At 35.4% G+C, this 72,089-nt stretch overlaps 1 protein-coding gene across 3 annotated transcripts; it reads right to left on the minus strand.

Moving 5' to 3' along the window:
- Window positions 1–1,869: 1,869 nt before the first annotated feature.
- Window positions 1,870–49,807, minus strand: LOC149531695 (beta-1,6-galactosyltransferase GALT31A-like). 3 transcript variants are annotated; one of them, XR_016359272.1, is made up of 12 exons: window positions 48,784–49,178; window positions 13,451–13,553; window positions 13,287–13,351; window positions 12,958–13,169; window positions 12,807–12,870; window positions 12,428–12,500; window positions 12,162–12,282; window positions 11,949–12,036; window positions 11,661–11,786; window positions 11,412–11,521; window positions 2,324–2,578; window positions 1,870–2,161 (listed from the first exon to the last, which is right to left on the minus strand). XR_016359272.1 is itself a non-coding variant. In XM_089811963.1 (12 exons), exons 2-12 carry the CDS (start codon window positions 48,903–48,905, stop codon window positions 2,430–2,432), a joined length of 1,233 nt encoding a protein of 410 aa, XP_089668089.1. In that variant the 5' UTR covers window positions 48,906–49,178; window positions 49,343–49,807; the 3' UTR covers window positions 1,870–2,429. The 3 variants fall into 3 exon arrangements, 2 of the variants coding, with proteins under 2 accessions (XP_089668089.1, XP_089668088.1); XM_089811963.1 differs by adding an exon at window positions 49,343–49,807 and having other exon boundaries at window positions 1,870–2,578; XM_089811962.1 differs by adding an exon at window positions 49,324–49,756 and having other exon boundaries at window positions 1,870–2,578.
- Window positions 49,808–72,089: the final 22,282 nt, after the last annotated feature.

A 72,089-nucleotide genomic window follows, 5' to 3' on the forward strand; every position in this document is an offset into this window, starting at 1 on the left:
TCAGAAAAAAGGAAGGTTTAAGCGGCAAGATGGATGAATCACAGCCATTGATTCATACCTAACCATAAGTCACCAAAGTCTTCTTAAAGAGAACAAACACCTAAACTATCTAGCGTGTGTAAGGTGTATGAAGGAGTGAAGAGAGTAGTTTGCATATGAAAAATGAAGCATTCATGATGGCTAAGGTTTTATGAAGTGAGATTGTATTGCAGAATCAATTAGAGCATAACAGAAGAAAGAGAACACTATACAGCAAAGAGACATCTGATCAAGAAGGATCGAAAAGACAACAATTTAGAGGTGATCTGTCATCAAATAATCAAGTGCTAACCGCAAGATCATTTTAGCAGGCTAATCAGTCAAATCTCTTAATAGAGTAGTCCTAATAGGCTGTATTGTAATCCTCTAACAAAGTGCTTACTTAATTGTGAGTTAAAATCTTTTAACAAAGCACACTTCTAACAAGGTGTTGAAATCGTTTAATAGAGTGAGACCTAATAGTCTTTGTATGCCTTTAACAGGGTAGACTTTTTACAAGGTAGATCATGTTTCATGGTCAAAACATTGTAACCTTCATTGGATACACTTTATTACTGCAGTAGTGAAGATTTGTGGGTGTCATCCCCACTCCAATTTTACCTTCTCATTGGAGGGTTTCCAAGTAATCATATCTGGTGTCATGCATGTGTGAATGTTTACTTTCTTTCATGTTTAGACGTACATGTTTTACATGGTATTTCAATTTACTTAGTAAATGTATGAGATGGATGTGTGGTGAAAATTTATGGGTCCAAGTTTAAACTATTGAACCAACAGCTCATTCAAAGACAAAACAGCTTTTCAGTCTCACTTTGTTCAAAAAGAGAGTGTGAATGGAGATCAGGGTGAATTATATGCTCAATTCAAATACTGAGCCCAAAAATGTAAATGAGAGAACATTTTATCTTGAAACATTTGCTAGGATCAACAGAAGTTTAGAATACAGGTATTATAACCAATAATAGACTAAAGGCCTTGAGGTGCTAGTTATCATTCCAAGAGCTTCATGCAAAAAGGAATCGATTTGGCTTATTCTCTTTTTCAATAGGATCCCAAGAATGCTTTCACTAGGGTTCAATCAAAATGGGCTAAAGGCAAGAAGACAGCTGCTTGCCAATTTCAAATGGTCAAATCAAGGATCTGATCTAATGCTGCAAATATCCTGAATCTCATTTCAGCTCCTGTAGCTTCTTAAATCACAGAGGAAATTGACTTACATGCCTGTAGAATCTTCTATCAAGGATGTCTAAAGCAACTTTTGAAAAGGAGCAGATTATGCCTCATGTTAAGAGGGAGAAAAATAAAATGCGTGAAGGGTGAGTAAACCACAGAACCAATGGAACGGAGATAGAGAACCTTAAAGATTAGTTTTGGGTTTGCAAATGATTGAAGGTATGCATATTCTCTGCTAGCAGCAAAAACACAAACACTTTGCAACATGATTAAATGTCTGTGTCCTTAACTTTTATGGCCAAAAAAGGTCACTTCTTTGTCTCAATATGGCATTCTCTATTTCTTTTGGTTAGAGGAACTTTCATCAATTCTATTTGTTGGTAATGTGTTACAATATTTAGTATTTTCAAAGACACTTTTTAAGTTTTATTTGTACTGCATAAATAGTGCTGTAGTTTTTAACACACTGGTATACTTCAAATACAATTGCCCTTCCAGTTCAAATAACTCGGTAATGTATGAAGTTTTGAATTATTATCTTATTAATTTCCAATCTTAAAAACAGCAGGAAAAACCAAGTTTTAAAAAAGCATATCCCTTAACACATAAATTTCCACGTGCTAATATAGTTGATAGGAACAATAATGATCATAAATATAAATGAAAAAAGCATGATCGATTAAATAATTGAAAAAGCTTAAGCCAATGGCAAATCAATGTATAATGTAGTTCATTTGACCTCCTTTTAAAAGCATTCAGAAGCCAAATCATCCTGTGAGTGCTTATATCTGTACCCCTTTGACTATTACACCAAGTTGTGCCTGTGAGCTCAGCAACTCATACAACTCCTCTGCCAAGAATGCTCATACAAGAAAAAACTATAAAATTCATCCATTTCCCTCCGAAAATGCATCAAAGATGCATTCCATGTAAAAAGTGTGGCTTGAAACTGCTTAGACAAATAACATCAAAATTAGTGTACATAGTTGAGCTGAATTTGGCGCGAACAAGGCAATGAGATGAGGAGGAAAGGTCTTCTCAAAGTCTGGGAAACTAGGGGAAAACGCTTCAAAGAATCACAAATAATCAGAGCTGGTTAAGAAATACATGCCTCTAATGATACCAAGGCTAACTCCTATTTTGACAAAATCATCCATGAATTGACCTTGTGATACCAAATAAATTACAGTGAAGCTGCTACAAACATCTGGAATATGTTAGAAAACTGCACTCCAGACTGCTCCATCCCCTTCACCACAACGTTGATGCACATCTTTCATCCTTTCAACTGATTTACAGATGCCACTACAACTCCAATCGAAGGATGCCACACAAGCATTTCCAGCTTGAGCCTTCCATTCACAATCTAGAACATTTCAAACATGTCATTAATACTATTGAGTAACTTCAAACATCCAACTAAACAACTAAGTCGAAACATTTTTTTATTAATAACAGATTTACTGAATAAAAAGCTAAAATTTCAAATGAATAAGCAGAGAATGCTCAGATCTCACTATATAGTTTACCATAGTGGGTAAGTCATGATTTTTAATTGTAGGAAGGCATATTAAAATTACTAAATACAATGTACATAGAATTTCAAGTCTGAAATGTGAACAGAAACAGAAACTGTTAAATAGATACTGGAAAATGGAATCAAAAACTTTGCTTGAAAATCACCGTCAGGTGCCAAAGCAATGGAAGAATTATTACAACTCCTTATCACTGGTCTATCAGTAGGAAGAGAAGTACCAAAATCTCCTTTTTGGGGTTGCATGGATATGCGTACCCACAACCCTAGGACAGGTTCACATGTACCCAAGTACCGGGTACTCAGTGGAGAGCATCATAGCTAAGGGCCTTGATTAAGATTTATGATTTCTTTTTTGTTTTTTTTGTTTGCGTATCAGCTTGTTTATCAAGCTTAATTCAAAATACGTAAGCAGCTTGAAACTTTGAGAAAATACCAATTAACAGTACGCTTTATCACTGTTCAAGTCAGAAGTTTATCATTTGCAGTATGTCATCGTTATATAATTTATGATCTTTTTGTTAAAGTTTTAAGTCTACCTTCTCTGGCATCATAGCTAAGCGCCTTGATTAAGATTTATGATTTCTTTTTTGTTTTTTTGTTTGCATATCAGCTTGTTTATCAAGCTTAATTCAAAATACGTAAGCAGCTTGAAACTTTGAGAAAATACCGATTAACAGTAAGCTTTATCACTGTTCAAGTCAGAAGTTTATCATTTGCAGTATGTCATCGTTATATAATTTATGATCTTCTTGTTAAAGTTTTAAGTCTACCTTCTCTGTTATGCATCTAAATATTTAGCATGTATTATTTGTACAAACATATTGCAGATCTGAACTGAAAACAATACATTACATCTGCAAACTTTATCACTGTTCTTGTTTTGAAAAACCATTGTTGTGACTCAGATTTTCAGATTTTCAAGTTAATATTAAACTATATTAAAAATTATTGATGGAAACAAGTACCCCTGTCCCCTTTTTTGGAAAATAGTCGTACCCGTACCCTAAGTACCCAAGTACCCCCGTCCTCTTGCAACCTTGGCTTCTTGATACATCACATAAAATTGATTGTAAATGTGCTATTCATTTTAAGCCAGGTATTTTCCTATAATTATTATGAAGCTTTAAATAAATGACCCAGAAAATGTCAATTGATTTAATAGGCACAGGAGAAGAAGCATTAGAACTTCACTGAAAGGGCATCGTAAAGGTTGCCATTTGGCTTTTGGTTTCTGAATGCTTTACTAAATCCTGTCCAAGCAAACTAAGTATAGCAAGACTGCCGAACATACTTTCCAGGAAAGCAGATCAGGTCACTGTAGGTGCAGCACAACCATATGCTATTGAAGCAGACATAGTTGTAATGGCCAATTAAGGGTGCTGTAATCTACAAATTGATCTTACTTTGAAGTAAGAATAAATAAGTTCTAAATAGGCAGTTTCTTGTTGACACCAACATAATATTTGGTGCAATGATATCATAATAGCAATTAGAACAATGATATCGGGTGGAAACGGTGAATTGTAGATGATTAAATTGCACTTCTTTTACCATCCTTTTGACAGAGTAAAAAATTCAAAATTAAAACGAGGTGTCACAAATTAGTTCATTCATCAATATAAACATATGTGTTCTCATATTATCTATTGTGCCTTATTGTGTTTACCCTATAATGAAGCATTCTCATTAATAAGCATGCTTGTCCATAGTCTTTTTGTGACATCCCAATTTTTTACCTAATTTAAAATGTTCATATAACTGTTGGTGTTCACATAAAGTCAGTTGACAATTTAATTTGTTATAATACTGCGAAATGGTAAGATGGTTAGTCGTTATAATTTCATAAGAAGATAACATGCTAGTTGATTATTTATCATGAATTCATGGAATTGAAAAGGCGGTTAGCTGTTATGATTATTTATGATCAAAATAACTTGATTAGTAATATGATTTAACTGCGGAGAATTTCCTTGTAGGAAGCACGTCGAAAAGGTGGTAGCATTGTCAAAAAATAATTAGGCACAGGAGCATCACTATCACTAGGCAAATGGGTTGAGGACCTATTGACTTGAACATCAAGATACAATCAATGAAACCGCATGAACTATTAAATAAATAATTTAAAACATAAAATAATTCAAGATAATATGTACCTCCAAAGATTTTAAATGATCTTTCATTATATTATTATAATATATACCTATGTACGTACACATAGATATAAATAAAATGACACCATAATATTATTTGTTTTATCATAAAATAATGTCACCTCACAAATATATCTACGCATACATAGATAAATATAAACCATAATATTTTTCGAATTATAATCTTCAAATCTGCTTCCATCCTTTATTATTTTTCTTGTTTGAAACCGATTGAACATTTCGCACATTTAGAGCCATTACATTTCTTTTATGTTACGGCTTCTTGGAAGCCAAGGAGTCACATTATTCATTATACATTTTGAAGTCGGAGGAGACGAAGGCAGTAATTTATATTTTCACGGCACCCAATTTAGATTTATATGGCACCCGACTTCTATTTTCTAGCACCGGACTTCCATTCTCAAGCAATTCAGATTCCAAACATTTGCAGGGCAGATTGAGTTGAAGCAGAGCAGTGTGATTTTCATCAGCTGTATGTTATATTCAAACAAGCCCAAGTTTGTGGAGGATATTAATCAACTATTACGATCAAATCTGAAGCACGTTGAGACTAAGGCCATACGATTGACCATATGCAAATTTTCAAAGAAGAAATAGAGTTTTGAGGTTGCAAGTTACAGATATATGTTAAATTTATAAAATCTGGAAACTAGCATCAAGATCTTTTCTAAGGTGGATTTTTGAACATTCAGCAAAACTCCATTCTTCCCTTCAGATTATTCCAAGTTATGTGATTAACCAAAAATCCAAACATGGCATTATATTTTCTTAATCAGTTATTACTGCAGTCTGATTTTATAGCAGTAAGATACAATTCCAGACTATGAAGCAAATCATCCTTGTTTATAATATCATTAGTTAAGATGAATAAAGCCAAGTATCCGTGACATGCTACCATATTCTATTTATACAATTGAAAGTCAGAATCAATGATATTTATTCTGCAAGTCTTAGAGATAACATTCTTCGAATCACAGATTGTGATGAGCTGGAAACTTATAATATTTTTACATTAGTTGAGGATCAACAGAAAGAGCTGGTTGCTCCGAGATTCAAACATCTAAGACTCACCCAGTTGTATAGCCAAGGAAAAGGGTAAAGAGGTGAGAGAAAGGAACCTGCAATAACATGAAACGGAATCATATGTGACATGACAGTGTTTATCATTTTTAATATAAATTATTTAATAGCTCATGCATAATCATGTTTATTGTATTCTCCTACTGTCAAGTCGAGTGGTGTGATTAGATACTAGGATGCTCAGTGGCTGACAAGATGTTCCCTGTCTATTCCGAGTAGGGAGCACCTTTGGGGGATAAGTTATGGTCCAAAGTTGGGTGGTTAAGCCCCTGATAATGTTTCCCCTATTTGCAAGATGTCAGACGTGCATCAGATAAAGATAAGCTATGCATTCAAGCGTATGTCGGAAACAGGTATTGTTATTTTTATAATGTATGTTCAAGTAGAAGGTAAGATTAATTGAGTCGTATCATCGTTACAGTTATTCTTTAAATGAAAGCAATTCTTATCGTCAATATAATTGGCAACCAATTCGATCAGTTGATCTTCTAACTAAATATGGAATATATCTATAGGATTGTTATTTCAGTTTTCATATATAAGAATAATGATTATAAGCATATTTTCTAATCTTATGTTAATGCCACAATTTAGCAAATCGGAAAGAAAGGAATGATACAATGGTATCTGAAGCCCTAAATGATACAGTGGTATCTGATGCCCTAAATGATCCGATGGTAATATGCCCTAAATGATACAGTAGTCTCTGAAGCCTTAAATGATACAGTTGTATTTAAAGTCCTAAATGATACACTGGTATTGACACCACAAATGATACAATGGTATTTGATGCCCTAAACGATCCAATAGTAATTGATGCCCTAATTAACATAGTGGTATTTGATGGTAATCGTCATTTGATTTTGATATAGTGGTATTTGTGGACTAACTTGGGTGTTTGCAGAAGCAACCCTAGATTGATCTCGGTTTTGAATTCCATGGTATGTAAATTTCAATTTCCATAGTAAATTTATTGATGGTGTTTTCAGATGTTAGTTATGAGTTTTCCATTTAAGTAATTGTAACTATTAAATCTCATTCACATGAACATAACTGATATAACTGTCTTCCTATGAAAATGAAGTAATAACTATATTTTCTTTGATATGTTAGTTGTTAATTAAGACCCGGATATAGTGTATGTTACACTTTTGCATGACTCTCTTAAGAACAACACTAACTATAGAGTTTTGTTATTTTTTTCTCTAGACCTAGCAATACAAGTTGCGTAAATTGAAATTGCATCATGGCTCAGGGGTTGACCTACAACGGGTAATAATAGACATGCAGCAAAGGTGTTTATGGGATATATCTTGAGTTTAAAAGTTGGGAAGTCTGGATCTCAACAAATATTGCTATGATAAACATCAGATTTTGACATTCCATTATTTGGGATAAAACAATAAGTACAATTTTTAATTTTTTGCATAAATTTTTGGGACCGCACTCTATGATCTATTAGTAGGATGAGAAACAAATGATAAGATGACTTCAATATTAATTCAATATATAGTGCTTGGAATGCAATGGACTGTGAGGTTGGAAGGAAAGAAAATAATTATTAATATCAGATGACCAAAAATAGGTTCTAGGAATAAAACCCCAGAATTAAAACTATAAAAGTATTCGTCATTCACTTGAATAAAAGGTTCTAGGAAGAGAATCCTAGAGTTAAAACAATTAAAGTGACTACGAGAAAATAAAGAATTATGCCACTAACAAATATTAACCCAAACGGAAATGAAAGTTGAGTAAGAGTCCCAAAACCTTCACCAGAAGAAAATCTCATAGAATATCCCTGACAGCATCTAAAATGGAGAAGTCTGAGCCATCATGATTAATGGAAAGTGTCCAAGGTCAGAAGGCCACACTAGGGTATACAAGGAGGAACAAAAGCACTTTCTCTAGAAACTCCCGACATACAAGGCTAGTGTAGCTCTTGTAATAGAAAAGAAGCTTGTAATGTGAGTCTTCCCCTTTCATTTGGACCCAACTGGTAAGTAGTAGATCCATGTCATCAAAATGAGACTAAGTCATGCTGATGAGAATAAGAAGCCAGGAAGCCAATGGAAAGCATGTTGGCAAATCTAAATGGTAATGGTAGGCTACAAGACACGTCACCTAACTGATCTATCACTTCTGATATTTGAAGTACTGATATCTGAAGGCCTTTCTGTGTTGGGTGGGCTAGAAAAAAGAGACTAACAATATGGCGGGGATCTAAAGCCTCTAGACTCCCTCCTGCAGGTATCTTTGCCGAAGGATGAAAACCTCACAATGAAAAAGAGGAAGTGACATTGGCTTGAAAATTTAAAAGTAGATAGATTGTTACCTGAGTTCTTGCACAGGTGTAAAATCTTCCTTCCCCAAATGTCAGAGTAAATGGTACATTTGTAAATAAATTGTTCCTCAGTCTTCACGTCCTAGAGGGAGTAAAGATCGTAGATCCAGTCTTGATAGAGGATGTGATATAACTTTCAAGTTTCAACCCACAATTGGTGAGAACACATTCTCAACTGGCCAAGGGAAAATTCACATAATGGGACCAATGATAGTGGAGACAGTGAGGAAGGGGAATAAAGCCATCCACCAATGGTAAAAAAATGCCTGATGTAGAAAGCTAGCTTGGAGTTGTACAGCTCATGAGATATGACCAAGGTGAACTGAATATATTGTTTGTAGATGTCCTTAGAAATTCTAGTGATCACATCCTTTATCCGGAGGAGCAGATGGTATATCTAGGGAGTACATAGACTATCACTAGAGATGCCAATAGAAAGAAGTGACCTAATCTCCAACTACCGACAAAGCCAAAATCTAATGCAGGAAAAATGGGGACAAGTGAAGCAATCCTCTCAAGCAGTAAAGTGCTAAAAACAAATATCCTTCACAACCAGAAGTTGGTCTCCCCATGGTCAGAATCTATGGATGTAGAAAGTAAATCAAAGGATAGTGTCAAGGCATAGAGGTAGGGCAGAAAATATGACTTTGATGATGTACTAAGGAATTGCCAGTTGAATCATGGTTCTTAAATACCATCTTGTTTTCAAAGAGACTTGCATGATTAAATTGATCAGGAAAAAGGTAGGGACTTTGATTTAAATATCCTTTGCTTGATGGAAGAAGATGATATATATGAATTTTATCAAGTCTGCATACTGAATTTTATCATTTTTCTTATCTTCTGAGTTTATCGTGATGGTTCCTCTTATTTGTTCCAACAAGGGTTTTTCCCTTTCTTCAGTTCCATCTTCTTCCCTTTTAATTCATTTTTGTACTTTTCAATTAAATGTACTAAGAACCCTAAAACATCCTAATATATCAGGCTGCACCTATCAAATGCAGAGGAAAGTTACCTGTCACATGGTGACTTCTACTGTTAAAACTTAAAAGTACATGCCACTGCCCATTAGGCAAGTCAAAATAAAAAATCACAAAAGTTGTGGTGGCCAGTTTACTAAACACACACACACACTCTCCACACACAAAGAATTATAAATATGATTGTTACATGGACATGCAACAAACCCAAAACCCAATTTTCTTTTTAATTTGATTCCATCTATCAAACCTATGAGCTTAAATCCAAACTAGTAACTGATGCAAGCTCAGGTTTCCGCTTTCATTCAATATCTAGATTAGCTATCTCATATGTTTTAGCTAGCTGGAAAGTATCATTTGTATGTTTAGTATATCTATTTCATGCTTCAATAACTCAAAATATCATTTGCAAGGCATAACTGTTAACAACCTAGCATCTATGCGAATAATGTCATGTTGACAAGGTTAAGTTGTTGTGTTGTTATTCCTGCCATTAAGGTTCAAATCCCACTGGGAATGAAATCCCCCATCTGTGTGGCCTCACTGGTTCAAAGCTCCAGGTCAAACCTATGAGCTTAAACCCAAACTAGTAACCGAGGCAAGCTCAGGTTTCCACTTTCATTTAATATCTAGATTAGCTATTTCATATGTTTTAGCTAGCTGGAAAGTACCATTTGTGTGTTTAGTTTATCTGTTTCATACTTCAATAACTCAAAATATCATTAGAAAGGCATAACTGTTAACAACCTCACATCTATGCGAATAATATCATGTTGACATGGTTAAGTTGTTGTGTTGTTATTCTTGCCATCGAGGTTCAAATCCCGCTGGGGATGAGATCCCCCACTTGTGGCCTCACCAGTTCATAGCTCCGGGTCAAAGCATTTACCCCTCTTAAAAACATTAAAAAAAGAACAACCCAGCATCTATATCCAAGGCAAAAATACAGATACTTCTTTTATGCAACCACCCCCCTGGTTACCCCCTCCTCCCAAGTGAATCTTGTATAGTATACATGCATGTATATCTTGCTTATGGATTTCTAGTTCTAGCTTAATTAAGGTTTAAGTTAGCTTAGATTTGAACAATCTTCCCCTCCCAAATTGAAAATACATTTTACCATACAAACTATTACATTTTTTGTTCTCTTGAAAAAGACAGCTTTGAAATGCTAACAAAAAACAACATGCATTTTAATCCTTAAATGTATGGGTAATCAATATCCTAAAATTAGTCATCATCAAATTGGCTAAACTTAGAAGTGAAGCCAATCAAAGAGTGGATTGTTTTGAAGGCAAGCTTCATTAACATCATTAAAGGAGCTAATTATACAAGAAAAATATGAAAATTATAAAGACAACATAAGAAATTTGTTTTATGTATATATCTTCACCAAAGAAATATGAAAATTAAGGTTGTACTTAATATTGTTGCCTTAATACCTTTTGCATCAGGCAAAAGAACACAAAAGATGGCATGAGTAACAGCAATAAAAACCTGATCATGCTGATGCATTGCCTAGATATTGTGATAGTGATAACTTGCAGCCAACAAGGAATTAAGCCTTCAATAAAGGTCTTCCAGAAAAAATAAAGCTCGAGGTTTATGACATTACATGGTACACATTTCAGGAAAACCGTCACATAAATAGCAAAAGAAAAAACACATAATATTGAAAGCTGGATTGATTTTAATTTTCAAACGCCATGTAACAGGAATTATATAAATATGCTTTGCACAAATTTCATACAAGATTAAAGTTTTAAACCCTTCAGCAGTCATACTTGTATTGGAAAAAGGGAGAGTCCGGCTTGATAAACTCACAAGATCCAACATAAGTCTCATTTACTCATGTCTCACAATAATTCTTCATTAATTAAAAATTTAAAGCAAACATGGCCCGTAATTAAGATTCTGAAGGATAGTTAACACATGGGCATAAATTAGCAAGCTTTAGTCTAATAAATATTGAGGAGAAACTGGAAAGGTCTGACCAGTGAACTGTATTTTTCTACTATCAACTAAAGAAATTAACAAAAGTTCAAACTGCGAGTGCACACAGAGTAATGCCAAACAACACAAAGTGTTACCTGGAGGAGTGCCACAGCAAAGGCTTCGATCGTCAATATGCTCAACATCTAGTCCAATAAACCATGATCCCAAGGAAACATCTTCGTTGGCATATTTGTGGAGAATTGGACTGTGAAACAGAATTTCGAACAGTGAGCTTGGGTTTTTCATGGATATTTTCAGTGCACAAGTACTATTAACCTAAACCTTATACACACTGTCTAGTAACTTTAAAAAAACTCAAAATTATATAATGTACTATATCTCACAGGTTGATGGATATATAGGTTGCCAAATCTTTGGAGATTACATATAATTGTCCAGTTGCATGCCTGAAATACTTATTTCCCTCCTCACCAAATTTCCAGTATTCAGGTTCACGGTATTTGGCACCTCTAAAATAACCAACAATAGATATCAGACAGGAGACACAATGTCAGAACATTAGGTTATCCACCCCCAGAATGATTATCAAATGGAAAATCGCCCTTGAAGCAGCTGCAACTGGAAAGAAAAAAACTATCTTTTACAGTCCAAGCAAGAAATATAATGCTTACTTCTGTGCAAGAACAGGTCCCGATTTCATACAGCCAATGTAAACACGCGGTTTCGAGCGGTGTCGTGCTAGAGTTGTCCCAAGAATACCTGAACCATACAAAAATTACTGCCATCAGTCAAATACTAGAATTCTTTCATTTATTTGCACCAGTTACATAAGAGCACTATGCAGTAACATGCAAATTAAACACCATCAGAGAGGTGAAACTGACCCAAATTAACATGTACATCATCATCAACTTTAATATAGAAGTCAGCATCCCATTTTGATACTGCTGTTGCAAAGTATATCTGTGTCTTGGCTGATAGCTCGTGATAACCTTCAACATGGTTCTGCACAAGAGAACACAGAAGTAAAACCAACAGAAAAGTCATGAGTATAAAAACAGAGAGACAACATATACAGAATTCTAACATCAGTAAAAATACAACCAAGCAAAGATCAAAATATTGTTACTTTACTGAAATGGGGACGTACCAGCCTCATAAAGTCTCGATGTTGAGCATCCTCTGCATCAATGGCGCGGTCTAAAATACCCCCTGGTGTTGCACTGAACAATAGAAAAGCACAAACAAGTCCTCTTAATAATATGTTGGCACACGTTCCTGTTACTCACTTGTTATCCTTGAAAAGAAGAAGAAATCATTACTGATCCAAACAGAATAAAATGGTTTCTTATATGAGTAGCACAAAGAGAATTACTGCCATGAGGCCATTAAAATCTTACAAATTGAAGAGATTGAGAAAAAAAGAAAAAAATTCCGTTGCATAAATATAAAGATTATTGTATAGTCCAAACAAGCTTCCACACATGTAAACCATAACTGAGATACTTAAGATATTAAGGATAAGACACCTGTGCCCAATCACAAATCTAATTACAATGCCTTTTTCTTGTTCGATCTGTCGAAGCTTTTCCCCTGGAAAATAAACCAGAGAAACAAAAACATCAATTCAGAATTCAGAGTTTTATTTAACATTTTAATTCTAGAGCTCAGCTATTGCACCTTGAGGCATCCATGTTTCACGAACTGAGTCACGTCGCTTGCGGCTACTGAATGCAGTATTAATTCCAATAACAATAAAAGCTTTTTGCCGTTCTTCTGATTTCTCACCAACTGGCTTGATAAATACTGGAGAGCCATTCAGGCTATTTGCTTGTGCAGCTCTAGCAGCTGCCAGCTCCATTTCTAATGTTGAGATTGTTTTATCAAGGGTCCTGCATAACCCACCACATTAATCCATGGACATTGGCAATAAATTGAAGCCCATGCAAAGCATAGAAAGAATGAAAGGCTGAGCTGTCTAGAACTTCTGCTATGTAAACAGTACTTACTTGATTGCATCATGAGTTTTTGATACTTGACTAAGTATATCCTTTGCCCGAATATTAGTTTCCTTCTGAAATAGAAATTCTTTCAATTTAAAGAGAATTTTTTTGCAATTTAAAAGTTCACGCCAACCTTAGATAGTTCAATTCGTCAAGAGAAGATTACTTACACTTTTCTGCTCACAATCATTTACAAGTTCAAGATGCTGTAGTTGATGTTCATTTTCAGCATAAGAATCTGTTTCTTTTCTTGAATCAGGAACAATCCACATCCTATAAATCCACCACCAAAAATTATGAGTATTAACAAAATCAAGGAAACTCCTACAAATTATTAGACTGGAAAAAGTAGATGCAGTCAGAAAAGATATACTGAAATAAGTACATCACGGGACATCAAAATTAACTAGAGACTCCTGTGAAGTTCAGAATCTCTATAATAATGCAAACTACATTTTCTTTATTTTCTAAAACAATGCTAAATGAATATACTTATTCATCTAAATTTTGTACTAAAACTATTACCTTCATTTGCATACGACATCAAATGAAAATCATAAAATTTACCTAAACAAATCAGAAATTGATGAACAATTTCTAGCAAGGCACAGGGTACTTCCTGTTTTTGTATGGTCACGTATGATCAGCAAATAAGTAAAAGAAAACAAACAACTAGAAGCTATGCAGTAAGCTCTCTGATTGCACGCCTCATTTTTTTTAATATTCCACATTGTAAAAGTAGTCCGGCTTTCTTCAATTTGATCACATCAAATAAATCCTGAATTTTGCAGGAAAATAAAAATCTAGCTTCACAGTCTTGAAAAATATTATCCTATGAACAAGAAAATGAAATTACACCATTTTCAAATGAATTGTGACTGAATAATTGATCGTCCAATATCAGTATGAATTCATGAAATCTGTGACAGATTCCATTCAAGTGACCCATTGACAACTTCTGTCAATTGACATCCATTACTCGGATTTAGTTTGAAATTATATTACAGTAAATGCAGAAACGTCAACATCTAAAAGGGTGCATGCTTCATAAATTCCACCTTGAAAATTATGGGAAACAATTCAAATAGTGCATTGAAAATTAAGGGAAACATCGGAAACATCACATTGGAAATTGGTATATTAGATTTCATGAGTGTGTGCAATTTTTATTTAAATTAATACTTATGCAATTGCATACATAAATATAAAAAATGTGTAAATGCGTATAACAGAAAAACAAATTACTGGAATAACCAAAATAAAGGTTTCCACATGTTTACCGTATGGATTAATTAAGCAGCGCACACAAACAAAGAATACGAACATGAACAGCAACCAGCAGAACTCTTATTATTATCGCCCAAATGTTTACCGTATGGATTAATTAAGCAGCGCACACAAACAAAGAATACGAACATGAACAGCAACCAGCAGAACTCTTATTATTATCGCATATGCCAACAGTACATTATGCTTTTCTCCTATGATATGATAATGATCAGATGATTACAATGCTTCCCGAAGGGGTTATAAATACTTTCCGACGAACCTTCCCGAAGGTATCCGTCGGCTAAGTACATTATACCCGTTACAAACTGTTCACCGTCGGCTACATAACAAGAACTTTCCCGAAGGAACCCGTCGGCCGATACACAATTTCTACCGACGACACCACAGTCCATTGAAATTCAAGAATGACATTAGGGAAACAACTTTAAAAGTCTTTCACTATTAATATTTGAATCATACAAAATATTTGTCACCAGTATGAGGAACAAATGATGACCTAAGTTGCAAAAAGAAAACACTCAGTCTGTCCTTTAGGAGATAGGGAAACATATAAAGCATGTTTTCCTGCGAGATAAGGCATTTCAGAAACACAACTGTATTTAGAATGAGCTTTCCAGAGGAATTCTACCTAGGGTAGTTTGATGTCCCACCTGAATGTTGCGTTGGTGCAAGATTCCCATCGGGCGTGTACCCAGGGCTGGGACCCAGCTATTGATGTGAGTTATATGCTACTACAACATGCAGAATCGAACACGTAGTATTCTGGGATGAAACACCAAATATCAGAAAAGGATGCTCATATGCTAAACAATATACATGGATTGTGTGATCAAATGAGACAACCTCAAGGTTCCTTCTTACTGTGGACTTTCACTCAGTTTTAATGATGTGATATCCTAGTCAGTTTTTATGATGTGATATCCTAGTTATCACAAAGGGACGTACGTTAATCATTCAATGGCAAATAACTTGACTTCAACTTCTTCCAACCAAACAATTGCAAAGAGATTAGGGTTCAGAAATCTAACCTACTCCTAAAATGTAAGAGATAATGAATGACTTTGTGATTTTACTAGACTTAGTTTAGCCATCAACATCAACCAAGCTAGTGCGATCTCCTAAGGTAGATGTAAGATGTTCAAACTATCACCAATCCATTAACACCATCCATTGATTCATATCAAAATGCAAGCAATAATCAAAGAAAAGCTCATAATTATGCCATTCGACCACGCAGGGAAAACTTACAATCAGCAAGCAGCTAGTGGTTTGGTCTAAACAAGTTCACCAAAGATGCATCCAGAATATCTTCCATTCAACTAAACATAACTTCAATCAACATAAAATAAAATCTACTCTGAGGAAATGTAGAAACCATGCAATACTCCAAAGCAACACAAGTAATCCACCATGAAGACTAACAATGAATTAGCAATTACTTTGATAGCATTATGGAAACAATTTCAACAAGTCTCTACAACTCTACCTCTAACTCTAATCTTAATCTCCTCGATCTAAAGAATTATGAAAGGGGCGCCTCTCCAAAGCAACACAAGTAATCCACCATGAAGACTAGCAATGAATTAGCAATTACTTCAATAGCATTATGGAAACAATTTCAACAAGTCTCTGCAACTCTACTCTACCTCTAACTCTAATCTTAATCTCCTCGATCTAATGAATTATGAAAGGAGGCCTTGGCCTTTTATGGCTGTTCAATTAAAATGAATGGCCAAAATCAATTCAAGATCAAGGGTCAAAGATTATTCCAACACTGCCCTAACCTACCTAATTGCTACAGTCATTAAATGCTCATTCAATTATATGAAGGCGCCACCCTATGGGACAATAAGAAAATTACAATGGCTTTGAAAGCCAATGAGAAAATAGGTAAGGTAGAGGCACTAGACGCCTTCCACATGTACATTTGGTATAATATGATTGAATGTGCTTGAACACATGTAATTGGAGCCTTCTGATTTGTTGAAGACAAGTGGATGCCACATCATCATCCTTATCTCATAAACTTGATCAATTCTTTGGTAATGGGGAAATATCTCTTGATACTCACATTATCAAGCCTTCATTTGTGATGGAATACTGGCAAATTGTTTCATCTCCACTTTCTCTATATTGCTTCATTTGGAAATATTCTCATTTTCAGCTTCTTGACCTTGACATTCTTGAAGTGATGAAGTCTTTCATGTAGCTAGATCTTTCAAAGTGAACTTGGATTTTTTTTATAATTTTCTCTACTTGTAGGCTTGCAAATCTCTTCAATCTCCTTGTTCTTTGAACTCCATCTTGATCTCGATCCTTGAGGTTGCATCTCCAATTTGATCTTCGACCTCAAACTATCTTCTTGCCTAAAGTCTTGAGCTTGATCTTGTCATAATCCTTCTTTGTCGACAAGCTTCTTTGCCTTACCTTGCAAAAACAAAGAAATTTTTTATTAAGCTCACAAAATGATTAGTATAAACGATGCTAAGGAAATCTGAAAGCTTATATGATATGAAATTGCATCTCGATTTGCTTTAAACCAACTTGATCAAGAATTATCATCATAATAAGGAGGCAAATTACACTTCGATCATTTAATGCCGGACTTTCATATTCTTCATGCAAATGTTGATCTTACAATCCACTCGAATCAAGCTTGTTTTGATGAGGAGTTCTGATATATGCCTTATAATGCTCATATTTCCATGCAAGAAGCAACATAAAACTGAAATTGGACCACAATTGGAGGGCGGAATCATGGGATATGCCAAAATTGAAAATCTTGAAAAGGTTAGATTTTGCCCCTATGTTGAGTTTGAAGTATTTCCTTGCCCTTCCATGTTTGTGCGATCTTCTTTTGTGCGGGGGGCGAGGCTAGCGGGGGTGGTCACATCCTATTTTCAGCCATCAAAATTCACCTCCTTATAAAGCCAAGATAGAAATCAAGGGGTCTCAATATTGGGAATCCTAACAAGAGGTCAGATTTTGACCCTATGTCACAATTATTTCTGATTTTGCTTTGATTTTCAAACTGCCCCATAGCCTTTCTAATCCTTGTTTCATGCTTTCGAATTTCTTTCAAGGGTCCATTATCATAATGGTTTAGTTGTGATATGCATTTGTAGCTGATTGAAGCCCATTTCCATTTAATTTCAGTCCATTTATTGCTCTCTCAAATTCAATCCTGTTTCTTCAAAATATCATCAACTTTGCCTCAAGTCTTCACTTTTCATCATTTTGACCAACTTAGACTTGAAATCTTCCATGAAATGTGCTTATGTTTGGGCAGGACTTTGAAGTTATGGAGATCTTATAAGGATAGTAGAGTGGAATTTCAAGGCCTCTCGAAATCAAGAGTCCTAAGAGGTAGCCAGATTCCGACCTCTCGGTATTACCTTTTTATCCATTTGATGTTGCAAATCTCCTTAATTTTACTTGGTCTTCTTTACCCTTTGTTTTGATGATCTTCTCTCATTTCCATATGATTTTATTGGCTCTTTTGCATGGTTCTGCATTTACAAAATCCTCATTCGAGCTTGATTCATTATCTCACCCCACTCCATTATCATTTTATCAATTTGCATTTGAATTTTGTCTGTTTTTATCACTTAAAAATTGTTTAGATCAGGGCAAAGATTTGGGGCATGTCAATATTAGGAATCCTGGCAGGAGGCCGAATTCTGACATAGTGTTAGGATTAAGAATCTCAACAAGAGACCGGATTCCGACCCTATGTCAAGATTATTCCCTCCTTGACATGATTTCCATTTTGTCGAGTCAGCCCTCAATTCACATTTCATGTTTCAAAATCACTTTTAAGGCTCATTTTCGTTTTTTCCATTCTGATCTGCTTCTTAATTAATTACAATTCGTCAACATCTGATTTCTGTCCATATTCATCTACAAAATTTGATCAGCTATCTCCAAGATTTTGATTGATTTTCATCTTTCATCCTCAATCTCCATCATCTTTATCAACTTGGAGTTGAAATATTGTCTTGAATTGTCCCTAGACTTGGACAGGATTATGAGGGTTGTTGAGATTTTGCGAGAAGGGTGGAATTTTGGGGTTTGTCAGGATTTGGAATCCTGAGATCAGGTCGGAATCTGACCTGTTCTCAGAATCTGCTCAAATGGGAGAGATTTCAGTTAAGCATGCTTCTTACTCCAACAAAAACCCAAGTTTGCTTGGTTATTTCGTATGAAAATTATGCCCTTGGTGGTCATCCTTACCTCTGATTTTAGTGAGATTCGTCTCAAATCCAAATGTTGAAAATCTCCTTTTCCCACTTTCCATACTTGGATTTTGTCCATTCTCATCTCAATGTTCACTCTATGTTCACAATCCTTGAATTCCACGCTCACTCCATTCATTTGTTCCTATCTAGGCCCTAAATCAGATTTGAACCCTTTGGATATCAAGACATTCATCTAAGATTCATTCTTCACTCTTCACATCAATGCCACTTAGACTTGTTCCGCATCACAACTTCCATGGCAGCCTTGTTTGATGGTGCTTCCCATTTTTCCTTTCAAGTTTCAATCACTAGTTCTGCTCTCCTCTTCACACTTCAAGGCTCAACTCTTTAAATGGATCATGCTGCCCTAAGGTGCTCAAACACATCTCTAAGACTTGGAGACTTGAGAACTACCACCAACGAAGACTGCCTAAGAGAACTACTCCTACCACTAAGTGAAAATAGGGGGTCCCCATTTGCAATGCAGCAATGGTGTGAAAAGCTCACAACAACTAGCACCCACGATCAAGGTTGGCCTACATTGGCACTCTGGTGGGATGGAAACCCCCACTCTTAAGGTTGGTGGATGCCACCCACACTCAATTCGAGCTTTTGGTGTGTTGGTTCCCAAGCTTAGTATTAGGGTCGAGGTCTCAAGGTTGAGCCCAACAGAATGTAGTAGGAGGTCATGTCCCAGCCTAAATGTTGAGTTAATGCAGATTACTGTCGGGCATGTACCAAGGGTTGGGAGCCACCTACAATCGAGCAACCATGTCCCCACAAAGGGGTTGGCCTCCACTAGCACTCTAGCGTGATGGAAACTCCACTGTTAACATCGTTGGTTGCCAATTCCAGCTTTTGGTGTGTTGGTTCCCAAGCTTAGTATTAGGGTCGAGGTCTCAAGGTTGAGCCCAACAGAATGTAGTAGGCGGTCATGTCCCAGCCTAAATGTTGTGTTAATGCAGATTACTGTTGGGCATGTACCAAGGGTTGGGAGCCGCCTACAATCGAACAACCATGTCCCCACAAAGCGGTTGGCCTGTACTAGCACTCTAGTGTGATGGAAACTCCACTGTTAACATCGTTGGTTGCCAATCACTATCAGTCCAACCTTTTCATGTATTGGTTGCCTTGCTTGTTATTCCACCCATCATGGGACACCACTACACACCTAACGGGAATCAACACCACGGCAACATTTAGGCTGGGTCATCACAGGTAGCATTTGATGTCACACGGTACAAATCTCTTCTGATTCAAATGCTAAAATAAATTGGACTGGCGAATATTCAACCATAAATTAGAAAAATACCCTAGCCATCAAAATATTCAGTTTTCTAAAACATTCTGTAAGTTACTGGTAAACTTATATCAGACTGTGATAATACTGATCTAAATATATCAGACTGTAATAATACTGATGTGAACATTCGTTTTGCAGGCAATAATAAGTCACTACAGACATGAATCAGATAACTATCCAATTGAGAGATAAGTCTTACTGCGATTTATTTCTGATGCTCGATCTGATGTTGTTATTGTGGAGAGATAGAACCATTTAATAACTTTGATGATCATATCTCTTGTTTGAATCCTTATTTGTATTTGCTACAAGGGACACAACATGGACAGACACAACATGGACGGTCAAGTCTATTCACCATAGGTGTCTTCATGAAGAGACGCGATTATATATAAAGAGCATTATTAAAGGACCCGATCCTAATCAAGTATGATTAGGTTAAACTAATCATTAGCAAACTTCGATCTGGTATACATTATAATCATAGCCAGGATTTATTTACTTGATTGAACATGATCGAAGAGAATATATAATCTGAATGCTTCAGAATTCATACTTAGTTTGCTAATGATTATTTGGTCAATTGCAAGGATTTTCTGATGATAATGGCAATGTTTATATATATGTGTGTGTGTGTGTGTGTGTGTGTGTGTGTGTGTGTGTGCGCGCATGTATATCAGTTCACATGGTGAACTGGTATACATACATGTACACACATATGCATACAGATGCTAGGTCTTGTCCTTAAACTGTGACCGACACTATCATATCTTTAACACTCCCTTTTAACTAGGGAAGATAACTAAGTATGAACTGGTTTAGATATCACCAAACTCGTGATATCGAGGAGTATATAGATCATCAAGTCACATGACATTCATATATCCTAGTCATGGTATTTGCATTGACATCACATCGCATGATGTCTACCATAACATATCATGGCATGTCCACGGATATTACGTCACACAATATCCACTATGATTATCTCATAAAAAACATATTGATACACAACCAATATCAAGTCAGCATGATATCTATCAATAAGTCCAAGAAATGTTAACTATCAAGACATTTCCATGAATATCAAGTCAGCGTAATATTCATCATTATAGTGAACATTGTAAAGTTGTCACCTTACAATGTTGAATACAAGTGTACATTATCAAAAAGATCATCACCTTACAATGTTGAATACAAGTGTACATTATCAAAAAGGTCGTCACCTTTCAATAATGTACATAGGGAGGGCATAAAGTCATAGAGTCACACATATAACAAAAGAGTTTACACATTAAACGTCTTTTAAAAAATATAAATATATATTTGCACAAATAAAACAATTTTGAGACTTAGTCTCAATAAATTACATTTCAACCATAACAAGTTCCTTTCTGAAGTGCTCAACTTCAATTCTGAAGAAAGGTTTGGTGAGAACGTTTGTTGTTTGATCACTTGTACTAATATACTCCAACTGGATTTCATTCCTTTCAACCATATCCCTCACATTGTGATAAGAAATCTCTATATGCTTGGATCGATCATGGAACATAGGATTCACTAAGAGCTTGATACAGCTTTGATTGTTGCAGTAGATTGGCTTCAAGGGTTCACCAAATAATTCCACAATCAACTTTCTAAGCCATATTGTTTCTCTAGCTCCTATAGAGGCTGCAATGTATTCTGCTTCTGTAGAACTTGGTGCTACTATAGATTGTTTTGCTTAACCAAGACTTCATGGCTGATCCCAAACTGAAGCAACATCCTAAGGTATTTTTTCGATCAGTCACACTTTCAGCCCAATGTGGTGGTTTCCTTTTGTTGATGTTTTGATTTTCTACTGGTTCTCTACTCTTTTTCGGCTATGGCAAACAATGGCCATTCCTGTTCAACACAAGGCCAGCAACTCCTCACCTATCAAAGGTTGTGTGACAAGATTTCCAAGCTGGAAATGGACAATATGCAGCTGAGGGAGCAGGTTATCTCCTTGACGGATACCATTTCTAAACTTAAGAGTGCCACAACCTTCAATTCAACTTTGTTCCAAAGTTTCTCAAATACTTTCACCACTAAGACAATAGGCCTGCAAACCAGTATATGTCCCATTATCGCACAACTTGAGGGACTTGATGCCATCAAAGAACAACAATCCATTATTGCAGCTAAGCATTCTTCTCTTGTTTCGGAAACCAAACTGAAAGTTAAGTCATGGGCCTCCCTTTGTAGTAGCATGGATACTACACCTCTTGCTAGTATTGATAAAATGGTGCAAGGTAAGATCAAAGATGAGAGGGTGAGACGGGTTCGTGAGCTCAACTTGTGGGTTTGTGGACTCCCTCCCACTCTTGATCCTCTCGCAACTTCCTTTGTGATCAACTTGGTCTTACTGATATCACGTTGGATCAGTGTTGGGTTGGACATGGGGACATCCTATTTATTAGTTTTTTTTCACTTGCAGACAGGCCTTGAGCTCTCCGAGCTAAGAGGAAGTTATTTTCTCTCCCTTCCAAGATTTTCTTAGATAAAGATCTCATGAAGGCGCAGTTTACAAAGCTGAAACATGCTCATGGGATAGTTGCGGAGGCAAGGAGAGTTGGTAAATGGGCAATTATCAGGAATCTAAAAGTAGTTATTAGAGATTCCCCCCAGTGGTTGGGAAGAGAGGCAAGCCCCCAAGACCAAATGACAGTCCCACCAACAATTGGACAAGAGGGAGACCCCCACTTGCTCCCTTCTTGTTAACTGCCAGAATGGTAACGCATCTTTATGGTCATTTCCTAGTCTTTTATGTGATGTTGTAGGATCTGCAGATATTCTTGTCATTACTGAGACTCATGAGAGCCCTATACGTCCTCTTCCGAGTGTTACTAATTCAGTGGTTATCTATATGTAGACAAAAGGTTCATGTTTCTAGTGGGGTACGTGGCTCGAGTGGCATGGCTTGTTTGATTAAGGAGGATATTTTCAGCAGCACTTCTATCGTACGATTATATACATTTGCCAGATTTATGTAGGTCCACAATGACCGTGTCACCGTCAAAGAGATCTTTGTTTGGTTGCTTGCTATTTCCTGCCAGCTTCCTCCCATTATGCTATCCATGGTACCGAGGACGGAGACCAATTTGTTGACCTTTGCGAGACTATTTCTTAGTTTGCTGCTCTACAGGACATTATTATTCTCAGGGATTTCAATGCGAGAACCAAAGAACTCCAGACTCCGCTTTATGATCGCAATTCAAATCCCATTTGCTCCACTGAGATTGATCCGACTTCTTTTGGGCTTCAGCGGCATTCTGAGGATGCTCTTGGGTCGTTATCCATGTATGGTAGACATCTGTTGCGACTTTGTGAGTCTTCTAGTTTGGTGATCTTGAACGGCCTTTCTTGCTTCCCTGGATCTATGTTCTTCACTTGTTGGCCTCATTGTGGTGGTGTTAGTGTCGTTGATTATGTCCTCGCCTATCCCTCATTCATTTCGCCTTCCTCTTGTGGACCATGCTCTCCTCAGTATTCACTTTTGCCTCTCCCCACTTCTTTCGCCCCCTCTTGGCACCCATCTTTCATCTGTCACTACTCGCTCACCCATTCACTTCTGTTTTCTCAAAGGTGATTGTGGGCTCTTTTCCGCTCATCTTTCGAGACTCCTTAACCCTCCATGCTTTTCTGACTTGTGCAAGGTAGCCTCCATGTTTGACTTGCTTGCGACGGCTATCCAAAAGTCTACCATCCTTTCCATTCCTCATCGCCCTCCTTTGCTCCTTTGCAACAAACATCATAATACTTCTCCTATAAACCATTGGTTCAATACAGACTGCAAATCTTTCCACCGTTCTATGCGTTCTACTTTTGAGGCTCACTCCACTGACTTTGTCCACTTTTGCTTGTCTTATCTTCGTTTTCTTCGTAGTAAGAAACATTTCTTTGCCGCTTCCAAGTGCAAATCCCTCTGCTCCATGCTGATCCGCAATCCCCAGCTTTTCTAGTGCACTCTTTTCCCCTGTAGTTCTCCTCCACCCTCCACCCTCGACTTTCGCTCCCTTACCTTGCACACCATGGCTCTTTATGACATTCCAGGGCAGCCTTCTATCCATCACATTTTGCCTCCTTTCGACCGCTTGTTCACCCCTTCCCATATTTTTGAGGCCATCAGATCCATGAAGTGTAGTAGAGTTGTTGATGAGGAGCGTTTTTAGGCTGAACTTTTTAAGTTCGGTGCCTGGGTTCTAGGCCCCTATCTCTCTATTCTTTTTAATAGAGTGATTCACACTGGGTTTCTGACTTCTTGGTCCAGGCATCTGATTTATCCTATTCATAAGACCAGCCTTGTCTCTGATCCAAGGAACTACAGAACCATCATGATTGGGCACACGTTTGCCAAACTGTATGCGGCAACCCTTAATGCTATGTTATCTGGTGAGTTGGACAGGAAAGGTTGTACGGCTAGAGGGCAGGCTGGTTTCCGAGCAGACTATCAAACTAGGGATCACATCTTCACTTTACGGGCTATTATTGAGGAGGCTAGACACAGACCAAAGAAGGTCTATTGTTGCTTTGTTGATTTTCGCAAAGCTTTTGATTCTGTCCCGAGGGTGGCTCTGTTTGAGAGGCTTAGGGAGATTGGTATCTCTAAGATGTTATGTACCGCTATTATGAGACTATATGAGACTGTGGTTGACAGATTCAGGACTCCTGAGGGCTTCTCGGATCCAATCCATAGCACCATTGGGGTCAAGCAAGGATGTCCTCTCCCCTACGTTGTTCGGGTTATATATTGATGAGCTTGAGGACTTCCTCCTAAGGTCTTCACTCCTTGGAGACGGCTGCTATCTTCACTAGGTTTTGACCTCCATCCTTCTTTTTGCCAATGATGCAGTTCTCCTTGCTTCCTCTCCAAACTATTTACAGAGGCTTTTAGATGGCTTGGTTTCTTTTTGTGATCAGCGACAACTTGTTGTTAACTTGGGTAAGACTCGAGTCATGATCTTCAATTGTTTAAAGACTTCCCATCTTCACTTCCTTTTTCAGGGTCTGGAGATTGATATCACTACATCTTATACTTATTTGGGGGTTAAGTTTTTCGGACCACAATTCAATGAGACCAGCTATTCAGCCCAGAGTTAATAAGGGTATGGGGCTATTCAGCCCAGAGTTAATAAGGGTATGGGTTCTCTTGCTGTGCTTGAGAAACAGTGTTTCAGGCATCACTTCTAAGATACCACATCCAAGTTATTTCTCTCGAACTCTCTTGTGAGGCCAACTGTTCTTTATGGGTCTGTGTTTTGGGGCCCATCTCTTCTTGGTTCTGATTAGGCCTCGATTGAGCGGGTTCAAACCTTATTTTTGAGGCGCATCATTAGATGTCACATGTTCACTCCTCATAGTGTCATTCTTGTTGAGTTCGGTGCTCATCCTTTCAGTCTCACGGCCATTTTTTATTTGGTTTGGTTCCTCCATCGCCTTTGTGGTTTTGCAAATCGTGCTGGTGATTGTGATCGGTACTCCTATTTGGCTTATTGTTCGTCTGTTTCTACTACAAGTGCAAAGTCTGGATCTCGCGCACGATGCTGGTATGCACAAGCCTCTTCTTTGCTCGGTTCGATTGGGATTAATATTGACCGCCTCCCCCCTTTCAATTCTCACTGGATGCCTCGGCTCATCTGCTCCCCTCTCGGCAAGAGTTGAATGAGCATGTCAGACTTGACATTTATAGACAGCACATTGCCACTACCTGGGTTAACCCTCCTGGTGGGTTACGGCCACGGATGTCCTTTTACGTGAATCACTTTTTGGAGATGTTTGATGGGCTTATTGTTTGTCCTAGCTACCTTCCCAACAGTGGTCTCATGCCCTACGCATCTCTTTGGGATCTTTCAGAGTTGGTTCTCAGAGTCTTCGTGTTCAAACTGACCATCATATTGTTAGTAAAGAACGGATCTATATGCTTTATACTTTAGGTGAGGTGGAGATTGAGACTCACTTCATTTTTCGTTGCCCTATATATTATGAGATCAGAGGGAGATTTTTCTGTCTGTTCCACGAGTTCTTCTCTCTCTATGATTTTTTCAGCTACTATAATTAGTGGTCTTGCACTTTATTTTCGAGAGGCCACAATGCTCTGTGATAGCACAATCCAGTCACTGCTTTCGCAACAGCACTCATCTACTCAGCTCATTACTGCCTTCTTCACACCATTATCTCCTTTGCATGGTGTGCAAAGGCCTTCTAGCTCCACTAGATCTACCAAACATTCCAGATGCATCAAATCTTGTACCGGCTATTTGCACCAACGACACTCCTCTAAGAGTGGCCAGAGACAGAGCAGGGCCTCTACTCATTGGCAAGCATTTCATTCAGTGACTGATTTCTTTTCGCCTAGAAAGGACTCCTAGTCTCTCTCTTGGCCTCCTCTCCATCTCTTTGTTTTCTTTCTCTTGTTTGTATTTATTTTCGGACACCTTTGTGTGCTCTTACTGCTGCCAACGTCATTATTGAAATCCTTCAGTCCCATAGACCTTTTGTTGGTCTTTTGTTGGACATTAATATCATTATCTTATCTTGTCTTGTCTTGATGCTCCCTCTGATTCTCAGGATTAAGTTGGTTTTATTTGAAATTTCTTTTGGATACTCCCTCTAAATTTGAGGAGAAGAGTTTATTTGCATGGAGGTTAAGTCACGGGGGTGTATATGCCAATTCTCGTTGGTGTCATAAGTTTAATGAATGAGTGCTTGTCTTAGTGCAAAGTTTGTATAGGAATCCTTGTCTTTCACCTATAGTATTGGCCTCCTTAAATGAAGTGTTCTTTGGTCATGCCAGAACTTTCCCATCCATGAATGTGACTTTGCATCCATTATCTTCTAGGGCAGATATTGATACTAAATTTCTTTTGATACCAGGTGCAAATAGTACATCTTGAAGTTGGATAGTAATGCCTAATTCTAGTTTGATGTTACAAGTTCTCACTCCTCTTACAGGATGTGCAGAATCATCTCTGAAAGTTACCACTTCCTCAGTCTATTGCACCATATTATCTAGACATTCTCGGAATCCTATGATACATCTAGATGACCCACTATCAATCACCCAAGTATTGAATTTATTTGATACATGATTTGATAGTGTTGAATGGAATAGGAACTTCTCAGGTACTTCTTTTGTATTTGTTTCTCTAACTTCAGCATAGGATGCTTGTTTCTTGGTTCTGTTATGGCATTTGGCAGCATAGTGACCATATTGATGACATCTAAAATATTGAACTTGTGAAACATCATTTCTTTGTCTGAATGAACCTTTTCCATTATAATTTGTTTCCTTTTCTTATGATGGTTGGTATTCAGAACATCAATGTCTTCATTTATGTTTTTTTGTTTGTTTCCTATTGCAAATTGTCTAGCTTCTTCTTGTAGGCAGTCAGATCTTAGACCGTCTAACTTAGGGAGTTTTGACCTTGCACTAATGCCTTGTTTGAATGATTCCCATGAGTTCGGTAGGCCACCTAAGGCTATTAGGGATAATCCTCTGCTATATATTTCAAACCCAAATGTTGACAATTGATCCCTCAATTCTGTTATTCTCATGAAGAAAGCATTCACAAATTCTCCTTTGTTCATACTTATTCAACTGTGTTTTGAATGCAAGGGTTCTGATTGTATTGTTTATCTCAAATGTGCTCTCTAGAGGTTTGAACATGAGGTATGCAGTTATCTGTTTTGCCAGTATAAGCACTATGTGGTCTCTAACAGACTCCACTATCAATTTCATAGCTTTCTTGTTATTTCAATCCATTGGGATTTTTCTGGCTCATCCTAAAGTTCTGTCCTTTTGTCTCTTCCATATGAATTTACTTTGTTCTCTTCTAATATCATCATGATTCTCAACTTCCATCCAATGAAGCTGTTGGCACCTTCAAGGCAATCCTCAAATCTGATTGCATTTGTCATTTTGAAGAATGGATTTTCTGGCAAATCCTCAAGTTCGGTCCTTTTGTCTTTTACATATGAATCTACTTTGTTCTCTTCTAATATCATCATGATTCTCAACTTCCATCCTATGAAGTTGTTGGCACCTTCAAGGCAATCCTCAAATCTGATTCATCTGTCATTTTGAAGAATGGGACTGTCACTTTACTTATTAAGGTAGGTAGTCTGATTTCTCAAGTTTAATTTGGATCTTCCTAACTTGGCTCTGATACCATGTAAGTTACTGGTAAACTTATATTGGACTGTGATAATACTGATCTAAATATATCAGACTGTGATAATACTGATCTGAACTTTGGTTTTGCTGGTAATAATAAGTCACTACAGATATGAATCAGATAACTATCCAATTGAGAGATAAGTCTTACTGCAATTGATTTCTGATGCTTGATCTGATGTTGTTGTGGAAAGATAGAACCATTTATTAATTTCAATGATCATATATCTTGTTTGAATCCTTACTTGTATTCGCTACAAGGGACACAACATAGACAGTCAAGTCTATTCACCATAGGTCTCTTCATGAAGAGACAGGATTATATATAAAGAGCATTAGTAAAGGACCCGATCCTAATCGGGTATGATTAGGTTAAACTAATCATTAGCAAACTTCGATCTGGAATAGGTAATAATCATAACCATGGTTTTGCTATCAGACTGTGATATTGCTGATCTAAATATATCAGATTGTAATAATACTGATCTGAACTTCGGTTTTGCTGGTAATAATAAGTCACTACAGATATGAATCAGATACCTATCCAATTGAGAGATAAGTCTTACTGCGATTTATTTCTGATGCTTGATCTGATGTTATAATGGAAAGATAGAACCATTTATTAATTTCAATGATCATATCTCTTGTTTGAATCATTATTTGTATTTGCTCCGAGGGACACAACATAGACAGTCAAGTCTATTCACCATAGGTCTCTTCATGAAAAGAGACGATTATATATAAACAGCATTAATAAAGGACCTGATCCTAATCGGGTATGATTAGGTTAAACTTCGATCTGGAATAAGTAATAATCATAACCATGATTTATTTACCTGATTGAACATGATCCAAGAGAATATATCATCTGAATGCTTCAGAATTCCTACTTAGTTTGATAATGATGATTTGGTCAATTGCAAGGATTTTCTGATGATAATGGCAATGTTAATATTACTGTCTATGTATATGTGTGTATATGCATGTATATCAGTTCACATGGTGAACTGGTATACATACATGTATACACATATGCATACAGATGCCAGGTCTTGTCCTTGAACTCTGACTGACGCTATCATATCTTTAACACATTCATACTCCATTGAAGGTGATGTGATCATTACAGGTTCTAGTTTCTACTCCTTGAAATCCATAAAATGGCTGTAAAAGAACAAAAAAGTTACACCAAGCAAAAATTGTTTTCCCCATTTATCATATATTGATACATAAATGCTTTTCCAATTTTTCGTTACTTGAATTAGAAAAATTCCAAATTCCTATATTTTTCACTGAAGATAACCTAAAATATTTAGCACCAAATCAGGGTGTATGATTAGAAAGAGACATTTATTAAGCCCCAATCACTCTACACAGCCACATAATGACATTATATTATACCACTCATAAAGATTTTTTGCATGTGCATGTACAAAATCCAATGAGAATCCAAATAAAACCTTGTGCTTTTGGTAAGGGAACATTTCTGGGACACAAGGACTCAAGGGAAACATCCCCCCACTGCACCACCATCTCTGTTGAAATGTTGTGAATGCCATTGAGATGTCAAAGACGCTAAGATGTCCTCAAGATATCCAGGGGGCTCTTGTAACCATCTTGGTGATGCCCAAGCATCGCCCATGGTCACCTGGGCATAAAGTCACTAATAATTTGATTTCAAGAAAACTTAAAATTTTCCCATGAAACCTATACCCAAAGGCCAAACCCTAATGGCCAATGAGCCCCACCTAAGCCCCTCGAACCCTATATAATACCCTAAAATCCTATTGTATACTCACTAATACAGACCAACAAGGTTGAGGAGCGAATGTAGAGGATCTACATCAAGTTGCAAGGATTTTTTTAGTATAAGCAAGGATACTATAACTTTTTTTAATAAAAATAAATTAATTGTTATTTATATTTTAATAGTAGATATGGTTGCAACTGCATATTCAATGCATCATGTTCATATTGTCATAAAGCTTCTACATTGAAATTTGAATATATAAAAAATCTGACTTATAGACATTGCTGTCAGATTTTTTTAAATCTTGATTTTGTATATTATATTTATTAGATTACAAGTTCAAAAAAAAATATTGTCAAACTAGGATGAAGCTTTAGTGTATCATCTGCTTCTATGCTTAGTGCAACCTGAAGGAAAACAAAAGTGAAACCTTTGGTTGACGAAGTTTTAAAACAAAGATTTTTATTTGTAAATCCTCTGCTTCTGCACTTCATGCATCTTATAGTAAGAAAAAAAATTAAAAACTTTGAATCTTAATCCTCTCTTTGCATTAGGCTCCATGCATAGTTTGAATTTTAATTTTAAAATTATAAATTTATATTGATTATTCTAGTGCCACTATGAGTTCCCATGGCAAGACTGAGGATGAGGTTGAGATTCAAAGTGAAGTTGAATCTGATTATGCACCTGAGGGTGATGAAAATGTGGAACCAAAGAGGGGTTTTATGGGTAACCATAAAACCCAAACACAAGTTCCATGGACAGTGCAATTGCAAAACTGCCCCTCCACAATTGGAGATTTTGCTGAGGGTCCCTTTGATCATAAGTCTCCTTTGTGGTGCAATCATGGATAGAGGAGTCACGTCCCTAAGGCCAACTGGCAGCTCCTGATATGTTTCAATATTAGCATGTAAACATAAATTTGTATTAATAATAACATTTATAAATTTAATATATTAATTCTGCACAGAACAGCCTAAGAGCAGCGATTGTATATATTAATGCTAGCCAACCATACTTTGCCCAAGAGAAGCAGCCTATGTATATAAAAGAGTAAATGAAAAGGATTGTCGCAAAAGGAGGTTAGGTATTTAAAGGCAATGATAAATAAGTTAAAATGAGCAATATTAAATTTCTCATAAAAAGCACTGACTGAAGATAAAGGGAATAGTTAATGAGTAGTGAATCATCATTAATACTAACATAACAATTATATTGTAAACAGCTACAATCAGTTGTAGGGAGTTATGATTATTTTGAAAGGGCATCACTCTTTCAAGGTATGTGTTGTGTTGTGAACACACGCCCCATTGCAAATGAGGACCCCTTCATTTTTTTCACTTAGTGGCTTAGTGTTGGCTTAGTTTGTCATAGGTGTTTGTTAGTTTTGGTCTAACTTGGCAATAGTTTGAATCTCTTAGTCTCTAAGCAGTTGAGAAGTCTTGTCAAGTTTGGGTGGAGTTCCGATCAATTTGTGGGAAAGTGTGGAATTGAAATGTTGAGATTGCCAAAGGTGGTAATTGAGGGAGGAGTTGTGAAATTTCTCTAAGTTGTCAAGGTGAGTACTGGAAATAATGAAATGGTGAATCAAGTCAAGATGAAAAACATGGGTAATGAGAGAAATTTTGTAAGATTGTAAGTCAATTGAGTCAGGAATGTGCAAATGCAAAGGAACTTTGAAGGCCAAGTGCTTAAGAATCTTTTATAAAATGACAAAATTGTTAATGATTCTTGCACAATCAATTGAAAATCAAGTTAATTTCTTCACAAATGTATGTCTGGCCAAAAACTTATACATTTCTAACTTATTTGGCAACAAAGTCATCAAGTCGTGAACCACTTCAGTTCCACTTCTAATTTCCAAACGCCCTTGTCCATTTCAGCTCCTAGTCTAATTTCCGATCTTCATGTCCATTTCCAGCTCCCTGCGTGACACCCGTCCATAGGATAACAGAGATATTTTTGAGTTGGTAAATGATGAAGGCAAATATGACATTGCAGGGAAGACAGAAAATTCCAAGTAAGTCCAGTGAATTCAACCCAACTGGGAAAAGAAATCACAATGATCCACCTGATATTGTGAAAGGAAGGAAGAAATTCAAAAGCAAAACATCAATTAGTCAACCAACACAACATTTTGTTACCAAATTCACCAATCTGCATAAGTTATCAATCATTTCCAGCCCATTTGGTGAAATTCGCACAAGTCTTGGGGTAATTTCAGCTCCTATAAGAAAATCTAACTTCTTTCTTGGTTCACTTCAGCTCCCTCGTGAATTTCCGACCTAATATAATCAAGGGCATTTTTGAGGTAAAATTGCAAGTTGTTCAATGAAATGATGAAAAATGATGAAAACCCTCAGTTCAAGACAGAAAATTGTTCCAAAACATCACAAATTAAGACAATAAAGAGGTAAAATACAACATTTCCATCCAAAATTGAAGGAGCAAGGAGTTTCAAGTAAGAAATATGAATTGGTCAAGAAATCACAATAATTCCTCACCAAAATCAGAAAATTGGCCAAGTCATGAACCATTTCAGCTCCTCTTCTCAAATCCGGCTTTGGAAAAATGAAGGAATTTTGAAAATAAAATCAATTTAGTTTGATAAGATGAAATAAATTCAAGATTAATCAAAGTCATGAGAAAAAAGTTTGAGAAAATTTCACAATGTTGAATCAAATTTGGGCTTTAATGCAGAGTTGCAATTTCAGTTTTATGCAATTCAGCTCCCTCATGGAATCCCGAACTAGGGGGTTGCTCACTTCACCTCCAACAAGGATATCCAATTCCCCTTCAAGAAATATTTCAGCTCTAGGGTGAATTTCCGACCTAGCAAAATGGTCAGGTCAAAAAGCACTTCAGCTCCCTCTCTAAATTTCAACCAAGGGAAAGAGATCAACTTCAGATCCCCCTCTAAATTCTGATCTAGAAAAAAAAGATTACAAAATTTCAATTGCAAGTCGCACAATTTACATGACTGGACCAGCCTTGTTGATGAGGCCTATAAATTTGATTTAAATTACTTAAAATTTTGAATAAAAGGCCAATCTGCTTCATTAATAGATCACCCCTTCATTAAATCCCCTTGAGATCTTGTATAAGGGAGTTGGAGAAAAGCATTTCAAACCAACTCAAATGTTAAAATTAAGAGCAGATAACAGCAGAGCAGACCTAGAAGGTTGAATTTCAGAGCAGATCAGAATAATACAGAATAGATTTGGTTTTGAAGCAAGTGCAAGTGAGTTGTGGGTTGAACTCGAAATTTCAACCTTATATTTATATCTTCAACAAGGCAAATATCAAGAAATAAAGGGCTGGCCAACCTGACTGGGAAAGAGAAAATGATTTGCAAATTAAAACAAAAAAATTGATAATCAGGTCAGCCCCCACCAACAAAAGCGCAAGTTCCTGTTAGGAGATTGGCTATCATTTAAGCATAACTGAAATCACAGTAAGTGACATATACATAACTTCAAGACCCTTCATTCACATCAAATGCAACTCAAATTCAAAGAAAACCCACAATAGAGGAAGGGCAAATTAAAGTCAGATCAAAAGGTGATTTTCAGCAAATAAAGTGAAATCATATCAGAAATTAGGAGCAAGCTCAATCAGATTCAAGCAGAACTCCAACACTGAGAGCTAGTTCATCAGAAACAAAACAATTAAACCAAACCAAGGCAGCTGAAGGATGCATTTCCAGACTCAAGCCTTGGAGGAAAATTCCCTGTTTTAAGGCAGAAGTGTGATTTTCCAGACCAAATGACAAATCAAAATCAGAACGAACTGTAAGACATAAATCAGACCTAAGGGGTGAAATTTCCAAGCCCTAAATAAGAACTCATGGTAGAGCCTAACACAGTGAAAGCAGATTCAATCAAGGCAGATTAAGGTAAAGCAAGGGTGTGATTCCTAAGGAAGGTATGGACTTGAATCAAATGACAGGGGTGAACTTCAAAAGAGATATGGAATCAAAGGCAGATTCCTAACATTTTAAGATCAGAGACAAAATTCATAAGCAAGAAATGCAGTTTCAGATTTCAAACCTCCAATCCCAAGTCACGATCAAATACAAACTCAGTCCATGACTAAAATCCCAATCTTTGAAAAATTGTTTACCATGGGAAATATTTTGAGTAAAATTGTATTTCTTTTCCATACATGACTTTGATTTAAGATTGTTCTTCTTTTGGGCAGGAATTAATGCATGGGATGGTGACGGAAGGATGATCAAGCAAAGAAGAAAGACAAGAGTTCACAACATGGTCATGCAAAGAATTCCAAGGATTCAAGATAATAATGCAAGGGAAAGATAAAATTCATACTTTGATAAGGAATTCAAGATGTTCAAGCTCAAGCATGGATTCAAAATCAGGATCAAGGAAGGATTGCTTTACGAATAAGGAATGTTAAATTAAAGATCAACATGAAGGACCCAATCACTTTATTGAAAGTCAAGATATTAAGACATGTGATTTCGAGACCAAATCAAGAAGAAGATTTTCAAGATAAAAAGGATGATGAACATTCACAAAGATAGAGGAAATTGTAAAGTTGCTGCAAATTCTGTATGAATCAGACTGAGATACTGCCTTTTAGTATTGCTGAAGATGAACCTTAATATACCGATCTGTATATGAAGTGTAATAAGAAGTATTATATCTATTCTGAATTTCCAATAGTTTGTATCTTGCTAGTAAATTGCATAATGAAGTGTTATAGAGAAGCAGACTTTTAATGTATCTTTTTGTGTGTTCTCTATCCTCACACTTATCTTATATTTATAAGGTAACCAAAGGGCATGTCCCTTCAAGGGACATAACCCTATCTAGGTCAGCCCTTAATTGTCTTTCCAAAATCGACGCCTATCTAGGAATAGACTTAGTTAGTGATTAACTAACTAAGTTGTTCAAGAATAAACTTAAACAACATTACCAAGTGAGACGTCGATCATGACTTAAGACTAACAATTATATTTAGGCCCTTTATTACAAAGGTATATTATGCACGATCAGATCTATATGATCTGTATCATCAGACCCGAATGATTTCGAAGTTATAGAATTAACATTCCCTCTTAACTTGATAATCATGCTGAGAGATAACATATCTAGCATGTTCAATGAAAGATGAATAAGCATAGATTGATACTCTATATCTATCTGAATCTTTTAAGCATGTGGTATCATTAGAACACATGATACTATGTCATATTACTATACTTGTGATATGACTTATCACTAATACTAGTGATAACAGTATTGCAAAGAATACAATATACAGGATAAAATCCAAAGAATACTTAAATTCTTCATTTATCCATGTTGTGACTCATAGGTACCAGCATTCCTATATCACAACATGATCCAAAGTTAAGATCTACCAGAACACGGAATAAACTCTGGGGAATAATAAAATTCTTCCTTTATCCAAGTTGTGACTCATAGGCATAAAAATGTCTACATCACAATGTGATCTTGAACTTATCTAGATCTAACAGTAGATCTCTACTGTTCAACATATTATCTAAGAGATTGTCATCTCTCATAATGTCTTTTATACAAGTGTTCATTATCTCAGACATCGTCACCTCTTAGATAATGAATACAAATGGTGGAGCCCATAACAATCAATAGCCTGACAATAAAATTATTTTAATAATAATTTAAAGAATACAAATGTATTACAATTCAACCATACCAAGTCTTTTCCTAATGTGATCTATCTTCACGAGAGAGAGAGAGAGAGAGAGAGAGAGAGAGAGAGAGAGAGAGATTTGGTAAGAATATCTATTGTCTAATCTGCAGTGCAGATGTATTCTAATTTTACAGTATTCCTATCTACCATATCTCGTACATAATGGCAAGGAATTTCAATATGTTTGGACCTGTCATGAAAAACTAGATTCACAGGAAGCTTGATGGAACTCTGATTATCCCAATGAGTAAGTGTAGGATTCATGGCTTGACCAAATAATCCCACAAGTAACTTTCTAAGCCAAATTACTTCCCAAGAGGCCATTGATGCGGCAATGTATTCAGCTTCTATGGAACTTTGAGCTACTGATGATTGCTTTCTGCATATCCATGATATCATCATTGAGCCTAAATTGAAACAACATCCTGAAGTGCTTTTCCTATCAGTAACACTTTTAGCCCAATCTGAGTCTGTGTACCCATGTAGGTCCTCCAATTCAATTTTCTCATACTTGAGCCCAAGATTAAGAGTGCCTTGTAAGTATCTCATGATGTGTTTCACTGCAACTAGGTGAATCTCCTTTAGCTCACACATAACTAACTTAAGGCATTAACAGCATAGCAAATATCAAGTCTTGTATTTACCAAGTACATAAGAGACCCAATCATCTGTTTGTAGAGAGTAGAATCTATGGAAGGTGATTCTGCTACTGCCTCCTTAAGTTTATGTAGATTAGTCTCCATTGGAGAAGACGTAGGCCTGCAGTTCCACATTCCAAATCTCTTCAAGTTGTCTAATGTATACTTTCCCTGAGTAAGTACGATGCTTTAGAATTCTGCCATACTTCCAATCCTAGGAAATAACAAAGGAGTCCTAAATCTTTCATTTCAAATTCTTTGATTAGATCTTTCTTGCATTGGTCTATAAGATGATCATCACCTATTATTAGTAAATCATCAACATATAGTATCAGTATTATCATATCATCTTTATCTTTTTTATAATAGAGATTTGGATCAGCTTCATTCTTTGAGAATCCTAAACTGGTGAGATACTTATCAATTCTTTAATACCAAGCCCTTGGAGCCTGTTTAAGCCCATAGAGAGCTTTCTTGAGCCTACAAACAAAAACTTTAGGGTTATGAGTTTCAAATCCTTCAGGTTGTTTCAAATATACCTCTTCTATAGTTTTTCCATTCAGAAATGTTGTTTTTACATCTATCTGATGTACTTTCCATCCCTTTGATGCTGCAATAGCTAGGACTACTCTTACAAAGGTGTATCTGGTAACAGGAGCAAAGGTTTCTTCATAATCAATTCCTTCTTTCTAAGAGAATCCCCTGGCTATGAACCTGGCTTTATATTTTTCAATGCTACCGTCAACTGCATGCTTGATTTTAAATATCCATTTAGAAGAAACAACGGATTTTCCTTCTAGTCTTGGAACAATTTCTCAAACATCATTCTTCATAATGGATTGGTATTCTTTTGTCATGGCATCCTTCCAAGCTATATGTTTAATAGCATCTAAAACATTGGTTGGTTCTGATTTAGACAAATCACTCATGTTTGTTGCATAACTAGAAAATCTTTTGGGTCTTTTGCTTTCTCTAAAGGTTCCAAATGGTACAAGGAAGTCTTGTGCTTCCTCTACTATCTTAATGGCCCAAAGTGGTCTTTTCTTTGAATTTCGAGTTTTCTCAAGATTGAGATTTTCAATTTCATTTTCAATTTCTTCAATGTTCTCCCTCTGAAACTCAGATTTAGTATTTTCTTTATAACTAGATAAGGGAGAGGGACCTTCAGAACTTAGGGCTCTTTTGATTGCTAAATCTTCTTCAAATATTACATCCCTACTAAGTTCAATATTTTTCTGACCACGTATGAAAATCCTATATGCTTTAGAGGTTTCACTATAGCCAACAAAAATACCTTTCCTCTCGGAGGGTTCTAACTTAGTTATATTTTCTTTTGGAACATGTATATATACTAGGCACCCAAAAATCCTAAGATGACTTATATTAGGTTGAACCTTAGTAAAGACTTCTTCAGGAGTTTTATCTCTAAGGTAGGAGTGAGACTTTTGTTTTGAATATACACAGCAGTACAAGAGGCTTCTACCCGAAGATAATATTCTAAATTTTGATCAAATATCATAGTCCTTGTTGCTTCTATAATTGCTCTATTCTTCCTTTCTACTATTATGTTTTGTTGTGGGATATAAGGAACGGTATACTCTCTCTTAATTCTTGTTTCTTTACAAAACTCTTTAAACATATCTGAGGTATATTCCCCTCCATTATCAATCCTAAGAGTTTTAATTTTGTGTCCTGATAAGTTTTTAGTTAAGGTTTTCGATTCTTTAAATCTCTTAAGGATTTCTTCTAATTCTTTACATTTTAAAAAGTAAACCCAAGTTTTCCTAGAGAAGTCATCTATAAAAAGTATATAGTACCAGAATCCTCCAAGAGAAGGAACAAACATATGTCCACATAAATCTGACTGATTAATTCCAAAACATTGTTAGTTTTTCTAGTGCTATCATAAAATGGACTTTTGGTGCTCTTACCTAGAGCGCATCCTTTGCATATGCTTGAGTGATTTTTATTCAACTTAGGTAGACCAATTACCATCTTCTCCATGGTTGATAAGGTTTTGAAATTTAGATGTCTTAACCTTCTGTGCCATATTTCATTTATATCAGCAGCTTCATGAATTACGGCTTGAATAGGTTGACAAGGTTCTGAATTTAGCTCATACAAGTATCCATTTCTTTGAGTGATCAACTTTGCTTTCTTAAAAGAGGAGTTCTTAGACCAGGTCATTTCTTTACTGTCCATGAATGCAACATTATGTCCATCATCTTCAAGTGTTGTAACTGAGATTAGATTCCTTTTTATCCCCGGTACATAGTGTAGTCCTTTGAGATGTAGAGAACTAACCGACTTCAGCTTCGAGGTGCAATGCCCAATTCCTTTGACTGAATGAGCAGAATTATCACCGATGGTAACTTCACCACCAACTTCTTCAGATATGGAGTCTAGTGCTTCTTTGTACCCTGTAATGTGTTGAGATGATCCGACATGATTCTCAGGATCATAGTTATCTTCTTTCCTAGTAATGTTAGTACAGTTTACTTGCTTCTTTGTATTCTCAGGGCAATTAGATCTATAGTGTCCAAATTTTTCACATTTCAAGCATTTTATTTTGGATAGATCTTTCTTAGGTTTGTCATTTCTTTGATTACCCTCCTTCTTGAAGTGCCTCTTCTTACATTTATAAGAATTTGTATTGAGAACATAAAGTTCTTCATCTTCAATTTTCAATCTTCCTCCTTTCTTAAGTTTCCTAGATTCTTCTCGCAAGCAATCTCCTTTAAGTCTATAAAAGTCTGGAAGATTATCTCTAGCACTTACTCCTTGTGAGAATGTTTCCCATGAATCTCGTAATCCTTCTATAGTCATAAGTGTTAGTTCCTTGTCCTCAATTATGGTCCCTATACTTGCAAGTTCGTCTCTTAGGCTAGCCACCCTTAGGAAGTAAGAGTTCATAGATTCTCCCTTCTTTATCTGTATATGATTTAATTGCCTTATGAGTGCAAGGGTTCTAGTTGCATTGTTAACCTCATATGCATTTAATAATGCATCCATCATATGAAATGTTGTTTGATGTTTCATTAGCATAGGTACTATTTCATTGTTCACTCCATCTAATATGATCTGCATGGCTTTCATGTTTCCTTTACTCCAGATAGTTTTATTAGGTTCAACAGTAGGTTGCTTGGATGTTGAATCAACAAACTGTTTTACATCATTGTCTTCAAGAATCATCATAATCCTGAATTTCCAAGCAACAAAGTGTTATTTCCCAACAAACCTGTCCTCGAGTCTAATTGTGCTTACCATTGAAGCTAGAAGGATGTTGCTAGATATGAATTGTCAATTTGCAGAGCCTAGGTTCGACTACCAAAGCTCTGATAACATGTAAAGTTTCTGCAAATTCTATGAATTAGACTAAGATACTATCTATTAGTATTGCTAAAGATGAACCTTAATATACCGATCTGTATACAAAGTGTAATAAGAAGTATAACTATTCTGAATTTCCAATTTATGTATCTTGTTAGTAAATCCAGTAAGGAAGTGTTTTAGAGAAGCAGACTTTTAATGTATCTTTTCATGTGTTCTTGTTAGAAATAGGGAATATTGAGAGGGGGGGTGAATCAGTATTCTACAAACTTTTGTCACCAACCGAATATTATTTATTACTTTGATGCATAAGAAAGTAAACAAGTAATGCTAAACAGTAAGAGTAACCATGCACAAATAGAACTCATAACACCATATTTTGTTAACTAGGGAAACCCTAGCCAAGGGAAAACCCTGGTGGGAATGATGCCCACAAAGATATATTGATATATATATTCCTTGTCGGGGGATGGACCCTGTTAGGAGTCTATAAACACATTCAATACATAAGTGTCCCTGTTAGGAGACTTTGAATCCCTATTAGGAGTTGTGGTACAATGGATGCAAGAAGAGCTCACTGCCCAACATGCACTTTCAATTACAAGAAGAGCTCACTGCCCAAACTAGTAATTGATCCTCAAGAACCTCAAATATATAAATATAGATGATGTCTTCTTTCCAGCTGATCTCTAATCTCAGCTCAACCTCGGATCACAAAATCAGGTTATCAAAAATTCACTTCTGCATATGATACCAAACTTCGCATTCACAACTTTCGCATATCACAAATTGCTTCACAATTCACTTCCAAAACACTTACACATAATTTCGCAAAATGTCTTTGCATAAATACCATGCCTTTTCACAAATTGCTGCTAGGTTGGCTAAGACCAAAATAATCCTTCCAATTTAGAGTAGACATCTAAGATATCATCCCTAATTGATCAAGTAATTATTTTGTAACCAAAATAATTCGTTTACCTTTCATTCCGATGTTCTATAGATCTTAAATATCTCTTTCCAATACTGTGTGTATTGATGTCCAAGGTTATACACATCATCATTAGCATTTATACAATTTCAATATATCTTCTCTCTCAAGAATAACATCGTATAAACAAGTTATACTTCAACTACTATTCCCTGTTCCTGTCTGATAACATATAACTGTATTCACTAGAACATGAATAACAAGTGTTGGAGTTAGTATTCTTGCAAGCAATGCTAACCACATGTTCAGCTCACTTCATTCTACCTCCATGTAACCTTGCTAGTCCTAATATGACGTCGGTAGTAAGTTACATACAAAACAATACACTACTGTAAACCATTTTCATACTTAGGCAATTTTCTAAGTACCAAAAAGCTAAGTATCTTTATTTTCGAGGTTTACTACAAGCATGTACATCATGTGTTGCCATTAATGACAACATTTACAGATCTACATATAGCCAATTGTCAACAGTTCTCTATCCTCACACTTATCTTATATTTATAAGGTAACCAAAGGGCATGTCCCTTCAAGGGACATGACCCTATCTAGGTCGGCCCTTAATTGTCTTTCCAAAATCGACGCCTATCTAGGAATAGACTTAGTTATTAACTAAGTTGTTCAAGATTAAGCTTAAACAACATTACCAAGTGAGAGTCGATCATGACTAAAGACTAACAATTATATTTAGGCCCTTTATTACGAAGGTATATTATGCACGATCAGATTTGTATGATCTGTATTATCAGACCAAGATGATTTCAAATTTATAGAATTAACAGAAATTGAGAATGAGTCATCACAATCATTCACAAGACGGTGATAGTTTCAGAAGAGTACATCAAAGTTTAAAATGTTGAGTATCAAGAGATATTTCTTAATGGAGAATCAAGGATAAAGATGTACACACTAAGGTGGCGTCTACTCATCTTCAACTAACTAAGTGATTCCAAGTCAAGATGTCCAAGATCGGCCAATCAAATTCATTCACAAGTGGACATGTGGAAGGCATTTAATGAATTGCTACAATGAAGTTTCTTATTTGTTCACCTTAAAAGGATATGTATACCAAAGCAATGTAATTTACCCATTGGATGGCATTAAATGATTGTAAGTGGTGGTTATAACAAACCCTAATTAGTATTTCCTTAGTAATCTTGTCCATTGATTTCAAATCAAACTGGGCCCTTCATTGTAATTTAGAGGTTTATAAAAGGAAAGACCTTATTTGAAATTCATTACAGTAGAAGTAGCAATAAGAGGAGGTTAGAAATTGTTGCCAAGGAGATGTTTGTAATAAAGACATGATTTTCATTGAAGATATCGTGAATTTCTTTGTGTTAATTCAACATTTTGCATAATTTCTAAATCTCATAGTTTAGTTAAAATTCATTGATTGAAATGGAGGAATGTGAAGATGAGAATTCCATGGCCATACCTTTTGTTTCTTTTGATGGCAAGTCATAGTGTAAGGTTGGTCTAGACTTGATTAATACTAAGTTTCAATTGTGGATGTTTGTTTGGATTGTGCTAGTATTGGGTATTCAGATGAATGATTACAATATGAAAATCCTTCGCATTCCCAATGGAGATTACATCATCTTTGTGTAATTGCTTCATTTGGCAAAGCAAATCTTAGTTATAGAGTTCACTTATCTAACCATCATCCATTGATACCATTGTCCTTCAGAATTAGGAATTCAATTTCTCTAAACCCTTCATCCTCTTTATTTTTATTTGAGGTTCAAGTCATTCATTTTGATATTCACGTTCCACTTATTTTGAGGAAAATAGTTGATTAATCCAAAACTAACAGCATAAGTCCCTTTGTGATTACCAGCAATATCACATCATATTTACTGAATTACATCCAACATAAAGTCACAAGTACATAGAGTAAACCTTGGGGTTGCTTCATTTGATCACACATTTGCCAAATTATTTAGCATTTGAAGTTTCCTTGTTCAAGAGAGGATAGAATACTAGGCATTTTATTATGCATGTTGGAGTGATCACAAAACACATATCAACAGTATGCCTCTCTTCACTGGAGACGTATGATATAAATGGAGAATGTAAATTGTGAGAAAAAGGGGTGGAGGTTGGAAGATAAATCATAAATACACCATCAGAGGTATATGCAGTTCTGAAAGAGGAATAAACAGACTTATTCATCTAATCAAAGATCTGTCTTACAGCAGTTTTCACTCATAAGAGACGGGTGATGTAAATGGTGATTGTAAATTGTGAGAAAAAGGGGTGGAGGTTGGAAGATAATCATAAATAAACCATCAGAGGTATATGTAGTTCTGAAAGAGGAATAAACAGATTGATGCATCAGATCAAGTAGACCTGTCTGACAGCGATCTTTACTCACGTAAAGATAATATACAGATTATCCATAAATCGGTATGAAGTGTTAAAAAACAGCATAGTGGGACCTATGATTTCGGCTTATGAATAATGGTCATATCTATTATTTCTGTTTATGAATAATGTATACGGATATGATACTATTGTGTGATATTTTATTTGAAGAATACATGCTAATGTGTAACTCTTTATGTGTTTGCTGTAGTTAATCACGGTAGGGATAATAGGAGAATACAAGGAGGACAAAATGGTTACAAGGTCCTCTTCTAAGCATGTCACCTCATGGTGCTGATAGGTTTTCCCATGAGGCCAAGGGTGCAAGGAGTGCCCACCCTTGGGCTTAGAAGGGAAGGACACTCTAGACACCCTGTTGTAGTTTACTTAAACCTACACCTTGGTTCACCATTATGTTAAGGAACTCTAATCATGAGGAGGAGGTAAGCGTGGCAATGGAAGATGGGAATGGCTATAGATTTCTCACAAGATACACCACAACATATGGATAACAAGGGCCAGATGAGGCCAAGAGGGCCGGTAAACACTCTTGGACCTAGGGTAGAGGGTTGACCAACTATAGGTTCCTCAATAGGTACACCCCCTCATATGGATGGCAAGGGTGATATGAGGCCAAGAGGACTGACATCCAGTCTTGGGCCTAGGGTAGAGCATTGATTAAGGCACCCTAATATGCCTCTTATCCTAGCTCGCCTATTGTGGAACTTCATCAATAAATTAAATATATCTTATGGTGAAATTAATGTTCCTAACCTTAAATGGAATGATCTATGATTTCCTAACATGTCATAGGATCTCAACTGGGTACTTGATGTTACTTATTTTTCCACTTCTTATTCAACTTGGAATTTGTGATTTAGGTAAAAACTAGGGCATTTACAAAAGAGGGGCATTACAAGAGGGTCCAATGAAGGATTGTCCCACCTCTAGCCTTAACCATCCAAAGTTACAACTAGCCTAGAACAAAAGAACATCCAACATATGACGGCCACAAGACACAAAATTTATTCTAAAAATCCCTTACAAAAAAAGCCCAACCTCAAAGATTCATCCTTCTTTTATTAAGTTTCAAAACTCATTATCTAGGGCTTCTTATATGTTAGGGTCCAAGCAAAAGTTACAATAAGCCCATACACAAAATACAAAATACAACATCACCTCTGCATATCATGCTCCTTCAGACTAATTTGCTCATCCTGATTCCTCTACTTCTCTCATCTTTGTCCTCCAACTCTACCTTCTCTCTTCCCTTATGCACTCTTTGATATGGATTTCCAACCTACTATTCTCCTACTCTGGATGCATCCTCTAAATAATCCTTGTCCATGCTTATATATCATTCGCAACTCTCCAAGATAATTTGCATTAGCTATAGGTCAGCCCTAAACTCTAGGTTACATGTAACATATAGTCGATCAAACATGTCTCGGCCCCAAATCACATATGCTAATGAAAGAATGAACTAACATCATAAGCTCTATTGAACCCATTTCACGTTCAAACACCTCCTCTTACTCGCATGTGCTTCCCTTTGATGGTGCAAACTTCCAAACTTTGATGCAACCTTCTTGTAAATTGGCAACACAATCTCTAAGCAAATGCCTCCAATATTTTGCGGCAAACATAATCTTCTAAATCTTGTATAAAGCATGCCTCTTGATTAGACCCACCTATCCTCCAAACTGCAAGACCAAAAAAACTAATTGTGGTAGAATGCAATAGTCTCCATTGATATCCTTTGGAACACATCACCCAATGACAACAATGGAGAATGCATCCTATTTCATTCTCTTGGATAGAATCTTTAAGTTGCAAGAGGCATTATAACGATTGGTTATGATAATAGAACGATATAATGCTTCTAGTCCAAGTCAGAGAAAGGGAATGATGGTTGAGCTGGAGAATGATGTTCTTTTGGGCTAATGCAAAATAATGTCTCTGCTACTACTCCTTTCTACCAAGTGATCCATTCTCCCAAGTAATGTGGAGATGACAATGTCCCTAGCCTTAGAGAGGTGTATGAGTGCATTGATTCTATGCTAGACCCAATGGATGTTGTTATGCAAGAGGACCCTGCATTAGCATTTTACAATGAGTACATTCAGCCAATCATTCGTTAGAGATGGAAGAAGCTCAAACAGAACCTGGCACACGGTTGCCTATACCCACATGCCACATGTGAAGGCTTCATAGAGTGTTACATCCATACAAGATGCTATGACGAAGGCAGGGTTTATGAGGACCTTCAAACGACGCATAATCCTATATAGTATAGAAGCAGGCATCATTCATAATAAGTAGACAAAATTTGACCTCTCGAATGTTATTCTAAGGAGGCCAAGAGGTATAGGGCACCTATGGCACAAGGGGACTCAATTTTGTGGTGAAATATGCATGGATTGAACTCTTCAGCTACCACCAGAGCCATTATTTTTTATCTCAACTTTCTTCTACTACTAAGAGAAACTGGTCTACTTATAGCTTCATCCACTCCCTTAAGAGGAACTAGCTTACCACTAAGAAAGCAAAGAAGCTTGTTATTGTACATAGCACATTGTATTTCATTGACCCGCTGCACATTTTTGTAGAGAAGAGTCTAGCAGTATGACAGGATGTACATCTAGAGGAGCTAGCATAACTTGATGAGGATGCTATAGCTATACAAGCAAGCTGGTTGACATTAGTTTAGAGGAACTTGACCATGTGGAGTCCAAAGATAAGAAGTTTGTGGATGATTAGAAGCCTCGCTTCACTTCGTTTTGTTATTTTAAACATTTGTAATCATCATTCTACTCATTGCAAAGATCATTATGAAATTTTGAACATAACATAGCTTCTGAATTCAACATTTCCATACCTCAATTTTAAATTGTTAGTATTCACTTCAAACTTCGAAGTATGATAATTTTTAAGTTTTACTAATTTGCCAATGTTACATTTGTAATTCATATACATATTTTGATAGCTATTTTTTCAAGTACCACATGTATATCAACAGAGCTCCACCACTGCCACTCCATTGCCATCCCCCTGGTGTCCCAAAATTTAGGCCCTTGGTCCCCCTTATCCCCATATCCTCACCTACCCCCGTCAAGAAACTCCATGGAATTATGTTTTCTATCTACCTTGTTACTGCTATATTCGATTACAGAAAAACTCTACACATATATTGTTCCAGCATGCACCAGACCATCTCCCATTCTAGCAATGCATTCAATCAACGAGGGAGGGCTTTCACGTTTGGTGTAAGCTACCTAGTTACAGTCAAGGAAAGGCCTCTTTCCACTGACATGAATCCATTTGATCTGGATGTGCTCTTTTTAAATAAATATCATCTGTTTATTTACCTTCTTCTATGTTTTTGCTTTGGGTTCCAAAAAAGCAGTTTTATAGAGCTTAACTAAATTGAAAATATTAAATTCTCCAAAACACTTGTTTTTTTCTTCAAGATCACCCATACAAGTCCTAGGCACAGAAAAAGTGCAAATAGAGACCTAGTTGGAATATATGCAGAAACTAAAAAATGCGGAAATATTTTGGTCGAAGTGGTTGTGCTCAAATGGCCCAGGCCAGGTTCATCTAAGTTTCCTGCTGAACCCAGCAAAACAGAATAGGAATATATTAAAACACACAAAACAAAATGATTAAGTAGAATGTGACTGGGCAATATTTTATATAGCTGAAGTCTATTATCATCCGCCTAGTGTTGGAGGAAAAGGTAACTAATTAACACGATACGAGCAATTGAGTGAAGAGTTTTGGATAAGTCATTCTATAGGTAGTTTATAGGCTATTAATTTTCTTTACCAATGCAGTGTCAATTCTTCCATTAAAACTTTAGGCCTGATTTTCCAACCATGCCTTCTAACTTCTAAGAAAAGCATCCTTATTTTATGCATCATCTGGAGAAAAATGAATTATAATACCTTTATATTTGGTTTTTTTAAAATTTTGGATGTCATTCATTAGTTGTCCAAGTGGTGTAGATACTTCTAGAATTTCAAGTTTCAGTATTAAAACATAAAAAACTTCTACGTGTCATCCAAAGAAGCTTGGGCAAAATAAATAAGGTTTCAGATTTTGATATAGTGTTTTGTCCAGTTTCAGTTTCCCAATTATCAAGGAGCTATGTGTCAGTTTACCCCTAAAAAAATGTTTGGACTGCTAAAGTCAATCTTTAATAGTACTGTCACTTTCTTAATTCTTTGATTCTCAGGCAAGTGCAAGAATATTCTCCCAATCTGCAGTTATAATAGGAAGCAGGATTTAATTATTAGTACAGAAGAGTAGCTTGTGGAGTATGATGTACACTAAACACCTTGAGAATAAAAAGAAATAAACCATAAAGACACTGCAATATTCAATTCACTGAAATTCAAAGCCTCCCCCGGCAATACTCAGAAGCGGTTCTTATGTTCCTTTGATAAGTGCTTTTGAATTAGCGTGATCATGGTGTTAAAATCAGATCCAATATGTTCAAATAGCCTGCCACTGACCATGTTTGTAAACGTATGGAAATGATCCTCTAAGAAAAATTCTTAATTAGTGTTGTTGTATACAATTTTTCTTTTTTTTAACATTTGAGTGTCCTATTGCTAATATACCAACTATTGGAACACGGCCTTAAATCATCATGTTCTCATGAATGTGGAGAAGGCTATCAGCACAATTCATAGAGCTAGTATGGAATGACTGAATTACTGCACTCAACACGTGCATTACACAGCAGCATTGAAATTTTGATTTTGCCGGAATTACTAGCCTATTTGGCTACATTCTATCCAGACATGATAATCCAAGTATCTAGAAAAAATTATTTGTTGATTATTTTTCTTTGGAGGTTTCATTTTGTCTTCATATTTTCTTCTAGGTTGAAATGAAACATGCAAGGAAGAGGCAAGTGAAAGAAGCTTACGGCTGCAATGATGTAAAACAAAAGCCAGGAGACGATTGTGTGCTTGCTGCCAATGAAAGGGACAAGGCAGAGCTCTACAATGTGGAAATAAAGAGCCTACAATATTCCAATGTAAATCTCTACCTTATTCATTCATCTCTTCATGTATTTTCTGATGACATATCATGCATTGTATTTCTAAGAATTGGCGTACAAAGGATGTAAGAGGCACCATGTTGGCAATCTTTGCATTTTCCATTATTTGCACCGACGATTTAAAACGGGTTGCAACAACAAAAGATGGGGTATCAGACCCAAGAACTGTCCGCTATCAAAATAAGAGACTTCACTCCATAATTTGGATCAGATATCCTGCTCCCGACGGATTAGGTCAAGATCTGCGTCATCCCCATGTTGATTCAATCCCATCATCACACACTAAAAGCATATGCACCATATACATCCACAATCACGCATCATCCAGAGACGTCACGGGCAATATAATTAACTGTGGCACTATTTGATAGGCCAACAAGGGTACACAAAACTGACCTCCCTTAGGTATCGTTATCGCCTCAGATATTGGCACGGCCTATGCAACACTTCGTTAACCAACTAGGGCAAAATGAAGGTACATTCAACTCAATGAAATCCATTTTATGGATAAAACAACATGTTTCTGGTTTTAAAAATAATTGTCAAACTGATTTCTGCCTATTACATTCCAAAAGAAAACAACTTTATCGTATTTTATGACTTTTAAGACTAATATGTTATTGGATCTCACCTATTTGTGATTAACATCCCGAAACAGAAACTTCCAATGCAGAGAAGAACCAGACATCTGGGAGAAATTCCTCCTCCTCCAATTCCTCCTTTTGGATGACGTCCTCCCCACATCATCCCCATTTATAGATAACAGATCAACCCAATTTAAACAACCCTGTGACTATTCACTCCTCACGATCTCTGCAATTTTCGCAACTTTTTCACCGCCAATCAACCATGAAAAATACGAAGCTGGAAGAATTTGAACGATTGAATCTTTCAAAACTGATTGGATCTGTCAGTCCACTCTCCTCATTGAAGCCCAGATGGAGATCAACAATGCATTGCCAAATTTCTTCTCTATTGACACTATCAATGACAACAACGACTGTGGTGCTTTCTCCTCGCCCTTCACTGCATATAAATACAAAAAGATAAATCTAAACCAGGGGATAATAACTTTAGGATATTTACTGAGAATGTTTGTCTTCTCTTATGTTTTTTCATTGATTTTAAGTAAAATACTAACGTTCAATTTTTTGGGACTATAACAGCATACCTGGTCATCACAAAAATACCTTTCAAATAGTGATCACACTTTTCAGGTGAATTTTGGCTTAGATCTGAGCCATAGATTTAATCGGGTAGACTTCTTTACAGGAAATAATCACTCAAAAGTGATTCAGACCATGAAAGTTGACATTTTGAAGGAAGAAAAGTGATGCTTGAGCATGAAATAATTCCTTTTGTTGCTTAAAACAGCTGCTCTCTAGGCTCAATATTCTTTTAAGAATTCACCAACGGGTGAAAAGTTGGAAACATATCAAACGCGTGATACGCATCATTAATGTTTTGCTTATGGAATCTGCAAATTGTGTTTTATTGGCAGACCACCTACTCATTGTACCAAGAAGCAAAGGAAATCGGGAAAAGAAAACTAGAAATGGAGTGATTTGCAAGTAATTTGGGTGGATTTCCTTGATCACTCTCGTATCAGTTACAATTTGGAGATACACATTTATCACTATAATCCTGGAAAAGATATATTGTTTGTTATAATAGTTTTGGATATATGTATTTGGTCCTCTAGATTTGGCTCTCTTAAAAGACAATTATTAGTGAAGAAACTGAAGTTATTTTTTAATTTATTTTATAAGAGGAGAAAAGAAAATTTCAATACCAATAGTTTATAGGGCAAGGGTTATTTCCTCAACTTTAATTTTGTAATTTTGTAAATTATTTTCCATCAAGAAATTATTATAGGAGCCAATTGTCAAGATAGGCACACGCTCTCTTTGAAGAAATCAAAAAATATTTCCTAAAAGTAATAAGAATTTACTATCTTTCTTTGAAAACTTCATTTTAAATAAATTATCAAGTCAAAAAAAATTGATTGAACTCATTATTTTTGTTTTAAAATGAATCATTTTGTATTTAACATATTTTAAAAATATATCTGTAATTATCTTATTTTAAATAAGTTATTTAGTATATTTTTTATAAAAGCGGTAGCAAGAGGGTGTTGGCCTATGGTACAAAAGCAGTACATTAGATACACATTAATTACAACTAAAGCACATAGAATAATGTCATTGAATTGCAAAACAATAGACCTTCCTATATCAAAAACCAGCTTTAGGCTTGTCATCAAAACTAAAGACTAGATAGGTAACCACCATAAAATAATACTTAGACAAAAAGTTTAGTTTAAATGGTGTATCGAGCCACGCACGACTATTGCCAAAGTTAACCATATCAGACTTAGCAAGAGCATTAAAACCAAAAGGGTGATAACAACCCCTAGGGCTAGCAAAATTGACAGGAGGGTACTATATAAGAGGGAGAATCAAATTCATTTTTCCAACTTCTTCAACATTATAACCTCCCCCCATTCTTCATTGAGAACTCTAAAAGTTCCTAAGCATCATCCTCCTCATCCAGGTTACCTCCAGAAGCCTTACCTTGTAGAAAGCAAAGAGTGGTGGTGGAGGCATGCATAACTTTGAGTGCAAATTTGCTCACATCCTTCAAGCAATTGTTCATTGATGCTTGATTGTAATTTGTGCAAACTTGTAATTTGATGCTTGATTTTACCCACCACATTGTTGACAATAGAGTTCCTTTTGTCAAGCCCATCTATTATGGCATTACTCAGGTTTAGTATAGGGGACATGGGGGGATTAGGAAGGGTTCTATGAGGAACCCTCCATGTTCAAAAGGGATTATTAGGGGGGTTAAGGAAGGGTTCTTCATAGGACTCAGAGCTTCCTTACAGGAGGAGTCACCATCTAATGCGCTCTCAACAACCTTCTTACTATTAGAGTCGGTCGAGGTCTTCTCATTTTGTGCCAAATCTTTAATGGCTTTCTTTCCCCACTCCTTTGTTAATCTGCTAGAGCAACAAGTTTGTCTTTGTTAGGTTTCATCGTCACTGTCATAATAAAGGTTAAGGGTGTTCCTTTTAGCTTTTTTACCAGGGCAATTATCTGGAGTGTCAATTGATTCCCACCCAAGGTTTCCAAATGGGGGATTCTCTAGAAGAGATGGGGCTCATAAAGGGGGTTTTCATGCAATTTTTATTTTTCATCTCTAAAGGGTTGGACATAGAGGGTAAGGGGTTGTCTTGTTGGTGGTGATGACTAGTATAGTGGTGTTTAGAGGGGGGCACAAGGCAGAATGGATTTCATAGAGCATGTATATAAGTCCTTGGTGGAGAATCATAGGTTTTTCCCCCTAACCCTTGGCTTCACCCACATCATTAACATTTCTCTCTAAAGAGTGGACTAAGAAAAAAGGAACAAAAATTAAGTCCTTCTACTTAAGATGATTTAAAAATGAAAGACAATAGTTGTAGAAAACCCCATACCTACCCTCTAATGTGAAGTATGCAATTATAATCTTGCACATTTTAGGCTAGAACTATAGGAGGTCTTATGTGTTGTACCTACCTTGCTTGCAGACAAGTTTCTCATTAAGGCCTATGAAAAATTATTCCAAACCCGCTAGGTCAAGAGTTTTTCTTGCCTTCTTCCACTTGTGGCCAGTAATGGGGAGCCAAATAACTTTACCTATGTCCTCCTCGTTGATTTCAAAGACAATGGCATTCATTGTGACATGTGTATCATTCTAGGTTGATTGGTGAGATATTGGCTCATTGAAACTAGTCATGCTCTCCATAAAGGGGAAAATGCCAACTTCCTTATAGAAATACATCACCATGGGGTCATTTTGAACTCATCTTCAATCCTTTTAGGTTCAAATTTGTGTCTATCATCACCCATTTTTGGACTAGTGAAGAGCCCTCAAGTGATAGATAGACCCCAAATCACAAGAGCAACTAAGAAGCTTATGAGAATAAACCTAGTTGTATATTAACAATTAACTATCTTGTCTTAGCATATAGTAATCCTTCCATTAGTGGTATGATAAATATAAATGTAGTAATAAATGTCAAATTGAACATTTTGGATGCACAAGTTGATGTGTTTATTATGAAAATAAGGCCCAAATCCAAAGCAATCAATAACTTTAGGCATATTCCTAAAAATTGCCTTTACGAAATGAGAGGAGCTAGGATAAAAAATCCTTTTGTACTATAGTATTGCCACAAATTCTTTATGACATCTCCACTTTTACAAAATAAAGGATGTGAGAATTATCATTACTATTGTAGCTCATATAACTCATGGTCTCAACAACCTCGCCTCTCTCCAGCTAATAGGGCCAAATATTTTTGAAATGCAAACATGGAAAACTAGCAATAAAGAGAAGGATGGTGGTGGGGCCAACCATTCCAAACTAAGGGCTAGCATAACAAAAGTTATTAATCATAATTTCTAGTTCTTCTATCAATGTTGTCTTCCTACCTTATTAGGCCTCGAGTGGACTTGGGGAGCTGACTAATAACCCTCCAACAACATAGGTTGTTATACAATAAATGAACAATAGCCATGGAATTTGCCACAAATTTTCCTTCCCTATAGGTATGACTTATGTCAAACTCTTTAACATCTTTTTTCTTAGCTCTCTCATCCTGATGATGGATCATGGAGTATGATCCAAAACATTGATGCTAAAAAACTTACACACAATCTCACTAGAAACACAAATAAGAATAGCATGGATTGTGGAAATCTGTTACAATTAATGTTTTATACGTTAAAATGTTATAATTTATTGTTTGATTTCAAATAATTTGAATAATAATATATTGCATAATTATACCATATACTAAAATGAGAATCTTATTGTTTTTATTTAAAATATATACTTTTAAAAGTATTGATATATTAATTACATATGTTAAAAAATATTGAGATAAGACATTCCATCTAGTCATATGAGATATTATCATATATGTTGTAGAACTAATCTTAAGAATGCAATGTAGTCATGTATTTTATATATTTAGTTTTAATAATTTAAAATATAATAATATTACAGTTTGGTCCTTATAAAAGTTTAATCATTTTGACAAAATAAAAAATATATTGGTGTAATCCATTTTTTCTTTAGGCTATCAAGTTTGGCATGTTTTTATACAATTCAAATTTGGCTTAAAATCAATCCATATTTGGATTTGTAATCTAAAACTAATTATATTTCAATCCACAATATCTACTTATCTATGATTTGTGTTTGTTTCTTAGAGTGGTCTTGAGGATAAGAAAAAAATGATCGTGTTTCTCTTTTTCTAGGCTTCTTGGTTGGTCATTATGTGCAAGATTCAAGCTTCAATATTCAAGGTCATCAAAAGATAGCTTAGATATCATCATTTTGGATTAAATAATTTCAAAGTGAAATATTAAATCTAGGTGCACTTGTTATAAATTTATCTCCTTTATATTTTAAGTGATCATAATTTTGTTTATGATCAAGAATTTTATGTTATAGTTAAGACATTGAAGAAGTAAAGACATTATCTTCTTCCTAATGAGTTTGTTTTATACATTGATCATCAAGCTTTGTAATATTTGAATAGTCAAGGAAAACTGAATCAGAGGCATTTGAAATGGGTTGAGTATTTGTAGAGTTATATATTTATTTTGAAACATAAGAGTAGGAAGTCTAACAGGGTTGTAGATGCTCTTAGCAAGAGACATTTTTTGGCTAACACAGATGCAGATTAAGGTAGTTGGGTTTAAGGAACTCAAGAGTTTGTATCCAGAGGATCTTAATTTTGGTGAAGCTTGGAAAGCTTGTATTGAACCTATTACTCTACATAGAACCAAGTCATTGGATTTCATCATCCAGGATAGTTTGTTATTTAGAGGAAGTCATTTGTGCATTTCAAGGAGTTCTATGAGGGAGACTCTCGTCAAGGAGAAGCATAGTGGAGGATCATTTTGGTCGAGCTAAAAACATTGCACTAGTTAGTGAGAATTATTACTAGCCACATTTATATAAAGACACCAAGAAGCTTGTATAGTGATATAGAGTATGCAAATGAAAAAAAGAGAAAAATAGATTACACAGTTATATTTTCCATTACCTATACTAGAGAAGTCATGGGAGGATATTGACATGGACTTTATTCTTAGTTTATCTAGAACTCAATGAGGACATGATTCAATTTTTGTGGTGGTTGACATATTTTTTAAAATGGCACATTTCATTCCCTACAAGAAGACTGATGATGGTGCTCATATGGTAGAATTATTTTTCAAAGAAGTGGTAAGTCTAAATGGTCTACCAAAGGGCACAGTTTAAGATTGGGACACCAAGTTTGTAGGGAACTTATGGCACACATTATGGGAGAAGTTAAATATAGATGTGAAGTTCATATTATTGCATCATCCATAGAGTGATGGATGGATAAAGTTGGTGAATAGGAGTTTAGGGAATTTGCTAAGTTGTTTGGTTGGGAATAAGTCAATGGGGTGGGATTTGATTTTACCACTAGCAAAATTTACATACAATAATTTTGTCAAAAAGATCATTGGTAAATCACCATTCTAGATAGTGTATGGAAGTAGTCCCATAAGTGCTTCTATATTGAGGAAGTTGGGAAAAGGGGATATAAGTAGTCTTGAAGTTGGGGATTTTGCAAAGCACTTATAGAACTTCCATGAAGAGGTAAGGAATCATATCACCAAAATGAATACATAGTACAAGGCTAAGGTTGATGAGAAAATGAGGTATAAGGAATTTTGGGTTGGAGATGAAGTCATGGTTCATTTGAGGAAGGAGCAATTTCAAATAGGAGCATATAATAATTTGAAAAATGAAGAAGTTTAGAGCATGTAAGATACTGAAGAAGCATGATTAAGGAAATGCCTATGAAGTAGAGTTGCCCACTGAACTTGGTATTTCACTAGTATTTAATATCTCAAATCTAGTAGAGTATCATGAAGGGGATGTTGAAGATGAGGTCACATAAGCATAGTGGGGTGTTTCAACAACTACTTCAACTACAAAAGAGATTGAAGATATACTGGACAATCATGTTGGTAGAAGCACAAGGAACAAGATATATAGAGAATATCTTGTCAAATGGAAAGAACAACTTGTAGAAGATTCATCATAGCTAATAAGGGTGGAGGTTAACCATCTTGTTTCCCTTTGAACACTTGAGACGTGACCCACTCACTTCTCAAATTACCCCAAGTGTTTGGTGCAAAAATATCTTGGTTGTAGGAGCAATCTTGCATCACCCAAAAATATTTTTATTTCATTTTTTCAATAAGGGTCGTTTTAATGCAGAGTTTCTATCTTTAGAATCTTACAATTTTTAGTAAGTTGGTCATACAGGCTCAAAATGTTCTAATTTCATAGGTGGAGGTTCATCTTATACATTTTATCCTTCCATCCATGTTTCATTGGCATACCATCTATATTGGTGAAGTTATTGTGCATTTTCAGTATAAAATATTTGAGCTTGATTTTGAAGGCCTTGGAGGCTCTAAAATGAGGTTGAACCTCGACTAACAACACTTACATTGTCAAGGCATTGTAGATTAGGAGATTTCATTTCTAAAAAGTGGTTATAATAGCTAATTAAAGCTACAGTTAAAAAGTTACAACCTCTGGAAGTTCGGCTACCTAAAATATAATTTGAAATTATTTTGAGCTGACTCTAACGTAATAAAATGTGAAAAAAAATGAATTTATGGTTGGTCGACCTCAAGGGTTAGGCTAAGTTCTAGAACCATCCTAGGTGATGGAAAATTACCTATATAAGGAAGGCTCATAGGGTTGTCTAGGGTTATCCTGGGTGGTTATTGGTGGCTTTGATTGACAAAATATTGTAAGAAAAATTCCTATGTGGCTTCACATGTATTTCTAAAATATTTGATTCCATACTTTTGGAGATAATAAGAAGCTCATTTTATGTTCATGCAAATTGCTATTATTTCTCTATTTTTGTTATGTATTTCTATTATTAAGGATATAACCCTTCATAAAGTGTTAGATCCCTTTTGAAATCCTTGTCTAACTAGATACTTGTCTTTAAAGGATTTAGATGTCTGCTTCAAGGCATACTCTTCAACTCGCAAACAACATCAAATTTATTTCTAGAATTAAAACCTTATGGTTTCTCAATACATATTTCTTCTTTTAATTCTCCATTTAAGAATGCTTATTGAACATCTATTTGATAAACTTTGAAATCATTAATGGTTTCAAAAGCTAAGAATTATTCAGATCAAGCGATATTGGGAGGTGGGGTGAATCAATATTGCAACACATTTGCACCAATCAATAACTTTAAATTTGAACCACATAAATCCATAAATAGTAATATAGGAAAATAAACCATAAATCAATAAGGAACCCATACCAACATGATTTATTTTTGAGAAAACCCTAACCAAGGGAAAACCTAAGTGGGGATGGTACATGTTGGCTATTTTTGCCCCCATCAGCTTCAGTGGGTTGTTTTCTTTGCAGGTGGGTTAACACACTAAAATGCAGGGTTAACATTTTATATTATTTGTGTTTCACTATTTTACAAAGGCACTTTTTTACTCTTCACAAAATAGTGACATCAATTCCTTTTGAACATTCCACATGTCCCTTTCTATTAGACCAGTGGCTTGTGCCACGTGGTGAAAGGTTAACCTTTGTGTTAACCCATTGTGTTATTTCGTAGGGGTCATTTGTTGCAACCTATGAAATATCAAAATCCTTTGTTTCTTCTTCCACCATTCATTGGGAAACGTGCCAACTGTCATACTTCAATAGTTTTTCATCTATAATTGTGTTTTAATCACTCATTGGGGATTTTTTGCAACATATGGGATTTTCATTTCAAAATGAGAGATCTTCATCAATGATCATCAGTTTTATGGGCAGATTTGATCTTTTCCATGTGGGTCAACTGTATAGTTTATGTAGGTGGGTTAACTTTGTGCATTACCACATCCCGCATTTTGATAGCAACTTGATTTGACTTCTTGTGGCCATAAAACATTACAAGGATTGTTTCTTCAATGTTAGGAAACCTTTTGGGCCTTGTAACGATGATGTCAATGTATCTTCATGCTTTATTATTGCTTGTAAGGATCTAATTCTTCATATTTGATCTTCTTTGTATTGGGTGCATTCATTTTGGGTTCCTTCATGTTAGTTCATCAGAGCACGATGTCTCAATGATTAGATTACCTTCTAATTTCTTTATTTCTCACCTCTACAACTTAACTCCATTGTGGTTAGGGTTTGAACTTTATGAAAACATTTAATTTATGCTTGAACTCTCTAAAAAGCAAGTTTGTAAATATTTCTAGGGGTTCTTCTCTGTTGGCATTTTTGCAACATCTTTATGCTTTGCAAATGTATTCCTTGCCTTCCATTAATAAAATAGATTTGTTTCTTACCTTTTATTTCCATTATTCTATCTAGTGCATGTTTTTGTGCCTTGTAATGAATGTTTCCCTTCTATTTTCCTGATTTATATGTTGTGTTAAATTTGATAAAAAAAATTGTATAAGTGAAAACTCATTTCCTTTTAGCATTTTATTGGTCCAAATCTGCATGTGATTCCTTGAAAAGTAGAATAGAGTTAAGATTAGTGTATTTGGCTGTTTCATAGATGTGTAGTGCAATCATAGGTAGAGTTGTAAGTACAGTTTCAATATGGTGCATCAACCCCTTTTTCTTTAACATTTATTTTCATGCATTCCTTCTCCATTTTCCGTCAAAGTTGTAGTTTAGATGCATCCTGGTTGTAAAGAAGCCAAACTTCTCCAGAGATTTAACCTTAGAGCATAAGTCCCACACTTGGAGGTTTTCTCCATGTTACACAAGGTTTCCCAAGGATAACACGTCAGGTAGGGGTGTACAATTTTGTGTCAACAATACCCACAACTATGTACTAATATGAACATACTTTACTAGGAGTTTTTGACCCCATTAGGAGTCATTAGACACATTTAGTATATCAATTTTTGTTAGAGGACCTATCCTATGTTCAATTTTCTAGCCTTTTACAAATCCATTTGATTAGTTTTTAAACGTGAAGCCCTGTTTGTGAAGTGATATCTTGGAACCTATGATAGATAAGGTCAAATTAGTGATAATCCTTCATTATATACTTGAAATAATTATCACATTCTATTTTTGAGTTTTCAAGAATCCATTTGCAAAAATCTTTGTTTTATCAGTATGTCCAGTTTTGCAAGTTTAAGTTGTCAACTTTGTCGACTTGCCAAATTTGCCTAGTTATTCATCATGAGCCCAAATTGTAGACTCGTATTCTTCAAGTTAGGGAGAACCTATGTTCAGACTTTTGGACACATAGTGGTCATTTTTTCTATTTTTTAAATCCAAAGTCAAATGTAGTGTTTGTATTCTATCATGTTTGGATGCAGATTGATATTAAATGAGAAACTTTAGAAATTGATAACTTTTGGTCTTGATGTTGTCATGAGATGAAATCTTGCATGACGGTTGTTGTGTTAGTTTGTGATGACTAATCAAGGAAGTACTGTACATACTCCATAATTTTTTGGGGGGCTATTTTATCGGCAATTTTTGGGCCTACATGTTGTAACTAATTTTAACACTAAAGTGGAAAAAAAAACTTGTATAAAATGGCTTAGGGTAGGGATTTCATAATGTGTAATGTGATAATTGATTCTTGTGGCAGTATTGAGTTGTAAGGGATTACAAATTTTAGTTAGGTTGTAATCACTAGATAATAATAATATTGGACTTGTTTGGTGGGCATAACCCAGGGATTAGGTGAACTATGTTAAATCTTGGTATCTTGTGTTCTCTTCTATGCAATTTATTATTTTCTTATATTGGTTATATTTGCATGTAATTATTATTTATGTCCGTGAAAATCCTAAAAAGTGGTATTAGATCCAGGTTGTTTTTTAGTTATCCTTTACAAAAAAGTCTCACAGTTGAGTGGAAGCGATGGCAGACAAGGGTAAGCTGAAGGTTGAGAAGTTTAATGGGAAGAAATTCTAGTTATGAAAAATGCAAATGGAGGACCATCTTTACCAAAAGGATTTATTGCAGCCATTGGAAGGAATATCTAAAAAATAGGGAACTATGACAGATGAGGACTGGGAGATCTTAAAGAGAAAGGCACTTGGAAGCATTTGATTATGTTTGGCACCATTGGTGACATTTAACATTATAAAAGTGAATATGATGAAAGAGTTGATGCAAACCCTAGAAAAGTTGTATTGAAAACCCTCCGCTTTAACCAAGGTATTTCTCATGAAATCTTTATTTAATATGAAGATGGTAGAAGGTTGATCTATAGTAGATCATTTGAATGAGTTTAATACAGTTACTAGTCAGTTATCTTTTATGAATGCCAATTTTGATGAAGAAATAAGGACTCTCTTGATTTTGTATTATTTTCCTGAAGATGGAATGGCTTGGTAATGGTTGTGAGTAATTTTGTTCCTAGATCTAATACCCTAAAATTTGATGATGTGATTGATGTTATACAGAGTGAGAAAACTCTTAGGAAAAGCTCAAATGGATCTACATCAGGAAGTGCTTCGAATGCACAAAGAAAAAGTAGAATGATTGAGAGAGAAAGTAATTCTGGAAATCGTGGAAAATCAAGAGGAAAATCAAAGGGGAAGAGGTCTCAATCTAGAGGACCAAGAGATTGTTGGTATTGTGGGAAACAAGGGCATATGAATAAAGATCATTGTACTCAAAAGAATAATGAAGGAGATAAATCAGAAAGGAACAAGGAGGTAGATGTGGTAAGTATCAAATACAAAGAGGATGTTTTGCTTCTTTCTTTAGAAAGTGTTGATGATTCTTGGGTTTTAGATTATGGGGCTTCATTTGATGTTACACCCCATAGAGGTTATGTTATTGATTATGTCCATGGGGATTTTGGGCTTGTTTATTTGGGGGATAATGAACCCTGTTAGATTGTTAGAAAAGGAAAAGTTAAGATTAAATTGTAGAATGAGAATCATTGACTACTACATGAGGTAAGACATGTTCCAAGGCTGAGAAGGAATTTAATTTCAACAAGGCAACTTGGTGATGAGGTTGTGTAGTAACTTTTAATGATAAAAATTGGAATGTTTCAAAAGGTTCCCTTATAGTAGCAAAAGGTGTGAAAGTAGGCACCTTACATATTTGTACAGGTCATATTGTTTCTTCTACTTTAATTGTTTCAAAGAAAAATGAATGTTCAGGAGCAGTTGTTTCAGTTGAGCAAGGAGAACAAACAATTTTTATAGATTTTGATATTGTGCTATGACACAACAAACTTGGGCACATGAGTGAGAAAGGTATGAAATTACTTCATTCAAAGAAACTTTTACCAAGTCTAAAATGTGTCAATATGGATTTCTATGAAAGTTGTGTGTATGGAAAACAAAAGAGAGCGACTTTTGTGAAGAGTGGGAAGGAAAAGAAAAATGAGAAATTAGAGCTTGTGTATATCAATGTATGGGGACCAACTTAGGTGTCTTTCCTTGGTGGCTCTCATTATTATGTTACATTTATTAATGATGCATCTAGAAAAGCATGTGTTTATTTCCTTAGACAAAAATATGATGTATTTCAAACTTTTAAGAAATGAAAATGTTTGGTTGAAAATGAGACTAGTTAGAGATTAAAACATCTCAGATCTGATAATGGTGGTGAGTATTGTAGTCATGAATTTGAAGATTATTGCTCCACTAATGGTATTCATTGTCAATAAATTATTCCAAGGACTCCACAAGAAAATGGAATGCTTGAACACATGAAAAGGACAATAATAGAGCATGCAAGGAGCATGAGGCTACATGTTGGGCTGCCCGTAAACATGTGGGTGGAGGATTTGGTGTATATTTTACTAATAGAGGTCCTTCTACTCCTTTTGGTTGTGATATTCCAGAGGAAGCATCAACTGGTAAGAAGGTGAGTTATTCTTTTCTCAAAACCTTTCATTGCGAAGCATTTGCACATATTGATTATAAAAATAGAACCAAGCTAGAAGCTATGTCAAATAAATGTGTATTTATTGGATATGGCATTGATGAATTTGGTTATAGACTTTGGGATTTTGAAAATCATAAAATTGTAAGAAGCAAGGATGTCATAATCAACGAGAAAGTGTTGTATAAAGATCTGTTGCAACAACATGAGAAGAAAGAAAAAGATTATGTAGTGTTGGATGATACTCAAAATGAAGATGTTCCAGTAGTATCTCATGCTTTGTAACAACTACAACAATAAATAACACACACCCTAGTGACTGTTAGACAGTTAACTAGGATAAGTAGACCTCCAGAAAGATTTTCTCCCTCTTTGTACTCTATTTTACTAACTGATGCTAGGGAACCTAAATGTTATGATGAAGCTATGGAGGTGGAAATTTAGATTCAGTGGAAGTCTTTGATGGCAAAAGAAGTGAACTCCTTACTAAAAAATAAGACTTGGGATTTATGTAAGTTGTCTATAAGTAAAAGGGCTTTACAAAATAAATGGGTTTACATGTTGAAAGAGAAGGATGGAGGTCAAAAAATATTTAAAGCCAAGTTATTTGTAAAAGGATTTGCACAAAAAAAAAGGGCATTGATTTTGATGAGATATTTCCTTCTATTGTTAAAATGATTTCTATTCACATTGTTTTAAGTATTGTGGCTATTGAAGATTTGCATTTGGAGCATCTTGATGTTAAAACAACCTTGCTTCATGGTGATTTGGATGAAGAGATATATATGGCACAACCATAGGGCTTTAAGGTCAAAGGTAAGGAGAACTTAGTGTGTAGATTGCAGAAAATTTTATATGGCTTGAAGCAAGCACATCAATAATGGTATCTAAAATTTGATAGTTTTATGCATGAGCATGGATACAATAGGTGTCACTTAGATCATTGTGTTAATTTTAAGTGGTTGGGCAATGACATCTATATTATTTTATGTTTATATGTCAATGATATGCTTGTTGCTGGGTATAACATTGATCACATTAAGGCGTTAAAACAATAGTTAACACATTCATTTGCTATGAAGGATTTGGGGGTAGGAAAAAAAATCTTTGGCATGAAAATTTGTAGAGATAGGAAGAACAAAAAATTGACATTATCTCAGGTTGATTATATTGAGAAGGTGTTGTAGTGTTTCTCTATGGAGAATGCTAAAGTTGTTAGCACACCTTTGCCTGGTCATTTGAAGTTGACTAAGGAAATATGTCCATAGACATAAGAAGAGTAAGAGAAGATGTCCAAGGTACCTTATTCTTTAGCTATAAGAAGCTTGATGTATGTTACGATATGTACAAGGCCATATATTGTACATGCAATGGGAGTCATTAGCATGTATACGAGTCATCCATAAATTGAGCATTGACATGCAATCAAGTGGATTCTCAGATATTTGAGAGGAAAATCCAGCAAGTGTTTACACTTTGGGGGCTCTACTACTAACTTACACGGCTATGTTGACTCATATTTGATAGGGTATATTGGTACTAGACAGAGTACTACAAGTTATGTATTTACTAACGGTGGGGCAACAGTGAGCTGGGTTTCTCAATTATAGAAGGTGAATGCTTTATCCTCTATTGAGCTAGGGTATGTTGTTGCTACAGAAGCAACCAAGGAGATTATATGGCTGCAATTCTTCCTAGAATAATTTAGACACCCATAGAGGGATAATTATTTGGTTACAGATAGCTAGAGTGTCATTCATCTTGCAAAGAACTTTGCTTTGCATTCAAAGACAAAACACATATAGTTGTAGTACCATTTAATTTAGTTAGTTTTGGATGATAGACAATTAAAGCTAGGCAAGATACATAGAGATGACAGTCTGACATATATGTTTACAAAGGTAGTGACAAGGGAGAAGATGAACTCTTCAACTTCAGTTGGATTTCTTGACTAAACAAAATAAAGGTAAAATTGAGTCCAAGGTTGTTTGATCCAGTGGAAGCCTTAAGGAGTAGTGACATTTCTATAGGATCAATCTCCAAGTGGGAGATTGTTGTCTAGTGTGGATCCTAATTAGTCCCCAAGTGAGAGATTTTTAATTTGTGGCGACTAATTAGGGAAGTACTGTACATACTCCATAATTTTTTGGGCCTATTTTATTGACAATTTTTGGGCCGACAATTATAACTAATTTTAACCTTAAAGTGGCAAAAATACTTGTATAAAATGGCTTAGGGTTAGGGATTTCATGATGTGTGATGTGATGATTACTTCTCATGGTAGTATTGAGCTATAAGGGATTACAATTTGTAGCTAAGTTGAAATCACCAATAATAATAATATTGGACTAGTTTTTTTGTGGATGTAGCTCAAGGATTAGGTGAACTATGTTAAATATTGGTGTCTTGTGTTCTCTTTTTTGCAATTTATTATTTTCTTATATTGGTTATATTTTCATGTAATTGTTACTTATGTCTGTGGTTAATCCTAACATGTTGACCAGAGAATAGATGTGCCAAGCATTAGGCCGTAGTTATGTGATTTTGTCAGTTTTTAAGGACAATCAACATAACAATTTATTTTAAATTTGACACATTGCAGAAGTAGATGAAATAATAGTTTCAATGATCAAAAGTGATAATGTGGTTGATCAAATTGGTTTGTGAAGGTGCCCAAGTCTTTTTCAAATGGCTAAGTTATTTGGAAATAATGTTTTTTAGTTGGGTCCACCTGGGATCTGACTTGCCTCACTTGGACTTGATTATTTAAGGAAAATGATAGCATCTTAGTGTTAAGTGTTTTATTGTGGATGATGGATAAATACACATTTTAAATAGGAACTTTCACACAAATAGATAGCACAATAATGTTGAAAATTATGTTTTTGCATATGATGTTCTATTTATTGATTTCCAAAATTACTCATTGAATAAGATACATGTTATATGGAAAAGGTTATTAAATGGAAGAGTGAAAGGGTCTTAGGGGACACAATCCACTTAAAAGAGCATCAAGTTGAAGACCAAAGGTTTTTAGAACTAGAGAAGTTATTTGATGACAATAATGAGTTTGAATTGGGAGCATAAATTTAATGGTGATCCAATCTTTGTTTTGTGATGTCAATCAATATTTCCTTGAGGGGCATTGATTTTTGTGAATAGAACAAATAAAAAATTAGTGAACAATATTTTTCAAGAATTTGTGAGTGTCATAAGTACACAAAATTAATGTGAATTTACATTTGACATTGAAGTACAATATGATTTGTCCACTATTCATCCAATAAATTGGGGCTTTATCAAGTGTACATGAGACACCATTCATCTTGAAAAAAGTAGTCCACGATTAAGTGATAGAGTGTCCAACATTTGCAATTCCCTAAAAATGATATTGGTGTTGCTTTTCCTACCAAGGAAACATGATTTTGAACAAGGAATACCATCTGAAGTGGTTGAATTGGCTTATGTTACAAGTCAAAAGGAGGTGACAATTGTGAAATGAGTGGTCCATGTGTCAATGAATAATAGGCCATGATAAATTGTGCCCATGTTTGATAAAATGGGCAGTGCATTAAAACCTGGGTATCTTTCTTCTAATCATGCACTAGGCCAAAATAGACACTATTTGGGAAAAAAATATCATAGAGGTTCACATAAGATGTAATTAGGAGGTATCATTATTTTATTCATAGGAGATGGCAATCCATTTTGGTGCAAAGAATGGGCAGTGGTTTCTACTCCATGTGTTTGCAAAGATGAATCAACTAAAGTCATTTTGGGCTCATACTCCATGTTTCCATGGACAACACTTGTCATTTGTAGGGATATTTTCTTGTCACTAGGAATATAATAGGATTAATAAGAGGTGTACACAATAATTTTGATCGAAGCATTACTACCAAATTGTAGCAACAAAATTCTGACCAAGCTTTGTGAAGCCTTTGTGAGTTATAAAGGAGGGGGGCATATATATGTTTTTTCAGAGGAAAATAGATTTTTTAACACCTCTAAAACATAGAGAAGCATCATTTTAAATTTAGAGATAAAGTTCAATTTATCCCACATTTTTATTGTGGTAAACTTGTTAGAAATAGGAATTACTAAGAGGGGGGGTGGGGGGTGAATCAGTAATCTACAAAATTTAGTTGCCAACTAGATATTATTTATTACTTTGAACCATACATTAGAAAGTAATAAAGTAATGCTAAATAGTAACAATAACCTTGCACAAAGATAACTCATAACACCGTGTTTTGTTAACTAGGGAAACCTTGGCCGAGGGAAAACCCTAGTGGGAATGATATCCACTGGATAATATACTTATATATAAGCTCCTTATTAGAGGATGGATCCTGTTAGGAGTAAATGAGAAAATTCAGTATAGAGATATCCTATTAGGAGACTTTGAATCTGTGTTAGGAGATTCCAACCCTATTAGGAGTTGTAGTATAGTAGATGCAAGATGAGCCCACTACCCAAGCATGCACTTCTAATTACAAGAAAAGATCACTACCTAAACAAGTAATTAGAATTCTAGTATATAGGTATTGCAACTTCTTTCTTGACTGATCTTTGATCTTTAGCTCAATCTTAGATCACAAAAATAGCTTCTCAAAACTTCACATATCGCTTTCACAAAAGTTCACATATCACAATACATCACTTGCTTGCACAACTTGCACACTTTCTACATTTAAATTCACAAAATGTCCTTTGTATAAATACTATGCCTTTACACAAATTGCTACTAGGTCAGCTAAGACCATAATATACTTTTCCAACTTAGAGTAAACATCTAGGATGTCGGCCCTAATTGGTCAAGTAATTATTTTGTAAACAAAATAATTCCTTCCTTTAATTTTGTTGTCCTATTACACTGGTAAAACATGAATATCTCTTTTCCATATTGTCCATACTAACTTATGAGGTTATACACATCATCATCAACATGTATACAATCTCCATCTAACTTTGCTAGTCATAATATGACGTCAATAACAAGTTACATACAAAACAATACACTGTTGTAAACCAAATTCATACTCAATTCATACTCAAGAACATTTTCTGAGTACCAAAAGCTAAGTATCTTTATTTATGAGGTTTCTTGTAAGCATGTACATCATGTGTTGCCAAAAATGCCAACAATTGCATATCTTCATTAGCCAATTGTCAACAATCTCCCCCTTTAACATTGATGGCAACAAAATAGGAAAAATTGGCTAAGTATCAAAAACTTGTCAAAAATAATAAAATAACATTACATTAATCATATATTACAACTTGTCCATCTTACATATGCTCCCCCTTACAATATGATTTCATACCTTACAATTTTGTATTTTCTTCTTTACCTGATTTGCAATTTTCTTATGTATCTTCTTCCCCTTTGACATCAATGACAAAGGTATGTCAAAAAACTATCAAAAAATGTTGTAAAATTGTTTGTTCCTCTGCCTTAAACAGATAGTATCTTCATGCAATCATCAAAACTTGCCTTAAGACTATTCATACCTTTTGTCCATGTACCCTTGGCTAATTCAACAGAGGTGATAATTGCACATAAGGCATATGATGCAATCTCAATTGCATTAAGGTCAAAGTATAAAAATTTAGAATAAGTGTCCTTAGCTTTGACACATTCCTCCAATTGTTTCTCAACAATATATATTTTCAAAGCAATAGAATTTCTAAAATCTGATACTCTCTTCAAAATTTAATCTTTCTAAAGTTCCAATTTCCTAATATCAAAATGAATACTAGCCACTTGTCCTTTAAAATCATCAATTTTACTAGAAGGATGTTGTATCTGGCTAGATAAAGCCTCTAACTCACTCATATTACCTTCAATCTGACTATCAAGATTGGTTTGCCTCACAATAGGTGTATCATAGTTATGCTTTGGTTCATGCTTAGGAATAATATATACAAACTAAGGTCTATTTTTTCCACTATGAGGTGCATTTAATACTGTCAACCTAGGGACGTATACTTGAAATGGTTGGCATAGTATGTGTACTAGGTCTCTTAATGAGTCACTAAGCTTATGCTATAAGAAATTAAAATGCAAGGAAAAGAACTTACACTATTGTTGTAGGAAACTAACACACTTAACTCTATGAATACTAGAAATAAAATGAAAGGCTAACAAATATTCCAACTCAGTTCATCCACTATAGCTATTCTCACATATGCTACACGAACATTCAGAAAGTGAGATGCTGTAGGAAGGAACTTACAACTTCTACTTACAATACTAAGAATGCTTGGAAATAAATATACACTAACCTAATCTAATCCACCTTCCAAGTGAGCCCCCTTGGTCGGCTTCAACTAAACTACTAACACAAGATAGAAGTCAAAAACTTATTTCATTACATTTCAGAAATTCATTATATAACACAGAGAACTCTAAAAACACATCTCAGTATAAAAGTTAATAGTCTGTTCTCATAAACTCTTCCTTCTAACTAAACTAACACACTTGGTTCTATTCCTATATATAGGAGATCAACATTTATTCCCATAACAGAAAAGTAAATAACCTAGTTATAAATCCGTAGGAGAGAAAGAAGGAAAATAACAACTCGAGGCAAGAAGAAGAGGTAACGGCTTAAGGCAAGAATAATAAAGTCTAAACATCCAGAGAATGTAGTAAATCTTGATAGCTCCTCCATACTTGTTGCTGTGTCCTTTGGAACCATTATGACTTTCCTCCACCATGGCTACACCTTAGCATTCTTTTCTCCTTGAATGCTATTGTTGCTCATCTTTGAATTCTTCCAATCATCTTTTAGCTTCATTGCCAACAGGTTATTTATAATACAGAGACATGTTTGAAAATAAGCATTTTCAAATTAAATTCAAATATAAGAACACACATTTTGATAATTATATGAAATACTACATAATATATATAATGCTAGCAAAAAATGGCATATTATCTACCCATAGATTTATTATAGGTTTTGGTAAACATAGGTCCACAAATGTTTTGACAAAAATAAAATAGAGTATCAACAAAGTGTTTTAAAACTATCATGAAATAAAGGCAACATTTGGCCTCATCATTTGCCCCCTACTAAACTAATGCTTGTCCTCAAGCATTGCACTTCCTTGTTAATGACTTGAACTCTCCAATCTCAATCCTTCCTTTCCTACTTCTCTTGAAGGTATAGTAAAATCCTCTTGTTCTTTCCCACACTTCCCTTCTGTGATCTTCCTACAGCTTGTCGAGTCTATCAACATTAATGTCATATAAAGGCCATAGAAGCATTGGAGGCTGCATGGTTAGGGGACACCACAATTTTGGCTTGGCCTACTTTCCTAACTCTAGATACTTTGCAACCCTGTGAAGTGTTGCCTCCAAGTTTATGGGATTATGTGGTTATAACTTTTTAAGTGACCTAGGCAATTTGGCCCATCTACTTCTAACACCAATCATAGCTCTCTAGAAGGCAAAATAGGGTAAGTTCTCATAATCAACATAGGCTTTGGTTCTTGTAGCAAAAATTCTATCCCTTACTTCCAGATTCTTCTTTCCATAAGTTAATGTGAACCAATCCCTGAGAACTTTGTTTGGCTTGCTACTCTTGACTCTTAAAGGCAAGGGCTATGTCCTTTCCTCATCCCTAAAATTATTTAGCTACCTGTCATAGTTTGCTTCATTGGACATCCAGGACATGAGGCTCTTAAATGTATATCCTTAATATAGAGCAAGGGATTCCATTGAGTCTCTGAAGGGATAACAAAATTATGAACATATAATTCACAAAGCAAATTCTACTGCTAGAGTGGAAGAGTCTGATATAATCCATAAAATTCTTGTGTTGATTTGAACTCTGCATTAATATCCTTAAGAGTTAACATTAGTTGAAACAAAAGAAATTGTTCTTTTAAACAAAGAGAATAAACTCTTAGCAGTGGTCTACAAGAAAGTGCCTGATCAGCCAACTTGAGGGCATGATCCATCAATTGCTTTTGACTTACTAATTGTTACTTTAAATTTGTGATTTCTTCACCTTGAGATGCTATGACTTTATTCATCTTTTTCCTATCCTCTTCCCATAAGGCCTTAGCAAACATATGTTGTCCAAACAATTGAAAAAGGAGATTCTACAGTGTAATAGAACCATTATCTTCTTCATGATTTCTTTTCCTCTTCCTTTGTTCCTTCCATAAATGTTCTACAAAACCAACAATCCATGTTGATTTATGGAAAACTAGGGTAGTGTTTGGATAGTCTTGCTCAAGAACGATTTCATCTTTACTAGCTAAAATATCTGATTAACCTGCTAGGGTATCATTTAGATTTTCTTTGATTTCATCCCTACATTCCTCATTAGGATTTTTGGGAATGCTTGTAATTTTAGGGTGGGGAGGAGAGTGATTAGAGATAATTTGCATAGGGGATTCCTTAGTAGATGTTTTGGACAAAGTAGAATCTTTAGAAAATTTCCCTCTCATCCTAGGGCTTCTCCTTATGGGGGTTTCTTCTTGTATCAAAACCTTTTGTCTACCTTTCCCTCTAGGCCTCTCTATTGTAGAAGTAGTTGCTGCAGGACTTTTCTTAGTTCTCTTTTGTCTCACAACTGTATGATTTGGCTCTTCCTTTTCCTAAACAGAGATTTCTTCTTGTAGTTTTCGTTTCCTCTTTGCTTTGCTAGAAGTAGGTTTCTGGGTTTCTTGAACAAGTAAAGGTACAATCTCTTGAACAAGGATAGTTTTTAGCACATTTTCTTGGGTATTTTCAGCTTTAGCCTCTTGGGTATTTTGTTTAGTAGACTCATTGGTGGGGACTACATTTTCCTCATTGGGTTGTTCACTAGGGGCAGCTTGGGGTTGCAGAATTTTGGCTTGTACATATTCATCCCATGTCATGGGAGACACATCCCTAAGTGACCTTTCTATTATTAATTTAATTAGGGCATGATGGGTAACATAATTATCTTTTCCTTTTTGAGTTTCTTTCGCACTAATATAGAGCATATTGTACAAGAAATTTGGAATGTTTACTGAAAGATTATGCCTTATACAACTAAGTAATTTGAAATGATGTGCATGAAAGTATGAGAATCACCCTTTGCATGTAAGGCACGTAATAATATGCATGGCTAATTCATTGTATGGTGGCAGAAGTGACATTCTCTTGCAACCTTGCTTTGTAATGTCCATTTGAGGATCAGCCAGTCTAGTTAATTAAGCTCTTGTTGACCTCACATCATGTGTGCTGGGATAATGTTCTCCAATTGTAGGTAACCCTATTACTTCAGCAATGTGTTCCTTTGTTGCAATCATTGTTAAACCCCAAATGGAAGATTCACCTTCATCAAACATCATTGTAAATTCTACTACTGCCTCCTCATCAAATGCAATCAAACTCAAGAAATACCCTAACCATCTATATGTATTAGACCTTCTTACGACCTCTACATCTGAGAGAAACACAGTATGTTCCACTGGTTCTCTCCTCTACAACTATCCACCCATTTTCTTAACACTTTCTCTATCTACTCTATTTTCACCCTTTTGAATTCAAGCTACTTTGTTATTTTATAAACTCAACTCACATTTGTTTGTTTTAATAGGTAATTAATGTCATAACGAATTGTTATGCACAATAATATAGTTTAATGAAGGTAAATCATGAATATGTGTGAGACTCATCTGAAAATGGAGTTCAAATTGCATAAAATTTAAATACAAGTCACATCACAACTTGACAATAAAATCATTAAAAAAAAGGGGCATGGCACCTCACTTGTGTACTTATGGCAATTAAATTCCATCAATGAAGGAAATACACAGATTTGGAAAAATCTTTACAAATAAATAGAAATGCCATTGGATATTAGTGACCTTCCCTGCCCCCTACTAAATATGGACAAGTGTCCACACCTGTCAGACCTAGTATGGGTAAGGGATTGACATAATGTTGCCATCATATAAAGAATGCAGTATTAAATATAATTAATGAAATCTATGTACTATAAGTGAATAATAATTTGAAAATGTTATACATGTCAACTGATCATCACATGTACCCAAAAAGGTGGCAGAAGTTGCATCAACAGTGATAGCATCCATCAGCAAGTTGCAGTGTTTATTGAAACATTAGAAAATGGTCACATGGAAAGTGGGTGGATGGAAGGTAAAGAAATGAGATGAGGTGGATGGGTGGAAGGTAAAGAGATGAGATGGAATGAGAAAGTGAACTTTATGTGGTCATAAATTTTTTTATTATGAACATGCACAAAGAAACTAATGTTGAAGAGTGGTAGGCAGAAGGTTTACACCTTCGGCTGCAGGAAGAGTAACCTGATGTGTATTTGAATCCAATTGTTGAAACTACTACAGGAAGTCCTTTTTTGTTTGGGGCCATTTATATAATTTGAGTCTGTGACCATTGACTAATAATTTGAAAGGTATTGGATCAATGGTAGTTAATTGAACAGCTCCATTATCAAAGACATGACTAATTTCATAATGGTCCTAGACATCTTGTTTATAGCTTTCTTAGCATATATTTAAATCTAGAATCATATAGTAGTGCCCAGTCACTAACTTGAAATTGTTTACTAATATTATGAGAGTTATGCCATTGTTTCCTTTGTTTTTGTATAAGTTTAGTATGTTCCAAAGCAACTTTGTGCATTTCATCCAGAGAGTTAAGATGTAGAAAATGTTCTCTTTGTGCTACAAGAAGTTCAATTTCTAGCTCCATTGTAGTTCTCAAAGTTTTATGTTCAAATTTCCATATAGGAGCTCAAATAGTGTGAATCCTGTAGTAGTCTTCCATGTTGTTCTATAAGCCCAAACAACTTCTTGTAATCTACTAGTCCAATCCCTATGATGTAGGTAAATTGTTTTTGTTAGGATGTTCACAGTTTGTAACCTATGCTTGTCCATTAGCTTGAGGGTGATAAGGATTGGATTTCTAGTGCCTGATGTTATACTATTTCATCAACTTTGAGA

The sequence above is a fragment of the Cupressus sempervirens genome, chromosome 11 (assembly GCF_028749045.1).
Source record: "Cupressus sempervirens isolate cs-2001-9-10 chromosome 11, ASM2874904v1, whole genome shotgun sequence".
Taxonomy (NCBI): Eukaryota; Viridiplantae; Streptophyta; class Pinopsida; order Cupressales; family Cupressaceae; genus Cupressus; species Cupressus sempervirens.

Coding starts and splice junctions, on each gene's coding strand:
- LOC149531695 (XM_089811963.1), bottom strand. CDS start 48,905: ATGGGGATGATGTGGGGAGGACGTCATCCAAAAGGAGGAATTGGAGGA. Junction 13,554..48,783: donor GGGATGTTAATCACAAATAG/GTGAGATCCAAT, acceptor GTGGATTTATAG/GATGTGGATTGTTCCTGATT. Junction 13,170..13,286: donor AAAACTCATGATGCAATCAA/GTAAGTACTGTT, acceptor TGGGTTATGCAG/GACCCTTGATAAAACAATCT.